Below are 69,391 nucleotides of genomic sequence, written 5' to 3'. Positions count from 1 at the left end.
GGGTTGATCACTTCGGTAGGGGACCGGGAATGGGATCGGGGGAGGTGCTGGGCCATATTTTCCCTTATATGATAATAACGGCAGCCGGGATCTTCCTGCCTGGAGCCTCCCGTACAGCCGCCCGCAGGTCGGAAGCTCTGCTCTTTGTCCCCGCTCGCTGCCAAGAAAACCGGTTTGAGCTGGTTTTCTGCGCCCTGGTGGTGATGTGTTGCAGTATGTTTGCCTGCTGTGCAGGCTCTCCTCGGCATGTATTGCTGTCTTACGAAATATTTTCTTTTTAGTTAAAGGAGGATGCAAGAAGGCGTTGGAAGAGGCAGCAATGGTAGGTACTCAGTATAAAGTCTTGAGCTGTGCACTGCTGCAGGGGTTGTCTGTGTAGCAGAGGTCACATCAATATAAATGCTGCCTTAAGGCTTAATAGTGGGAGGTGCCTGCAAAGAGCACACAAATTTTTCAGCAAGTGAATGTATTTCTGGCTTGGTTGAGTAGCAGGGAGTGGGTGAGGTGTAGCTGCAGCTGCTGAACAAGGTGAATTAGTCCTGCAGCACACACAGACTTCTTGTGCTGTTGTCACCTGCAAAATAACATGGGAAGTCCCAGCTTCAGTACAACAGAGAACATGGGAGATATTCTTGCTGTACAATTAAGGATTTTTTCTGCTGCTTGGCTTTCTTAGCCAACTATCCTAACAGTGTCATGACTGGCTTTAATTTTAGGTAGACCTGGAAATCAGAGAAATAAACAAGCTAACAGTGGAAGTTATCCAGAGTCCTTTTAAAATTGCCAAGAAAGGTCAGTTTGTTTGAAATGTTGTGATGAGTTCAGTGAGATGAAAGCATGGCATTGGTTACATACTGTGAGCATTGATTCAGTTCTTACTTGCATTCCTCAGTACATTTAAAGACAGGATAAGAATACTGCTTTTATTCCTGTCATGTGCAGTGGCTCTGTCACCAACACTGGGAAATCAAACTTCTTAGCACTTCTGTGCTATCAAGAAGCAGTGAAATGTCTGTCTGCATGAGTCACTCAGGGGTTCCCAGACTTCTTCCTCCTTCTATGGCACCAAAGACACTTTTAATGTTTTCTCACCTGGCTTAAGTTCTCTACAAGAAATTTTACTATCATCACCAGCCCCTGGTTTAATTCTTTTCTGGCCTTGGTTTGCATGTTTGAATCACACAGGTGGTCTTTGAACAGATTAGACCTCGTATTCCAAACTAAAAATCTGTGAAAACATCTCATGACAAACTTGTGGCAAGCAGTAAAAATGCTCTTGTGGTCTGGTGCCAAAAATGGAGGGGAGGGGGAAAAACCCCAAAGTCTTGCTCTTTGAAATGCAGGCAGCTTAAAGCTTGACCTTTGAAATGTGAACCTAAGGTAACAGCTGTGCATGTTAAAACACTCAGAATAACCTGAGACAGTTCTTTGTTAGCTGTTTGGATTACACTGGAAGTTGGATTTCAGAAACATTGTTGCCAGAAATGTTTCTTTTCATTTACTGTTTACCTCAACTGCTAACTAATCACATAAAGCTGTTGATCTTCAACTGAGATAGCACTTCCTCTTCCTAGTGGGAAAAGGCAAGCAGAACATTGAAGCTATTGAAGAAGCAGCAGAGCCACCTTTGCTTCCTCAAGCCAAGAAAGCAAAACATGACAACGAATGTCTTCCAGATTCAGAAAGTGAAAACATCAACCCAAGAACTGCAAAGGTAAATAGTTCCTAGTGGTAGCTTTATTCCCAAGATACAGAGTATTTGCTGAGCTGATGCCTGTGATGATGCAACTATCCAGGATCTTTGAAGGGGACTTCAAGTCAGATACCACTTCCTGAAACTTCTAGTGATAGGAGCTCACTGAAGCTTGCATGTGTTTGTTTCTGGACTCTTGTGCCAGAAAAAGGACCCTGTTGAGTCAAGTGTTCTGTTTAGGAGTGTTTGTTCATTGTGGACTCAGCTGTCACAGGAGGGGGAGGTACCTGATTTGTGAGTACTGTGTGTTGCAGGTGAAGGCCTCCGCTAAAAAAGTGCCAGTGTCCAGGAGCAGAAGAGCTCCTTCATCTAGAGTGAAGAGCATGAGTAAAAGGTAACAGAGGGAAGTCTGTCACTGGAGTTGGGATGGAAAGTGAGTGTGGAGTGCTGATAGAGCTCTCAATGGGAATGTAGGCTGCTCTTAGGGAAAATCAGTTGAACAAAGAGCAGGCAGCTTCTTGCCCTGTGAGGAGCAGCTGTCCCGAGCTCTGGAGTTCACTTTTGGTTAGTAAGAAGCTTCAGGTTTTCTGTGGTGAGAACCTCAGCCAAATCTTTGCTAAGGTACTTTGCTCAAAGCATTCTTGTGAGCAGATATTTATTTCCCTTTAACAGGTCAAGCAAAAACAGCTTTATCACTCCAGCTACTGGGAGAATGGTTGATTTCTGTGCTCGGGGAGGCAACTCCATGGTCACACCCAGATTTGATTCCAGGTTTGAATTCTGTTAAATCTCTCGTAACCTCTTGTACAGGGGAGTGCCTTGCCCACTGCTTTATCTGGCGTCTGTTTGCAACAGGCACTTTGAACCTGAAATGAAGGGCTTGTAGTCAAAGTGGGGGTCCTAGTGGATGGAATGCTGACCATGAGCCAGCAATGTGCTCTTGTGGCCAAGAAGGCCAGTGGGGTCCTGGGTTGTATTAGAAGGGTTGTGGTCAGTAGGTCAAGAGAGGTTCTCCTCCCTCTTTACTCTGCCCTGGTGAGGCCATATCTGGAATATTGTGTCCAGTTCTGGGGTCCTCAGTTCAAAAAGGAGTCCAGTGCAGAGCCATGAAAATTATTAAGGGAGTGGAACATCTTCCTTATGAGGAGAGGCATCTGGGGCTCTTCAGCTTGGAGAGGAGGAGGCTAAGGGGTGACCTCCTTAATGGTTATAAATACATATAGGGTGAGTGCCAAGAGGATGGAGCCAGGCTCTGCCTGGTGATGCCCAATGACAGCACAAAGGGCAATGGGTGGAAGTTGAGGCATAGGAAGCTCCAAGGAAACAGGAAGAAGAATTATTTCACTGTGAGGGTGACAGAACACTGGAACAGGCTGCCCAGGGTGTTGTGGAGTTTCCCTCTCTGGAGATATTCAAGACCTCTCTGGATGCGTTCCTGTGTGACCTGGTCTAGGTGATCCTGCTTTGGCAGGGGGGTTGGACTGGATGATCTCTGTGACCTGTGAACGTGCTCTGAGCATCTGCAGTGGCATCACTTACCTGTAAGCTCTGTTTCAGTGTTTTCAAGACCCCAGGCCTGCGTGTGGCCACGTTGAACGAGCGTGTCTACACCATCTCTGCCAACGGCAGCCCCCTCGCCGACAGCTCTGACGTCTTCATCACTGTCCCTGTTGGAGGAGGGGAGGTAAATCAGGAGCTTTACTCTCAAATCTCTGCTGAAGGGATAGCTGGGAACTTCTTGGGGGCCTTACCAGCTTCAGGTCACCTACTCTCGCCTCTTTAGTGCTGCCGCTGGGGTTTATCAGGGTGTTGATGCAGCTTGGGGGATATTGAGTCAGAAGCAGGAGCTCTTTCAAGCTGGTCAAAGCAGAGTCATGGAATGGCTTAGGTTGGAAGGGACCTCAGGGGTCATCTGCTCCAACCTCCCCACCATGGGCAGGGACGCCTCTCAGCTAGACTCAGCTGCTCAAGGCCTCATCCAACCTGGCCTTGAACACACCTCAGGGAGGAGGCATCCACAGCCTCCCTGGGCAACCTATTTCAGAGTCTCACCACTCTTGTACTGAAGAGCTTCTTCCTAAGATCCACTCTAAACTTGCTCTCCCTCAGCTTAAAATCATTCCCCCTTGTCCTCTTGCCAGACACCCTTATGAAGAGTCCCTCTCCAGTCTTCCTCTAGGATCCCTTCAGGTACTGGAAGGCAGCTGTGATGTTTTGCTGTGTATTTAAGTGAGGTTTGAAGCAGCTTCTGCTGGCAGCAAAGTGTTAATGCACTGTAGGAAAGGTAGAAGGTGAGCTGAATGCACCTCTCTGCCTGGGTTTTCTCTTGCTCTGCTCAGACTCAGATTTTATTTACTTTTTTAATTTACCTTTAATTGAAGCTTTTTGCTGCTTCCAGCTGGTACAGTTGACCAAACAAAACCTAAGGTTTGGTGGTGGTGTTTTGTTTTGTTTTTTTTTTTTTTTCCCATAGTGCCTTCGTTTAACTGCAAATGATTTGACCAGGAAGAATCTTCTTCATCTGAATCCAGAGGCCCAAGGAGTTATGAAGAAGCTCTCAGTAAGTCTTGTGTAATTTTGTCAGTCATGACCTGAAGTTAAAAGGCAGCATTGTCACTGCCATTAGTTACTGGACTGTTGATTTGTGCTATAAACTCCTTTTTTCCCCTGTTTGCTTGTCTTTTGGCTCATGTCAAGGGTCAAGAAGCATAAACTTGAGGGGTGGAAGGAAGGGAAGTAGCTTTGTTACCTCTGCTTTGACACACACTGTGGATAAAACCTGAGGTTGTTGATAAAGGGCTGTTGTCCATGGTTTGAGAAACTGCATCAAACCTGAAAATGTCTTCTGCTTCAGGCAGAAATTGAAGTGTCTGTGGGATGTAAGTGTGTTATGGTTTTCCAAACCATTACAAAGTGTCTGAGTGCTGATTGATTTCTCTCTCTTTCTAGATTCGTCTCGCAGAAGCTTGCAGCGTTACAAAAAACTACAGATAAAGCTTGGACTGCTGAGACCTCTCTGTAAATACAGAAAATTACCTTGAGGACTGCTGAGACCTCTCTGTAAATACAGAAAGTTACCTTGAGGACTGCTGAGACCTCTGTAAATACAGAAAGTTAGCCTTGAGGACTGCTGCTTTTAGCTCTTTTTCTAATTTGTGGCTTCCATTAATTTACAGAATGGAAGTTAAGAACTGGTTTTTATACCTATGAGATATAATGACATTAGAATAGACTGCAATTTTCCTTTTCTTTTTTTCAGGACAAAAGAACTCCAGCTTTTGTTTGCTTCAATGTTTAGACCAAGAAACAGTTCTCTTGGGCTGGCAAAGCAGCAGGCTGGGCAGAGGGGCTGTTATGGTATCTAGCAGTGGACACAAGTGACTGGAGCTTGTATCTGTCTGGGTGAAGAAAGCACCAGATCAGATTTGTGCTTCCTTCCAGGCATGGCCTTTCTCTGCAAATACCCTTAAAAGGTGGTGACTGTCACAGTGCAGGACCTGAGCTATGTAAAGGGAAGTTCCAGGGGTCAAGTGGAAGTCCTGTAGCTCATGGTGGTGCCATGAACAGCAATCCTTTTTTTCCTGCAGCAGCTGCTGTATTTTTAACTGGCCAGCTGTAAGCAAACTCACATGTTTCATTGTTGTTAAAGAAATAAAGGATCCACTTTAAATGTCACCCACTAGGAAAGGTTTCTGTATGGATTGAAAGTGGAAGTGGGAGCACATATCTGGCTTAACAGTTCCATGTGAAACGATGCAAGGAGGAGGCCTGGTCTCTGCTTTGCCCCAACCACCATCCTGTTGCTCACAGCCTGGAGGGGCAGAGCCAGAGCTGTATGAAGCACTGGCTCTCTGTGGGAAGCTTGCATGAAATCTTCAACTGCAAAAGACTTACTCAAACCCCAGAGTTCATTTTTATTGTGAATCCTTGCAGTGGTACAGGATGGGAGAGGAAACCTTTCTTGTCTGTTGAGCTAAGGTATGGGATCCCTTAAAAGCCTGGGCAGCTTTGGTTCCTGAAGCATTCCCTGGTGTGGATCAAGTCAGATGTGTAACATGGTATCTGCAGGAACCAGGCTGATAACCCTTCCTCTGTTTCAGCAGGAAGCCAACATGAGAACATTTTATCTGGTGTGTTAAGAGCAGAGTAAAGAACTTTGCTCTCTACCTCAGTGTAAGATTTCTTTTCCAAAATGAAGCCAGCTTCTTAGTTGGTTGGCACATTGTCCTTCCAAAGGTACCTTTTTGTCCCTGATTTAAGCAAGGATGTTGAGAGTGGGAATTTTTTTGAGGTTTGGAGAAGTTCTGCTTTTGGGAAAAGCCAAGGCTGCAGCACAGCTGAGAAGGGAGAATTGGAAAAGCTATCAGATCCCCTGTGCTTTGGGGATGTGGGAGAAGGTTTGAAAAGCATCATGAGCATGGATTTCCTTTAGAAGGCAAGAAGGGAGGCTTGGGCAGCTTCCAAGTCCTAACTGCAGGTGGCAATGTTGTAAACTAAGCTACATTTGCTTTGCTGTCACTGTTGAATGCTGTTAACATATTAATTAAGGGGGGAGGAGGGGAAAGCAAAACTAACCAATTAGTGAAGCTGTAAATAAGGCTGTAACACGCTTGCTTTGCTACAGATGTGTGTCAAGATTAAATGTGTCTTTACTGGGAAGAAACTGGAGTGTTCAATGAGCTTGGAGAATTCTGTTGATTGCTGTCTGCTCTTAAAAGCCTCAGTCAATCTTCAAGGTGCTGTGCTGTGTTACTCTGTCAGCCATCTGGCTCTCCTCTTGAACGCTGAGGAAAGGATTGTTGGTAAAAAACAGGAATTCTAGGCAGTGGTTCTGCCCCCTGGAGGGGCAAGGAGATGCAGATATGCTTTGGCTGCTTCTCCACATGGGAAAACCTTGTGTCCCTGCAGGCCTGCCCAGCTCCTGACAGAGCCATACCTTCATTCCTAGCTCCAGCTGCCTGTGCTATACCTTCCTGACTCCTGGAGGATGCAGAGCTGTATCTCTATGTTACTGCACTTAACTCTTCATGCCCACACCAAATCACTGCTTGCAAAACAGCATTTGGCACTTGGAAGTCTGGAGGAAGCAGAAGCTGTAGAACTTGGCTGGGGGGTGGGTGGTCACAGCTGCATTTCAGTTTGGGCTTTCTGTGCTGGATTTGCTGGGGTGAAGGCAGCCACAGCTCCAGGTCCTCTGCAGAGGTGGCACAGGAAGCACAGCAGCCCCAGCGTGGCACAACCACCACCACTGCTGCTCCCATTCCAGCTTCTTTCTCCAATTGTCAGGGTGAGTTAATTGTATCTGACATGAATTAAAGCATTCTGGCAGCTAATAGCTGAACAGATTCATCACCTCAATCCATTCTGCATGCTGCTGCCTGCACTGTGTGCTGCTCTGGAAGGTGGGCAAGCAGCAGTTCATTTTTCTGTGGTTTCATTGCTCTTGTGAAGCATTGGCATCACTCTGGCCCTTTTGCACACTGTGTGGCAGCTGCATTTTGTTGAACAAAGCAGAAACTCCTCAGCTCAAGCACAGGGGCACAGAGGGGAGCTGGCTGACCTCTCTGTGGTGCTGGGGGAGGATTTGTGTCTCTATTTTCTGTGCTAGCCTGGCTGTAGTCTGAACTGCTCCTCAAATGGAGTGATGGGGAAATAAAAAGCAATGCAGGAGACAACTGTTCCCTCAGGCTGGGAGAGGCTGCATCCATCATGGACACAGCAGTTCAGCCTACAGAGTCTGACATTGGCTTGTGTCACCTGAGCTGCTGTCAGGTGCTACAGGCATTGCTTCAGGGATTGTCCTCTGGTCAGAGCCAGTCTGAGGGGGGGAGGACTGAGATGCCTTCTCAGAAGATGGGGTTTATACAAGTTCCTCCCAAGAACTGAACTATGTGACCCTCAAGGACCTGTGCTTTGTGTTAAGAGGTGAGGTTCTGCAGAGGGAATTAAGCCCTTGGTTTGTGTGTGGCTGGGTCCATGAGGAAAAGCTGGGGTTGTGGTTGTAATTTCAGGCCTGATGAACACTGTCCAGGGCTGAGGGCTGTGGCTTCCTTGTAGGCAAATGGTTTGATGAGGGAGTAATGGCCCTGGTTTGCTGAAGGATTGCTGAGCAGTGCCTTTTAAAGGTCAAACCTCCTGACCTTCAAAAGAAGTTTCCCTTGGAAGAGAGCAAGCTGTGGTGGTCCTGCCAGCAGGGAGCAACACGTAGCAGGGCTTGTCTGTGTTTCCCCAGAGCTCTCGCAGTGCTGGATAACCACAGTCTCACAGGGAAGGAAGCATTCCTGCCCTCCCTGGCTGGTTCCAGGCACAGCAGCCACCCCTTCAGGCAGGAGTTCCTGCACACTGTGCCCTGGGAGGGTGCTCAGGAGTTTTAGGGCTTGTGCTACAGCTTCGAGAACTTCAAAGTTCAGCCCAAATTCATCATGGAAATGTGAAACGATTAATCTAGAGAAATAATGAGCAAAATGGGTACCCAGAGAGATACCTTCCCAGGATGTGCTGACATTGAACTCCCACAAAGGGACTGGTAGATAATGATCCTAATAGGTGGCTCTTGCAGGCAATTTGATGGATGTGCACCATCCTGCATTGTCAGAAACAGCTCCGGATCCAAAGGCGTTTGTCATCATGGGCACCTTGCAGGTGGTCACTGATTCAGTGACATTGAAAGAAATAAACAGATAACTGTTCCCTGCTTGCTGATGGAGGGGCTGAGAGCTTAGAACAAACCAGAGCTGGCTCTAGGCAATTCTTTCATGCAGGAGTTTTGATTCGAAGGTGCAACACCGTGTGCAGCTCCTCCAGCTGACTTGTGCAGTTCCACCAGAAGTCCATGTTTCCTGGGTCAGCTGAAGGTGTGGTGGGAAATGCTCCTTAGCATCCCTGAAAGGGATCTGGGGGAGTTCACAGAATCAGTCAGAAGGGACCTTAGAGATCATCTACTCCAACCTCCCTGCTGTGAGCAGGGACACCTCTCAACTAGATTTGGCTGCTCAAGGCCAGCTCACAGCTGAGCAAAGTGCAGTTTTTAATAGGGTAAAAAGAATCTCCATTCAGAGGTGAGTCCATGGATCCCAGATCTGCTGCCAGCTGCCTTCCTGCCTGGTCCACAAATAGCAAGATGGAACCAGCCAGCTGGTTCCTCACCTTGCTCCTCACCCTTCTTCCGCTGAAGGGGAAGGTGCTGTTAGCAGATCACAAGACAGCAATGAGGAAACCTAGCTGGTGCTGGTCCTTGGCATGGTGGCCAAACTCCTGTTGCACGCAAGTGGCCTCAGTGCTGAAAAACTGCAAGCCCCTGCCGTGGAAAGAGAAGTAAAAGATGGAGCAGAGGTGAGCACAGGGGTTCACCTCTGCAGCTGCCTTCTGTGGTTCATCAAACCTTCCTTCTGTGATTGCTGATAGGATAGATGCTGAGTCACCCTCCCTCAGCTGGGGGAGCATCCTGCCTGCTCTGCTTAAGCTTCTTTAACTTTGCCTTTCTCCCTCCTTTCCTGGTGGCTTTGGGTTTGGTGGGCGCTTCTTTGCTCGGTTGCCTTTTCACTAACTGATGAAAAGATGCACCATTTAATTAACCTGCCTGACATCGTTAGCAGTTGGGCACTCAATTAGATGTAATGTATTAATTAGAAGATGTGAGTGGTGGTGGTGGTGGTGGGTGTTCCAGGCTGGCATCTCACCGCGGGGAAGCTGCGTCCCCAGCACTTCGTTGGGCTGGGCTCTGCCCATCGCCATCTGCTCTGATGTGGTGCTCCCTGTGGGACCACACAGCTGAGCCCCACCTCTGTGCTGGGGGCTCCAGGAAACAAACCAAAGGCTGCTCTTTGCCATGGCTTGGGCTGCAGCTCGTGTGCCTCTCATTAATCATGCTGCAAGGTGAATCCTGGAGGTGGGCAGTGGGAGAGGAGCCTTGCTGCCATGCTCGCTTCTCTTCCCACGTGCATGTTGCTCAGGGGTGGGATGTGTGGTCTCTTGGCAAGTTTCTGGTGGCTCATCTTGGAGGGGTACATTGGTTGGCAAGAGTCAGTCCTGGGGGGGTTTGTGTAAGGGACCAGAGGGGCTTTAGCTTAGCTTCTGGGTAGGAAATTTGTTGATGATACAGAAGAGTTCCCAAGGAGCTGCGCTGCTCTGTGCTGCGATCCTTGGGGAAATGTTTGTTCTCGGTGTGTCCTCTGCTCCATGGTGTTGGGTCACAGCCCAACCTTACAGTCCCAGCCAGCTGACAAAACAAGGAGGGTTTTGCCCTCCTGCAGCAGCACCAGCCTCTGCTTCCTGGATCTGAGAGTCTGACACCTCTGCTGAGCCTGGCTCTCCTCTAGCCATGGTGCCATTTCCACAGGGTGAGAAAATCAGGTGTGCCAAGCCCCCTCCAGAAAGGTGAGCCCCTTTCTGAGGTGAACATCAAGTATTTGCTCCCAGGAGTGGTGCCCACAAGGCAGGCTGGGTCTTAGCTTTCACAACCAGAAGTTTGAGCCTGCCGGGAGACCAAAATCAGTATATCAAATTTATTCATAGGTGGAAGCTTTCCTAAAGGCAGGAGGATTTCTTTCGCAGCTGTGCTGCAAATCAGATCTGTGTTGTCCACTGAATCTCATTTCCAGCCAGATAATATGAAAAGTGCTGTGGCTGGAGCTTGCTGTGGGATTGCAGGGTGCCACTGCTCAGCTGTCACAGCAGTGCTGGGGGAAGCAGAAATGTCCTCTTAAAATCCAGCGGTGGGAAACGCAGCTTACAGGGTGAGAACTTTTCAATTTCATCCTTGGGCCTGATGAGAGCAGGGGAAGAAATTCTCTATTTATCTCAGAAAATTAGTGCCCATAAGCCACAGAGTTTTACCACTCTGCTCCCCTAGAAGCATCATTACACTGAAAAATGGGATTAGACAGAAACGCTAATTTTAACATCACACACAGAGACCCAAATCCCAGGCACCCTCCTGTCTCTCCAGGGAAAGATTTATTGCCTGCTACAACATAATTAATTTAATTTCCCTTAATAAGGGTGTGACAGTTAATAGGAAAGTCATCTCTGTAAATTTGGTTGTCATCCCTACTGCCTGTGCCCCCAGGTGCCAGGTCCTGCCTGTGCCTCCAGGGGAACCAGCAAAGGTCCCTCTGGAACCAGAAGTTGCCATGGAATAGGGTGGATTGGGATTCCCTCTGCCCAAATGTGGTGGGTTGAAAATTCCAACCCTCAACATTAACTTTGCCAGACCAACTCAGTTAGAAGCAAATGAAAACTGTATTGATAAGCAAAACTACAATCTACAATGGAATGCAATGAATATGTACAAAATAGACAATATTTACAGGTGTTTACAATTAATGAGCAGCTCAAGGACCCTCCTGGCCAAAGACCAGGGGAGCTGCAACAGCTTCTCCCTTCCCTGCCTCCCCCTTACACCCCTGGACAAAAGGGACAAGAGACAGAAGCAGAGATATTAGACTCAGCCAAAACAATGCAGCCAAGGTCAAGCAGAACCAAGTTAGTCTCTCGCAAAGTGAAGAAGTAAGAAGTGAGAGAAATTGTTTTGGGAACTAAATCTTGTGGTAGACATCTCTCCAATGGGATTGTTTAGAATAAGCATTATTTCCCTTTTTACACCCAGTAGTGATTTATTCACATTTTACTACTTTCTGTTCAAGAACTGTGAAAAATTTTAAAGGCGTAGCCTAGAGCTACCACCCCAAGACTCAGTTCCATGGGAACCAGCACGGGCCACAGCCCTGGATGTGCTCACTGAGTCACTGTGGGTACAGTTACGCTGGCACAGAGAGGGGCACTTGGAACAGAAGGGTGTCAGGCGGGGGAGGCAGCACCCCCGGAGCAGCAGCACCACTGCCCAAGGGCTCCCCGAGACTGCCCCTCGAGCTGCAGCCACCATCGTTGTCAGTAAGGGAAAGGAGGCTCTTGCACCCCGGCCCTCTGCCGCTGTCTGTCGTCTTCTGCTCTGCCGGTGCTGCGTGGTCCTGCCGCAGCTGCGGAGCGCAGGGAGAAATCGATAGCTGCCGGTTCTGGGTCAGTCTCCTCGCAGCACACAAACCCTGCTGATTTTGCACAGTTCAGGGCTTCGCTGAGCAGGGAAACCAGGGCCATTCATACACGATTTGAAATGAATTACTTTGCTGTGAGGCAGAAACTGGAAACGTTAATGGGATCTCAGCTCCATCACAGCCCCTCCTTGGGAGCTACCTCAGGAGCCCTGAACAGTGTCGGGACCCGGATGAAGCCCCAAATCAAGGGGATGGAGTAGGGGACAAGACTGCTGATCCTTAGCATTGCAGCACAAAGCCAGTGGAAAAGGACAATTTATCCTTGTCATGCATCCCTCACATAAACAGCACTGGGGATGTGGGGGGAGGGGGAGGGGGTCGAGTGCGTGCTGCAGTCTCTCCCGGCTGCAATGGGAGAGGGGCATGGGGAGGGCTGTGCCTCAGATGGAAGCTGCTCTCCCTCCCAGGGTGACCTGGTGGCCTGGGAAGCTGGATCCCGATGGCATTTGATTGATGGGATCTGAGGAGTTGCTCTGTCTCAATGTCAGTCAGCCTGCTTCTGCTGACTGCAAATGAAGGTACCTGAAATTGGGCAGTGATCAGTGCCAGATGGAAAGCGCCATGGAAAATGCCTTCTGTCTGAGCAGGCAGCCTGGGAGGGAGGCTTGGCCAGGGCAGTGCTGAGCACTCAGCTCCTGCACGCTCACAAATGCTCCTGCTTTGTCTTTTGGTGCTCAATTACTGCACACAAAGATGATGGGAGATGCAGCTCCATAGGAACCTGATGGGCAAAGAAACCACCTCCAAGAGCTGCCAACTCCAAGTGCTGCCAGCTCCAAGCAGCTCTCGCAGATAAAACAGGAGATGCTGTGATCCTGCCAGGCAGAGCAGGGATCTGAAAGGCAACAGCTTTGCACTTCACAGCAAACAGGGCAGAGCAAAGTCAGCCTTGAAGGAGTGAGACCCTGTGCAGGCACAGGGGGAACAGAGCTGTCCAGAGATTGAGACAGAGCTGCTGGGCACTGGAGGCATCCCAATGGGCAGCAGTGAGGCTCAACTGTGCATTACATTGCAGCACAATGCCCACCTCCAGGGTGTGGGAGAACATCCCCTCCAGGAGCAGCACAGCTCAGCCCTTTAAGGCAGGAGGCAGGGTGAGTGGTGCTGAGCATAAAGTACATGATCTGGACCTGCATGAACACTGGGTTCATTTCCCAGGTGTGCCCAGTTACCCATACTTGAGTGCCCAGCAAGTGCAGATGTAAGCACTCAGAATACCCATGCATGAGTCCCATTAGCAGATGCCTGAGCCCCATGTTGGATGCTCATGGTGAGGTGGTGGCCAGGTGGCTAAAGACCCCTCTGGCATCAGTGTGACACCTCATTGTGCACTGAAATGTTAGCCTGGCAGAGGAGCCAGCTGTGCGCTGGTGACCCAAGGGAGGAGGAGATTTGTGGCTGGAGATGCTCCACCACGGAAAGCTGCTGCGGGGCAGGGCTGAGTCAGGGGTGCCAGCAGGGAAGGGGCTGCTGAGGAGGTCCCAACTCCTGTCTTCAGGAGCTGGAGCACACAGGGTGCTGCCTGTGGGTGTCCCCTTGAAGGACACATCCCAACCCTGTGCCAGCACAGGACAGAACAGTGACAAGGCTCCACCTGCTCGCTATAAATAAAAGCCCTTGCAGAGGAGAACCAATTTCCCTTTGGGCCGGTGCTGGCCGATCCTAATCCCATTACGTTTGGCAAATAACCCCTCGAGTGCTTTTCCTCTCATTTGAGGAATGACTTGTGAATGACTTACAGGTTCATTTTCTCATCAAATATCCAGCTCACCTAGAAACCAGGAGGTCCAACAGCAAAGGGAGGAAACTTTGTGGAGACAAAGTTTGATGCTAATAGCCTAAGTTAATTGCCAATTGTTCGGAGCGGGATCGTTGGAGCCTGTGGCTCACTCCACATAATAACTTCTCCCTCCTCAGACACCTTCCCCATCTGGCGCTTCCATCTGTTCCCCACAACACTTGGAGAAAGTTTGCTGTAGGAATTTTCTTCGTGCAGAGTGCTGGAGCTCCAGGAAGGGCACTGCCCACTGCAGGGCATGGGCAGGAGTGGGTAGCATGGGCAGAGGCAGCACAGCACGGGTACTTTTGGAGGCTGGGTGCTCATGGTGGTCCCTCAGACCCTGAGCAGAGCATCTCTGCAGACATCTGTGCACGTGTCACCCCTCACCAAATAATTATGTCAAAACACCCCAGACACCAACAAAGCTGTCAGTGTCTCTGGAGAATTCTGCTTCTGCCCCACTGCCTCTGAGGGATGCAGTCAAGGGCAGCCAGCCTCTCTGCAAGGGGGAAGGGGCTGGGGTGTGGGATGGGTGCACCTTGGGAAGAACAAAGCCTCCACTGGCACAGGTAGTCTGGAGCATGTCCCCCTGCTCCAGAGGGGCTGTGGCTGGGCAGTAGTCTGGAGCATGTCCCCCTGCTCCAGAGGGGCTGTGGCTGGGCAGTAGTCTGGAGCATGTCCCCCTGCTCCAGAGGGGCCGTGGCTGGGCCAGAACTGCCAGGCAAGAGCAGCACCAGTGGGACCCAGCAGTGCTCTCACAGCCAAGGAATGCACTCCCCACTCAGTGCTGTGAGGGCAGGGCCATAACTTGATGAGCTGAGATCTTGTTAACTAATAGATTCAGACAGGGGCTTGCAGGTTGCAGGGAAGGTCTCTGTGAAGCTTTCCTTCTCTAGCTACATCTGCTGATGGCCTGGAATTACCTTCTCACCCTTTATCCTGGCTGAACCCTGATGCTGCAGTCAACACCTGTCTGCTCTTTGTGCCTGTTTTTGTCCTTAAAAACCACAACTTGCTTTTGATTGGAAGTAGAAATGCCATTTTAAATATAGATCCACCATGCTGCTTTCCCCTCTTCCCAAGATCTCCCTGCACTGACAACATTCTGGTCCTGTTTGGAGGCTGCAGTTACTCACTGCAGCCATAATTGCCTCTTGGCTCCAAAGGTTGCTGATGAACCTTCCTCTGCGGGTGCTCAATGGCAGCACTTTTCTGGCCACGTGTGGCATCAGCAGCCTTGCAGGGTGTTTCCTTTCCTGGCAGAGAGAGTTTAATCGATTCTGGGCTAAATTCTGCAAGACTGGCAGGGGGACAACACTCCCAGTCTGGCTGCCAACAGGGTAAAGGGGGAGTTGGAGGACGCTGCTCTTCATCCCACCTCCCTTGCTCTGGATGGAAGCCCTGGCACCACCATGCCCCAAGCAAGAGGGAATTGTCAGCATCCCAGGGATGCTTTTAATCAGCCAGTGCAGTAAAATGAAATCCCATCAAAGGGGATTCATGAAGATGCTTTGTTAACCAGGGGCTGTGCAGAATTGTTCGGCTGTGTTCGCTCAGGCCCAGCTGTTCCATGGTGCCATAAACCTCCCAGCACAGGACTGAGCCATGCCAACCCTGCCCAGGCTCCTCTGTGTGCTGGGTAACGGCAGGGGCATGGCACAGAATGAAATGAGCTGGCACAGGGACCTGGGCACCAGGGCAACCTGTCCTTGGTCTCATGGAGCTAGTCCCATGGGATTTATTTTTTTGCCAAGCGGACAACTCTGAGCTCCCAGGACATGACTGTTGCAGTTTCACCATCTCTGCAGTGCTCATTGTAATGCAGTTGCTGAGCTTCTCAGGCTTTGTTGATTGTCCTCTTTGCCACCAGTCTCCAGATCATGTTGCTCCTTCTTCTTGCTCTCAGCTCTAGCCCAAAGTGGTCCTGCTGGTTCTTCATCTGTCTTAATATTCAGGCCTCTGCTTACAGAGGTTTCTCACAAAGCTGGGATTTTACTGGAGTGGTTGTTCTGGAGGAGCTGCTGCTGCAAGAGGCTCTGCCAGCAGGTCCTTCCCCCAGGACCTGACCAGGATGAGGACATGGAGAGCATCCCATCTGCACAGGGCTGCCTCCATCACTCCTGGTTTGATCTCACCAGGTTCAGGGACAGGAGGACCCAAGGCATCGCCTCAGCCTCGCTGTGCCCATGGGGGCTGCAGTCCCCAGCTGCCCTCACAGCCCAGCCAGCAGAGAAAGGACAGAAAACGGCCTTCTGCTCCTCCACATCTCACCTCCCTGAGTCTCCAGGGTGAGTCTCGCAGGGGACAGGGCAACATCCTCCACCTGCCATGCTCTGAACAGCGATGTTCAGCCCCATCCCATCCCATCCCATCCCATCCCATTCCCTTCCCATGTCTCAAGGAGGATCCACAGCTCTGTGGGGAGGAGACCAGAGCTGCTCACAGGATCCCTAATGACAAATGGTTGGTGAAGTTGTTTTGGGGAGCGTGCAGAGGCAGTAATGGAGTGGTAATGAATTAAGTGCTGTTAAAATTGAGGCAGGGCTCCTGTAATGAATGTGTGTGTGTTGTGAGGATTAGGACAGGGGGTGATGAATATTGTCTATCAGCTGTGATAAAAAGCCTATCAGCCCAATACATATTTTCAAAAACTAATTTGAGGCTGAAAGAGATTATTAAAAATGAGGAGAGGAAATTGTCTGGGATATATTTAGAGTCCCTTGCTAGGTAAGATGAATTCCAGAAATCAAAATATTGCCTGTGGAGCAAAAAGGAGAGATGCAGATATTGTGGTTAGCTTGTGACAAGAAGACAGGGCTGAGGAAACCCTTCTGCTGGAGGTGAGAGGTCTGGGAACCTGTGTGCTGGGAACCTGTGTGCTGAGGACCTGTATGCTGAGGACCTGTGTACTGGGGACCTCTGTGCTGGGGACCTGTGTGCTGGGGACCTGTGTGCTGAGGACCTGTGTGCTGAGCTGATCCTGCAGCACCAGGACTGTCCTGGAACCATCAGTCCTTGCAGGGGGAGCAGAGCACAGTGCAGAGCTGTTCTCCCCCAGCCAAGATCTGGCCATCCCTTCCCACCTTGGGTCGTCTCCTGAACCTGTGGCCGTTTGCAGCTGTGCTGTGGGGACAGGACTTGTGGTAAGCACAACTTGTGGTTAAGGATCCCAGGGCTCCTCTGAGGGGAACAAGCTTGTGCAGAACAGGGTCTGAGGACAGCTTTTGACTGGAGGTATCAAAGAGAGAACCCCGCAGCGCTGCTGTGGGTGTGGGCTCTGGATCCTTCACTCCATGTTTCATCCTGCCCCGAGCTGCTGGCCAGCTTGGGCTGAGGGAACAGAGCACCACGAGCCCGCAGCCCGCCGCGCTCCGGACATCTGGAAATCTGAGTTTTGATCTTGACTGTTCCCTCAGCGCTTCCTTTAATGTCTCTGTGCTGTTCACCGTGACAAGATCATTAGAAACCCGGCTCCTGTTGCAGAGCTCTTCCTCCCGAGCAGAGCGGAACCACGCGGACGATGCCTGCAAGACAAGAGGCTTAATTGTGTTCTGCCAGCATCCAGGGGGATGTCAGCGAGTCAAATTTAAAGCCAGGCTGGATGGGGGTGGGGGTGGGAAATGCACCTCCATTACTCACCCAGCCTGAATGAGGTTTCGGTTTTATTATCTCCTGAAATAGCCGGTGCCTGGGAGGTGCTGATTGAAGCCATTTGAAAACATGACAACATCCTCAGGACAATAGGTGTCTAATCTAATGAAGCCAGAATGCATTAGCTAAGAGCTGCGTAAAGCGAAGAAAATGCAATTAAAGCATTCCTGAGGACAGATGTCGACCTACGTAGGGGACACTGATATGAAGACATCGGCAGAAGTTTAATGAAAATAAATGATATGTTTGAAACATTCCTCAAATCAATAACGGACTCCAAGACACCGCCGCTCCCCAGCGCCCTCGGCAGCTGCCACCTCGCTCCTTTGTCACTTGCATCTCCTCACGTCCCGGCAGAGGCTGGGACAGGTCTGGGACAGGTCAGGCTCCCGGGAGGACTGCGGCTCACTGCGAGGGCAGGGGTGAGGGCAGGCAGAGTGCACAGCTGGCACAGACCAGGTTGTTCCCAACACAGGGAGTAGCCTCGCTCGAGGTCTGGTTAGAGGGCAGGACTTCAAGACCCATCTGGATGCATTCCTGTGCGACCTGCGCTGGATTCTATGATCCTGCTCTGGCAGGGGGTTGGACTCAATGATCTCCGGAGGTCCCTTCCAACCCCTAACATTCTGTGATCCTGTGACTTGGGCCAGGGGCTGGGGGGCTGGCCATTAGCTCAGCTGCTCCAGCACCCACCTGGGCTGAGGTTCAGTGGGTCCTGCTGGCAAAGTTAAAGTCAGGCTGGGTGGTTGAATCCATGAGCTGGTGAAAGCACCTGCCCATGGGTGGTGACCTGGGCAGGGGCCAGTCATACTCCTACCTGTGCATCACTGTGGGAATGACAAGAGTTTTGTCTTCACAAAGAGCCCAAGAGAGCATCACCACCCTCCATCCCCTGGGGCTGCTTGTGCCAGTGAGGGAGCCCCTGTGATTAACACCCTTGGCATCACCAAGGGATTTGGGCTTTTCCCAGGCAAAAGCTCTATCCAAAGCTGGGAGACTGAAATCTTCCTTGGAGTCTGTTGGTGAGACAGATCTCTTCCCTTCTTGCAGAATTTTCTAAGTTTTTATCTCTAAATGACCTCTCCAAATACCTCAGGCTGCTGGATTCTAATCAGCTCTTTTCTTCTGTAAAGGCCACACCAGAGGCACCCCCAGAAGCTCTCAGTGCCATCAGACATTGATGCAGAGGAGCCACATTCCAGAGATTTCATCATCAATAACCAGGACTCCTTGCTGTGTCTTGTGTTTTAGGTTCTCAGGCTTCCTCTGACAGATTCCCTTTTGTTCCCAGCTCCTCTTTGACACAGGAAGTCTGAGGGAAGGTTGATCTGAGCCCATACATCTCCCTGGCTTTTCCCATCTCTGGGTGCTGGTTTAGAAGGCAGAGAAGAGCTGCAGCAGCCCCACATCAGAGAACATTTTCCCTACAGGAGCAGCAGTGCCAGGCCCATTCCCTCACCTGCCACTGCTTTTCCCATGGACAGCAGCACATCCTGGAATCTCTGTGTGTGTGTCCATGACCCAGGCTGTGTAAATGGGGGGTTGTGATTTGGGGACATGCACCTTCCCCCTGCAGTGTGCCAACTGCAGTGCCAACTCCCCAATAACCCACAGCTCTGCACCAACACACTTCACATCAAATAAAACTCCCATTTGGTTCCCCCACGTGAGCTGCAGACCCTGCCCATGGGTGGGTTGCTGGCAGCAGAGCCCCCTCCCTGCATTCTGGGGCCATTCCTGCCTGTACCCCTCCTGCACAGGCCTCCAGTCCATTTTTAGGGCTGAGCTGGCTCCCAGGGCTGATCCTTGGGTGCTACCATCCACAGGCACCTCCAGCTCCCAGGGCTGGGTTGATGTCCATCTGCTGCCCATCTGGTCCCACCTCCTAGTCTTCCCATCTGCCTCTTTGCCTGCTCCTTTCACCCAGTGCCTCTCCAGCTCCTGCACCACTTGCTGTGTCCATGCTTCTGGTCCCTGTCAAGTACCCAAGGAGCCTGCCTGGGCCAGGGACAATACCTCAACCAGGTGTGGGCAAGAGATTTGGTCAGAGCCCCACCTCTGGCAGCAGCCACCATTGCCTCCATGGGTGTTGGGCTAAGTGGGAATGAGGGGAACTCTCCTCCTTGACTGCTCCAAACAGACTGAGCTCTGCTCTCTCTCAAGCTCTGCTATTTTGGAGCTATATTCAGATTCTGGGGTTTCTGTTGTACAGCTAAGACACATTTGGCTACAGACACCTTCCTCTCATTCTTTTAGTCTCTTACTCCTGTTATAGATAGCAATTAAAACCCACCCACTGCTGCAAATTGCTGGCAAAAGTAACCTGCCTCAAATCACGATTCTTTGGCAAGAGTTTAAATTGACAGTGACAAGTTTATTTCTAGAGCAAAGTTTTATTTTGGGAGGTTTGATTCATTATGCCACAGCTCATTTGGATGGGGTGTGATGTGATACTTGACACAGCAAGCTTCCCTGCAAGTCAAAGCAGGGATTTATGCATTGCCCTTGCTCTGTGCTGTAAGACAGCTCCTGCCCTGCTGAGCAAACTCTGTGAGCAGTGAGTTTAATGCTCAGGGAAACTTTGCCCTTCTGTGGGCAGGGGGCAGGGCTCCCCTATAAAATAATTCAGTAGAAACCAGGATCTGCCCCAGTGTGAGGCACTGCAGAGCCTATGGTGCTCTTAGTCTTGATTAGGAAATGGAAGGTGCTGCAGAGCTGGCTGCAGCCACCTCTCTACCCAGCACAGCACAGCCAGCTGCCCACTAGCACAAGCATGTGGGCTGCTGGTGCTTTGGATGGAGAGGACTCAGGCACATGTGTGAGAGGTCCACAGACACCTTTGTGATGCCTCCAGCTAGCTCAGCTCCTGCACTTACCACTCCCAAGCTCTCTGGGACTCCCCTGAGCCACCTCCAGACTCTCACATACTGCAGTCTTAGGCTAAGGTGTCTGCTGGTTTGGGGTTTGGTGTGATGGTTCTAACCTTCAGCCAGCAAGGATTTGGCAGCCATTTGGAGGCCTTTTTGGGGGGGGGGTAGGAACAAGCAAATACACAAGGAAGAGACTGGCAGGGAAATGTAGAAGCCCAACCCACAGGCATAAGCTGAAGGCTGTGCAGGAGCACCCAGAGTGGCAGTGTGCAAGAGCAGGTGAGAACCCCTGGGGTCACACACGTGGGGACAGACAGCACCAGGGCAAACAGGCCTGGGGATGAAATGGTGAGGAGAGGATGAGCCTGTTGTTGCTCCCTAGAGGAGCTGCTGGGATGAATTCTGCTTCTCCTGCAGAGCTGCATTTTATCTGCACTTAACTTTGCCCAGAAACAGCCCCAGCAGGAGCAGTCTGGGTGCTGGAGCCTGTTCCTCCCTGGAGCTGCAGTGTGTTACTGATTTACACCCCACTTACCCTGGAGCTCATCACCAGCCCCTGTTTATCCAGTGATCACCACCACCCCAGGGCACCTAAATCTCACCAAAAACATTTTCATTGCCCTATTAATCTCTTTTTTCCTCCTGGAGTTTAATAGAATTCACTTTAAAATATTCAACAGCATAAAACCCCCATGGCTGAGTGCCATCCCTACCACTGCTGGAGGGGCTGCCACAGGCTGCCAGAACTTCCCAGCCCCAGAGCTGTGACCAGACAGCCCCTGTGCAGCACCAGCACTGGTAGCAGCCAGGCACATGCCTCCCCACAGGGTGTATCTGTCGAGCAGACGTGGCAGATACACTGAGGATGGGAGCACTGGAGCGTGGGCACAGCAGGCAGGAGGATGTCCAGAACCCCACTGCCACAGGAGCTGGCACTGCCACCACCATGGAGATGGCATTCAGCCAGGCAGTACCATGCTGCTCATCTCTGCTAAATGGCTGCAGGTCAATATTTCATCTCCCATTTGTAAAGTGTCACTTAATGAGCAGCCACCTCCAGCAGCACCCCAAGCCTGATGCAGCTGTGTCTCTAATGAAGGCTTTTGCTCAACTGTTGCCAAATCCCAGCACCTCATGGAGTTTCTTCTCATCTAATGAAAGTTTTGTCAGGTGTGATGCAGACTTGAAAGTCTGGTCTGCTAAGAAAAAAAAAAAAAAAAGGACTCACTAGAATGGCCTTTTAATTATGTCCTCTAAGTCAGATGCACACTGAAAAAAAATAAAATGGGTGGGGTGCAGGTGCCTGGGCACAACCCCTTTATAAGGGCTCTTCATTGTAGCAGGAAGAGCAGAAACCCTCTAACCCACCTCCCATCCCTCTTCTGGTGGCCACTTGGCCAGCAGAGACCTGCCACCAGCTTGCAGCACACACCTGGGTAAGGCCACATCCCAACCAGCAGCACCAGCACCATCCTGGGTGTGTTTTGCTTCCAAATACCATGAGGGCAAAACCAAAGCAGTGGTGGCAGGGGCAGGGAGGGGACACAGCCCCTGCCAGCCCCCAGGCTCCCACTGTCAGGGCTCTGCATGTGGCAGGTTGTTGGAGTGCACAAAAGCAAGGCAGGAACAGCTATGGGGCAGAGCCTGTGCTGAGGTGGTGGCTCAGGGACTGCTCTGGACCTGCTGACTCAGTGATGTTCCTCTGCTTTTGTTTGTGCCCCTTCAGCTGTGGCTGCTGCCCAGGAAGGCAGCCGCTGTGTGGAGCGATAACAGCGTGGCTTTGTCTGATGCTGAAGGTGCTCGTCAGCCTCGGCAAGATAAAGAGGCCAAAGACATTTAGAATTGGGTAATTAAACAGCTCCTCTGCTGCCAGGCATTGCTTGCTGCTGGGCAGATGGCTCCACTGTCAGCAGCAAGGGTAAGGGCAAGGGCAGCTGGATGGGTGCTGCTGGCAGCCACCCAGCCCTGTGCCAAGGCCACTCAGTCCCAATCCAAGGCCACCTGAACAGGGACATGGTGCAAACCCCAGCACTTGCTTCAGTCTGGGTGTCCCTTGGCCAGTCCCTCCTCTGTCAAGCCAGAGCTCAGTGGCTGGTCCTGCCAGGCAAGTCCAGGACTGGTGCTTCTGTCCTGGCTGGCATGACCTCCAGGCAGAAGGAGCAGGTCCCTGCAGCTTCATCTCACCTCACTGTGTGGCTGAAACAGAGTCTGCAGCCTCTGCCTTGGTCAGAAGTGGTTTATGTGGGGGATGTTGGGGCAGCACAAGGGGGAAGGCAGAGCCAGTGCAAGGCAGACAATCCATGCAAGGCTGTCCCTCCATGCCACACACTTACTCCAGCCGAGCTGGGCAGTGCATGGCACCACTGGCAGCTGAGAGGGCAACTGGACTTCATGGTGAAGCCCTGGTGGGCAGGTGGGAGCTGGGATGTAGCAGGAGGAGCTGCAGGGTTTGGGCAGTGCCTCAGTGTGTGCAGAGCTCTTCTGGAGCAGCGTGGTGGTGGGAGATTAATCTGAGGAGGAACACTGCATCCATCCCAATGACACCTGGACTGGCAGAGCCCTGCTGATGCTGATGGATGGCACTGGCTCTTCCTGGTAATTAGCAGCCTTTCACATTTAAACACTGCTCTTCTTCCAGAACCAGTCTCTCTTTAATATTCCCCAGGCATAGCTCTCCTCCTGCCCATCTCCTTCCCGTGCAGGGAGGACAAGGGACACACTCCAGCGAGGCTGGGCTTGTCTGATCCCCACCATGCCACTGGCACGGGAGTCGTGGCTCCTCCTGGCCCCATCAGCCAGCACAGCAAAACCAGGGCACACAGCCTCTTGCAGCAAACATGCAAAAGAGGATGGGGGGAGGTGAGTGGGTTTGTGTCTGAGGCTGCCAGGTGGCAGCAAGGGGCAGGAGGAGGCTCCCCAGCTCTTCCTTTGCTCTCCCAAAACACCCTCTCCCAGAGGCTGTGCCCAGCTGCCCAAACAATGAATGTTGCCCTCAACAACCCCCATACGAGGCAGCACCTGCCTGGCACTGAGCCCTTCCCTGACTGATCCCTGCTGCAGCTCCCATTTGACTGTCTCAGCTCTAACAGCTTATTGATCCTCCTCTGCCACCAGCACCACGTCCTCCGAGACACTGTCCCCAGCAGCACAGGGGAAACAGGGGTGCAGGGCTGGCACTGAGGTCCCCAGGGCACAGGAGCTGGCACTGGCATTGCTCAGCCACAGGCCAGCCGTGCACAGGTTGATAGCTGTGCTGTTTGCTGTGATTTCCCAGCTGTTTTCCAGAGCTGATTTTTCTTCCTCAAAGACACTGAACATGTCAGAGGCTGGCCAGCCCATTGCTGGATGCACAAGACACGTGCACAGATTCAGACCAGGCTGTCATTCCCCCCTCAAACTTCCAGAATCAGATGGATAAAGGTTCTCTCTGGTCTGCTGTGCAGCAAACATTTGCTGCCAGGTCAGAGGGTGGGGGGAGAAGGAGCAGCAGCCACAGTGTCAACCCTGCAGTCCATCACCCAACAGGGCAGCCCTGAACACGTCAGCACAGAGGTGTCAGGACAAAGCTTCCAGCTCAGGCAGGGTGAGGAGAGGCTGACACTGCTCAGCACGAGAGCTTGACCCAGTATCCAGAAAGTCTGCCTCCATGGTAGGAAATGCAGGGGACTGGGACAGCCAGGGAACCCCTTCTCCCTGGTTGCAAAGTGTCAGGAGCCCCTTTTGTGCCACTAATTAATTATAGGGGTGTCTAACGACTCATTTCTGGGCAGTTACTTCCCTTATTTTATTTTTTCACTCTTCACACAAGGCATCAAGTGAGATGAGCTCAAACCTGCCAGGGAGACAGTCTGAAAGTCAGGACCAAGGCTTGGACCTTGGAGGAGGCTCAGAGCTGCTGGATTCCACGCAGGTGACCACAGTGCCATGGCATGCAGCTGTGACCATGCAGCTGTGGCCATGCCCTCTTTGCTCTGCCCCTTCCTGGAGTACAGGGCAGCTGCTGCTCACAGTTCCTCAGCCATCTCCACAAGCTGCCTCCTGTAGCCACCATCAGCTCAATTATTAATGGCTCGTTTACATGGCACACCACAGCCCTTGCCTGGCATCTTCCCTGGGGGACCCATTGCTGTCCCTGCACCCCTAGGCTGACCTTGAAGCCCTAAGGATGATGGCTGCAGCTGGAGACCCCCAGCATCACCCATACCCTCCATCACCTGTGCTGGGGGTAACCAGCTCCTCAGCAGCACAGGGAGAAGCTGCCCCTCAGTCCCCAGCTAAGAACATGTCAGGAAGGTCAGAGAAGAGAGGTAAAACCATCACCTGAGGAGCACAGGAGCAGATAAGTGGGCACAAAGCCATCTGCCTGGCTGTGACTCGCCATCAAGCCCTGCTTCAGAGCACTGATGATTCCTTTAGAGTGCCAAGAGAGCCCTGGCCAGGCTCCTGCTGAACACTGCCTGAATTAATTGATCGACAGAAGGCAAATAGGCTTCACCCATTTTAAGCACCCATTCAGTTGCTTTCCCCAGCAGCTGTCACTGCTATCAGCAGACCAAGCCAGGCTCTGGTGCCTGCTCTTTGGCATTAAGCAGCTTAAGAAAAAGAGAAGAAATGTGAACCAGTGAGAGTGGCATCGAATCATTCCTACCTGGTTTTGTTTGTGCAGTGTTTGCAGTTCCCTTGCTGGCCATACCCTGCTTCCATTGCCTCAATTAAACAATTAATTACATGCCTCAAGCAGTGTAACTCTGCAGTTTTCCCTTTGCTCAGCAGCAGCCCCACCCTTCCACAGCCACACCTGAGTCAGACTGGCAATGGCACCTGCACTGACAGCTCCATGCTGTGAGCACTTCCAAGCTGCCAGGGGTCAGGGAGGGATTCCTGCCTGCCCCAACCCCACCAGGCCTGGCTGGCCAACCAACTGACCTTGCTGTCCACCAACCACACACAAAGCACCAGGTATGGCACTGCTAACAAAGCCTCAACAGCAAGAATCATAGAATTGTCAGGGTTGGAAGGGACCCCAAGGATCATCCAGTTCCAACCCCCCTGCCATGGGCAGGGACACCTCACACTGCATCAGGTTGCTCAGAGCCACATCCAGCCTGGCCTTAAAAACCTTCAGGGATGAGGCTTCCACCACCTCCCTGGGCAACCTGTGCCAGTGTCTCACCACTCTCATGGGGAAGAATTTCTTCCTGACCTCTAGTCTAAATCTGCCCTCCTCTAGCTTGGATCCACTCCCCCTAGTCCTATCACTACCTGACACCATAAAAAGTCCCTCCCCAGCTTTCCTGTAGCCCCCTTCAGATATTGGAAAGCCACAATAAGGTCTCCTCAGAGCCTTCTCTTCTCCAACCTGAACAATCCCAACCACCACCTCGAGTTCCACCTCTGCAGCAGGAGCTAAGGCTCTTCTCCAACACACCAGTGAGTTAATTGTGCATCATTTCCCACCTTGCTGTGACTAAAACCATTCCTCACCCAACCCCTCCTACCCATGCTAAAGCTGAAATGACCCACACAGACAAACCAGGGTGAAATGAGGGCTTGGTTTTACTCAGGTATTTAGATATCTCATTATTGCAGTCTTGAAACATCCTTCAATAAATACAAAAATTAACAAAAATGCCAAGAGATCTTTATTACCATTTATCACCATTATTACCATTATTATTATTAATTATCCCAACCCAACTGTGATTCCCTGGAGATGTCTGACTATAGTTCAAACATGAAATGCACACAGTGTCCCTTATGATATTATATTACATTGGTTCTGAGCTTAGAAAAATATAGATTGACTTCTCAAGTAGGTATTTACAGTATATAACACATGGTTAATGAATATCAAAAAGCATCTGGAGATGAACCAACTTGATTCCAGTTCTAGTTCCATGCCAGGGGTGCTGCAGGGTGCTGTGGTGGCAGAGCCCACACTGAGCTGTGCCAGGGGGATGTGACCAGAGCTTCCCTATCAGGCTGCAGAACAGCTCCTCCCCTGGTGCTGTCCCCCTCTGCTCACCCTATAGGGTCTGATCCTGCAGGACACAGCAACCAGAGCAGCCACAGGGGCAGGATCCATCCTCCTGAGGGGACAGAGCAGGGAAAATCCAGGACCCTGGCACCAGAGGCTGGATGAGCAGAGACTGAAATGGTTTTGAGGCATTTCCCTTGGTCGAGCAGCTTCCAAACAGTGTTGCTAATTAATTTAATCAGAAAGCATTGAATACCTCCCCAAAGAGAGATGCTGAGAGGATGCAAGTTAATTTTAAAATCATAACAACCATCTATAGCTTAATTTGCTCATTTTATTACCCTCAGGGTTGACGAGGAGCTAAATTAAAAGTGTTTATTGTTGCAACAAGCTCGGCTAGAATGCACACCTTCATTGTGGGCTTTTTCTTTCCTTGCTTGAAGGAGAGGCCAGGAATGCAAGCACCTCCTGTTCGTGCTGAGTTAGAGCCTGCTCTCCCCACTCCAGAAAGAAGGAGCAGATCCCAGTCCCTCACCAGAGCAAGTCAGAAAAGTAATTAAACACAGGGAACAGCTCGAGAGACTCAGAGAAAGAAATTCCACCTTCAGTTCTGATTGTGCTGGAGACTGCAGTACAGGAGCCTAATCCATTGGGGGAAAGACTAAATGATTGAAAGATGGTCTCGATTTCACTGGGAGAGCTCCAGCACTGAGCACATGGTTACAGAGCACACAGCCCTGAGGGCTGTGGGGCTGCTGCCTGGGCACAGCTCAGCAGCTGTGGGACTCCTGCCTACACAACCACAGCAGCTGCCCAAGGGATCCACAGTCAGTTTGGCAGACTCTGAAGCTCTGTCACCTCGCCACCAAGCCCTGGCTTTCCCCAGCCCTCCCTGAAAGCAACTGCACCAAGCTGGAGCCAGCCCCTCAGCAGTGACCTCCCTGCCAGAGACCCTGGCAGACAAGACAAGGGCAGGGAGGTGGGAGAGAGGCTCTGGAATCAAGTTGGTCCAACTCCCTGCCTTTCTCTATAGATAAAATGTAAACATAAAGAGCATACAAATTGCACTTGATCCTTGGGATCTGGCATCTCTACCAAATGAAGGTTTCGGTTCACCATTAATGACTCTTCTGGGTGCGGGGCAGCAGGAAGCTGAGTGACCAACCAGAGCGGGCAAGAGCCAAAGTAAAGACAAAATATTTGTGTTAAAAACCTGCCCAGGTGACACAGGGGAACGTTTGAGCTGCAGAGGTGGCAGGAGAGAGCTTGTTCACCTCAGAGAGCAGCAAACTGGAGTCTGCCCAGCACTCGCCTGCTGCTGGGACAGCTCCGGTCCCACAGGACAAGCTCCTGCCTCCAGCTCTGCTCATGCCTGGCTGTGCTGGTTCACAGCCCCCCTCATGTTTGCTGCTGGGAGCTCAAATCCTGCCCATGGAATTGTGCTCTTCTCATCATCCTGCACCACGGAGAGCAGCAGGAGTGTGCGGTGCTCACCACAGCACCGCCCAGAAACAGGGCATGGGGCAGAGAATGGAGAGACCAACAGTAGCTGGCAGCTTCTTGTGGCCACTGGTTGGTGAAGATCGGGCAGAGAGTGCTGATCTCTGACACAATCAAGCTAAAATATGTAAAGAAGTGAAATCTTGATAGTCTGGAGCGCTCCCGGATCCAGCTGAGCCAGAAGAGCCTGAGGGCAGGTGAGAATGAAAGCACCGTGACTAAGGCTTTGCCAGGCTGGATCCCTGTGGTGCCAGGGCACATGGGTCTGGGATAGCCACTGGCACCCACAGCAGTGCCACTCTGCTTGCCCACGAACCGAGAGAGAAGGAAGACACCAGGGCAGGGTGAGAGGCTGCCACAGGGCCCTTGGCTCAGTGGTGGTTCAGATCCCATCCTCTGGAGCAGGCTGCCAGGAAGAGCTGACTGGAGCAGGTTTCCAGCTGCACTGTGAACATCTCCCACAGCATCCATTCCCTTTGTAAATCTTTGCCTTTCATCATTAATAATTCACTTGCAATACTTACAGACGATAATAAAAGGCCTACAAAACTCTGAACAAGGCTGCAAAGACTCATTTAATTAACTAACTTCAAGGGGAGTTCCATTATTAAGCAGATGCTATTTATGTCTTCCATCAGGGATTGGGAGCTGCCAGCGTGCAAGGCAGGCAGCACCACGCTACCTCTGCCACCAAATAAAGTGCTGATGTGCCCTGGATTATGCCTAGATGGCACAGCAGGTTTTCAGGGATGCCATGGATGCAATGCCCAGTTCTGCCCAAGCCCCAGGTCCCACCTGGGGGGCCATGGTCCCTTTAGCATATCCCCTGCTGCCACTCTGAACAGCCAGACCTAGGTGCACCCCACTGCAGAGGTCTGGGGTGCTGCAGGGTGCACTGGCACTGCAGCCTTTGGGCATGGACCTCTGCCCAGCAGTGGGAAAGTGAGCAGGACAGCAGAGCAGGACACTCTTTCTGCCATTCCCTTCCCTGCCCAAGGGCTCCACTGCTTGCCCTCTCTTGGCTACGGCTCTCTTCATCAAAGCTTTCAATTTCTTCCCCTGAAATTGTCCTGCCAAGAGAGCTTTAGCAACATTCAGCACCATTTACTCTGCACTTTAGTGGAGAATATTTGGTTTTGTTCACCAACTGTGGCATCAAGGCTCAGTGAAGGAACTCTTGGAGCGGAAGGGACACGGCTGGGAAAGAATTTCCTTCAGCATAGCAGATGGGGAAAGTCACCTTCCAGAAGTTGGGTGCTGGGTGTGAGCTGTGCTCTGGTCTCTAAAAATAAAAGCAATAAAAGCTCCTCGTGGGGTTGCTAGAACATGTCAGCTTGTATAAAAATACCCATGGATCTCACCAGTAGGATGCAAGATAGAAAATGCTGTCAGCTCTGGATTACAACAGTGCACAAATGTCCATCCACCCTGTAACCCAGTTGCCAGAGGGAATGGCAGCTCTGCATCTCACAAACCAGTGCTGGGAGAGCTGCATCCACCTCGGCACACCACTTGCCTCCAGGAACGCCCCCAGCACGGGGGCTGGGAAGCCCTGCTCTCCTGCCACATGGAATGACTTGTTCAGCAGCAGCCCAGTGACTCCTACACCCCACCTGAGACCACCAGGCTTCAGAGATTTCCTCTGGCTTGGGGCTGGCTCTCTCCTGCCCGGGAGCTGGGTCAGGGCACTGCAGCTCTGCAGGGGCTGTTCACACCTGCACGCCTCGGCCGTGCATCTGGATCACCTGGGCCCGCAGGGTCTGGATCCCGCTCAGGATGGTCTGCTGGTGCTCTGGCAGTGTGATCCCCAGGCTGAGGACATCTCTGCAAAATGAGCCATGTGTCAGCCACGAGGAATGAGCCCCCAAGATGAAGTGCCCCAGCACCAGCTGCTCCCAGCAAGGCCAGCGCAGGTCTCACACCGTCAGGCTCCTGAGGACCTGCTGGAGTAAGAAGTCCCCAATCTGCTGCCCCAGCCAAGGCAGCACAGACCCTGTCAGGGCACCCATGGGTAATGTGTGCCAGCAGCAGACCAAGCATGAGCCAGCTCCTGGCTCTGCACCCTGTGCTGTGTGTGAGTTTATCAGCCAACAGCACCCAATGGCTTCTGCTCTCCGGCAGGGACAGGCCACACTGCTCTGGTCAGAAACTGAGGTCTCAAACTCCATGTTTAAATCTGTGCTTCAAATACCAGCAGGTGAGACATGCAGCCCAGCCCACCCACCCCAGCGAGCTGTTACAGACTGCAGACCAGTGATGTCTGACCACCACTGAAGAGCAGAGCTTGCTCAGACTGCACCCAGCAACATGAGGCTATGGAGCCAGGAAACCAGTTCACTTACTGGGCTGTCATCCTGGCCACTGATTCTAGGTAGCAGTAGCCTGCAGCAGTGAAGTTGTCCTTGTACCTGCCCATTTCTATGGCTTCCAGCCACTCCCCCACAGAGCTGAAGGATGGGAAGGCCGAGAAGGTGCGCTGGGTGAGGGGGATGGAGGTGCTGCGGGACCTGTCAAGAGAACAGGGCAGTGAGCAGGCAGCAGGGCAGTGAGCAGGCAGCAGGGCAGTGAGCAGGCAGCAGGGCAGTGAGCGGGGCAGTGAGCAGTGAGCGGGGCAGTGAGCAGGCAGCAGGGCAGTGAGCAGGGCAGTGAGCAGTGAGCGGGGCAGTGAGCAGGCAGCAGGGCAGTGAGCAGGCAGCAGGGCAGTGAGCAGGGCAGTGAGCCAGCAGCAGGGTGGTGAGCAGGCAGCAGGGCAGTGAGCAGGCAGCAGGGTGGTGAACAGTGAGCAGGCAGCAGGGCAGTGAGCAGGCAGCAGGGTGGTGAACAGTGAGCAAACAGCAGGGCAGTGAGCAAACAGCAGGGCAGTGAGCAAACAGCAGGGCACTGCACGGCTGAGCTGGGTCCGGCATGGAGCAGGAGGACAAGAGACAGCAAAGCCATAGGGTGGTCACCTGGTGCAGGTGGAGGTGGGACACTTCGGGGGCTCTGGGCTCTGCACCATCTTGCTCAGGATGTTGTGGATGTGTGAGAACTTGGGTCTCTGGCTGCGCTCCTTCTGCCAGCAGTCGAGCATGAGCTGGTGCAGGGGCGGCTGACAGTTCACTGGGGCAGGTAGGCGGAACCCATCCTCCACAGCCTTCATCACCTGCAGTGGCAGAGGAGGGCAGAGGAGGTGAGGGGCTGGAGTCAGGCGCTGTGATGCTGATCACAGGCAAAGCCCTGGGGCAAAACTCCTTTCACACCCCATCTGGGAGCAGCGGCAGCAGCAGCTGCTCCACACACCACGGAGCCACCCACACACCATCAGAGGTGGCAACATCCTCATCTACCGTGCGGCCACCGCAGACTCACGTCCTGGTTGGACATGTCCCAGTAGGGTCTCTCGCCATAGGACATCACTTCCCACATGACGATGCCGAAGCTCCAGACGTCACTGGCTGGGCTGAAGTGGTGATACTGAATGGCTTCAGGGGCTGACCACAGCACCAGGCTCTTCCCACGCTGGATAGGCAGAAGAGGAGGAGAAGTGACATGGCCAATGGATGCAGTTCCCGGGTGTCCATTTGTTGTGCTCAGTCCAGCACCAAAGGGATGGGCACTGAGCGAGGTACGTGCAGGTTTAGGGCTAAGAGAAAACTTTTGCCTCAATTTGTTTTAAAATGGTCAGGCAATAGCAGTGCTACATGGGAGTGGGACCCTGAAATGTTAGGAGCAGAGGAGAATGCCTCTGAGCAGAGCTGAGGGCATTTTCTGCATTCATATTTAATGAAAACCAGCTCAGAGCGACGCAAACACGCAGCCCATGCACCCTGGCTTGCTCTCCTGTAATTAGCCATCCCCATCCTGGCATCCACAGAGCTCTCTGGATTCGCCAGGGGGAAGCAGGTGACACACATCACTAATTATAATTAACAGTGGGGAGACCTTGACCCCTGAGCTGCAGCCCTGCTGCACCACAGTGCCAGCAACCAGGGCTCCTGCTGGGCTCTCCAACCCCCATGATCATCTGGCTGCTCCTTACCAGCAGCACAGAAGTGCCAGGGCAGCTCTGCCCCAGAGCTCTGCAGCCATTCTGCCAGCACTTTGCTGCTGGGGCATGCTGACAACAGAATTTGGAAGTGCAGCTTACCATGGTGGAGAAGATGGTCTCCATCTTGTCTTCTTGTGGCCGTCTGAAACCAGTTATTTTGCATGCCAGGCTGCTGTTCACCAGGACTTTGTGGGCAGCAAGGCTCTTATGTATGTAACCCATCTCTGCCAGGTACTTCATGCCAGAGGCAATCCCCTGCAACATGCAGATGAGCTGGGTGGCTGTGAACTGTCCCTCGTGTTTCTGTAAAAAAGAGGAGAAAAAGCCAAAGGTGAGCGATGCCCAACTGAAGCAGTTACGGCCAGGAGAGCCTGAGGGGGTGGCAGAGCCCCACAGTTACCACCAGCTGCCAGCACTCACCCTGAGGAACGAGTCCAGCACACCATTCCCCATGTACTCCATCACGATCATCATGGTGCTCCCTGCATGGACAGACAAGGAGCACAGCATGAGTCCTGCCCACTGCAGGTGTCAGAAATCCAATGCCACCCTCCAGCATGGTTGGCTCAGGTGAGAACTGCAGCTCGGGCAGTTTGCAACCAGCACTGGGTCTGAGACTTTCCTGTGGTGCCCAGCTGGGAATCCAGTGAATCCCAATACCAAATGCTCCTTTTATCAGGACACAGAAGCACATCACTTAGTGACAGCAAAAGCAACCACCTCAGCCCCTGACCGAGGACAGAAGCACCTCCTTATCCAACAACAGGCTGGTTAAAATCAGCAGTGGCACTCCTGTGCTGCTGGGTTTGCAGGGGGATCCATTTAACTCCAGCATCCACAGCCTAGTTCAGTGCACACACTCCCATGGGAGCCAGGAGCAGAGTCATCTGTTCCTCCGACAAGAGCCTCACTTCAATTTGCTTTTATGAGGAGCGCACAGCTCTGCTGCTAAGCCAGTTCTGCTACCAAGCCAGTTCTGCTACCAAGCCAGTTCTGCTACCTGGATTTATTCCTCAAGCTGTAAGCATTTTATTAATCACCAGAGTGCTAATATAGCCAATACAGGAGGAAACAGCTGATTGCCAGAGAGCAACAGCATGGCACCTCCAGCACCAGGGCACTGCTCCAAAGCTCAAAGCTGCACAGGAGCCTTTCTCCAGCATGCATGGCTTGGGCTGCCTATGCCACATAGCCAGGACCCCCCACCTCTGGTGATGATGAACCCCTCACCTCTGGTGATGATGAACCCCCCTCACCTCTGGTGATGATGAACAACCTCACCTCTGGTGATGATGAAGCCCTCACCTCTGGTGATGATGAATCCCCCTCACCTCTGGTGATGATGAACCCCCCTCACCTCTGGTGACGATGAACCCCCCTCACCTCTGGTGACGATGAACCCCTCACCTCTGGTGACGATGAACCCCCCTCACCTCTGGTGATGATGAACCCCTCACCTCTGGTGATGATGAACCCCCCTCACCTCTGGTGATGAACCCCTCACCTCTGGTGATGATGAAGCCCTCACCTCTGGTGATGACCCCCTCCAGGCGGATGACATTGGAGTGGTCAAACTGCCCCATGGTGCTGGCCTCTGCCAGGAACAAGCGCTGCTGCTTCTCGGAGCAGCCTGCCCGCAGGGTCTGGATGGCCACAGGCAGCTCACGCTTGCTGGGCAGCTTCAGGCAGCCTCTGCAGATCTCCCCAAACTGCCCTGCACAGCAGAGAGAGGAGTTACCCAGCAGCCATGGCTGCACTGATGTGGCCCTCACAGCTCCCCTCCAGGGGACATTCGCTTTGCTCTGGGGCCCAGAGGTGCATTCCTGCAGCACCAGTGCTGTGTCCTGCTGGTGTAGACAAACAAGATCTTCCCATTGGAAATCAGGGGATTTACCAATCTGTGACCTCAGCCCTGCATGGTTGCAGGTTGCCCCCCAGGAGTCTGTTCTCCCAGCTTCCCCCTCTGCTGAACACAGCCCTCAGCACAAGTTTAGCACCAGCATGTGACTCTAAACACGAGTGACAACACAATGGAATTTCTTCCCTCTCTCTCTACACCTCTCAGCTCATCTCCCCACGCTCTGCTCTAGTGCATGTTGTGCTTTTTCCCATGAACAGAGCAGCCTCCAGCCACCGCATTTGGGCTCCCTGGGTCTGGCCCATCCTATGCCTAGCTTCAGTTCTGCTCCTCCCAGGACAGAGCTCAGCAGAGCCAGGAGGGTCCTGCCCTGCACAGCCAGACATTTCCCAACAGCAGCTACTAAATTCCCAACATAAAAAGCCAATATTGGCTTTACAGCAAAAATGTGTAGCTCTGAAGAGCTTCATTGATTCGAACAGCAAAGTGCTTGTTAGGTCAGCAGCAAAACAAACACCCTCCCAAATTTCTTATATTTAAATGCATTCCTGACTAGTTTGTCTTGATTTTTCAAAGACCAATTTGCTTCTCAGAGGTCTGGGAGGTTAGTCTCAGCTGCTCCACTCAGCAGCTACAAAGAGAACCCCCTCCTCAGTGTCCTCTTTTCTTCACCACTCTCCTTAAAGCTGGGGGCAAGCCCTTCCCCCTTCCCCCACCTCTTCTCTTTCTGCAGCTGAATTTATCTTTAGGAAAAGAAATGACAAAGAATAATCGTGTTCCCCCTGTCCTGGTGTGCATTAGCAATTCAGGCTCTAGGGCCCAGGGAGAGGATTTTAATTTGCTTTTAAGTTTTAGGCAGGGAAGTCAATGAAAATCAATAAATCATTAAGTTCACACACTTATAAATAGTTTGGATGCTGCTGTCAAACTGCCCAGATGCAGGTAGTTGCTGATGCTTCCTGGCCCACACCTCATGCCTGGCCCTTCCTGGTGCCTCAGACAAACAATGGGAAGGCAAAGCCAAGCTCCTGAACACAACCCTCAGCAGTCCCATTCCCACCTCCCCCTGAACGTGTGGACCCTCCAGACAAAGAGCAAGAGCAGAGGCCTGCAGTGCTGACAGGGCCAGAGGAGCAGTGCCCTGTGGCACTATAGCTTTGGCAGGACCACAGCTGTGGTGTTGTGGCACTGCCATGGCCCCGTGTGCTGGGGCAAGAGGGGAGTGCTCCAGCTGGGCACACACACAGCCACCACCCCACGGCATGGCCACAGCCACAGAGGGGCCAGCGAGGGGGCACTTGCCTTTTCCAATGATCCTCTCAATTTTAACATTAGCATTATCCAGCTCTTTGGCAAAGAGGTGCACAGCTTGCATGGGATCTTCACAAGTGTCAGGGTCGATGTAGGTCCTCCTGGTGGGTATTTTAACTGCGGGAAAGGCAGAAAGGAGGCGTGAGAAAGGCTCAGCAGCACTCCTGCCCAACTGTCCCTGGCAGGTTATCCATGTCTGGGGCTGCTGGCAGGACTGACTGGCTACCTTTGGACAAGCAAAGCCAAAGACTTGGCTTTAAGGTTGCTAGGAAATTCCTGGTGCCATTAAATGAGATTAATTGCTCTGCTCCACTGCCATAACCCCTGGGTTAAAGAGCAGTTCCTCCGCTTCAGTGCAGCTCCTGCCCAGACTGAGCCTTTCTGCCACCCATGCTAATCCTCAAGTATCCAAATCATCTCCATTCCCAAGACCTCTAGGAGAGATCACTATAATAATAAACAGCAGCCACGTTCCAGGACCCCTCAGCTAGCAGCATGGACAGCAAAATGCCTCCCACAGGCACCCAACCATCTGCTGCAGGCGAGTGACCATGCCTGGGAGCACATCCATGAGAACCCCTGGAATAAGGCTGACCCACTGGCAGGAGACCCTGCAAAGCTATGCAGGGGAAACAGCTGCCTGCTTGCTGGGGCTTCCTCACAACCCCAGCTCTCATCTCCTGAGAACAAGCAGCCAAAGCAATGGCCAAAGCACCTCAGCTCTGCTGCTCACCCAGCTCTGCTAGAACCCTGCCAGGGCTTGTTCTCTTCCTGGTCAAGGCCAGGAGGATGAGGCATGTTTTGCATGAGCTGTTTGGCCTAGCCAGGACCAGCAGATGGGCAAACAGTAATGCTCCAGGAAGGGGTCACACCACGCAAGGCTTTCCTTCCACCTCAGCTCCATTCCCTGTCTCAAGAGAAGGAAGCTGCTGCACTCCCCTCACCCTGCAGGGGAAGCGCCTTAGGCAAATTCCCGAGGGCAGTGCAGGGCCTTTCAGAGCCAGGGGAGGCCAACCTGCACCCAAGCAGCATGCAGGATCTGCTGCCTCTGAAACGCTTGGGGAAGCAGGAGAGCATGTGCTGGCGTCACAGGCATATGCCAGGAATCAGATAAACTCATCAGTCCTGGCATCTGAATTTGCTTTGACACGTGGTGTCTGTAAAATTGTTGCTGCTCTATAACCAGGAGTAGCCCCAGGAAACAAAGCTGCATCCCACAGCCGTTTGTGGAAGGCTAAGGGAGTAATTCCTGCACCCTGTGGAAAACTGAGCACAGCTCCCTTCCCTTCAGCACGGCAGTGACCTGAGTGCAGGATGGACACTGGCTGAGGAAGCTGTTCAGAGCTCTCTGTGCTGAGCCCCTGCTCTGGGGCAACACGGGATGGAAATGCTGCAGGAGCTGGGGCTCAGGGCTGCTCTGTGGGGAGCTGGGCAATACAGCAATGAACAGAGAGGTCCCAACGCAGCCAAACCGGCTGTGGTGCCCAGGCCCCACTTACAATGGAAGTAGAGCTCCTCGTCCCCGTCCTGGCTGGCCTTGCTGTACCCACACTGTCTGAAACGAGAGTGAAGATGCAAACCATGACCTGGGCAGCAGCCCCTGGCTGGGGGTAAAAGCCTCGAGTGGCAACCCCTGGGAGCAGCCTGGCCCCACAGCACGAGGAGCTTGCAGGCAGCTCCCCCAGCCCCCAGGCTGACAGCCAGCACTGCCCCCTGCTCACCTCAGCGCCCCAGCCCAGCCCAAGCCTCTTCGGGCCCTACTCCAGCTCTGCTCACCTCCTCCAGACCATCACACCGATCACTACGGACACCAGCACCGTCAGCGCCGCGATGGCCACCACGGCGATGATGAGGGCAGGGTTCTGCTCGCTGGACGCCACCGGCACTGCGGGAGGGAAGCACAGCATGGGGCAGCCCCGGACGCTCCTCCCAGCGCCAGCCTGCATCCTCTAGCAAGGCTGTGGGACAGTTCACCCACAGCCCAGGCTTACTTCTTACCATCCTCACAGAGCTCACACTGTGGTCTGGAGCTGGTGCCGTCAGACCAACGTGCAGGCAGCGCTGCGGGCACGGATGGAGCAAGCCCTGCACTGCCACCCTAGGCTCCTGGTTTGGTAATCAGCGCCAAGGAAAGGCTCCTGATTATCCAAGGGATGTGTTAAAATTCATGGCTTACAAATAGCTTTCGTTCATCACATTAATCCCTGCCCTTCCTGCTTTTGCAAACAGGGGTATCAGAAAGCTACATTCTATATAAAACTTTTATTGGCTTCAATTCATTCTGAAAATGTCTTCTGTGTGGCAAATGGATGCAATTTAAAGCCCTGTTAAACACAATCTGTGAGAGCTGTACTGAGCCAGCCAGCTCAGGGCTTTCATTTCCAGCCAGGGTGGGTTATTAGCTGAAGCCCAACCATCTCTCCAAGCCCTCTTTCAGCCAGTGAAATGAGGTGCCTCTGGACTGGAGTTATGAATGGGAACTGAAAAGGAAAAGCCCCAGCAAATAACACTGACACTGGTCGACCTCACTCAGCCAAGCAGCTAATAAGCCAAGTGCCTCCTGGGCCCTGGGGCACATGGCTATGGCCAGCTGGATCTCCAGTTGGGCCCTGCCTCCTCTGCTGCAACCTGTGCAGCCACCTACCCTGTCTCTGTTGCACGACTGTGGGCTGCACAGCTCTGCAGAGCCAGGCAGGATCATGCCCTCAGCAGTTACACCAGCAGGGACTGACACTCACTCCCTTCCAGTGCCTGTTTGGTGGCGCCACAGAAGGGACCTGGTGAGATCTGTTCCAGCACCAACATCACACCGAGGCAGAACAACCCCCAGGCATTCTTGGCTCTGCCAAGCACTTTCTTGGGCAAACTCAGTCAAAGAGCAGAGACTGTCCCCAGCCTCTACAGAGGAGAGCCGCCAGAGACTGGCTTCCCTCACTGATGCTGCACTGAGGAGAGTGAGGACAGACACCTCCAGGACAAGACAACCAGCAGCAGCAACCTTGTCAGAATCACACAGGAAAATGCAATTAACAGCATGTCCAGGGAAGTGTCTGCTCTTAGACATGGAGCAGCAGAACCAGAGGAACAGAAGTTGCTCCATGAAATCAGGAGCACAGGATCACAGGATGTTAGGGGCTGGAAGATCTGAAGATCATCAAGTTCAAGCCCTCTGCCAGAGCAGGGCCAGAGAATCCAGCACAGGTCACACAAGGACACATCCAGATGGGTCTCGAAAGTCTCCAGAGAAGGAGACTCCACAACCTCTCTGGGCAGCCTGCTCCAGTGCTCTGTGACCCTCACAGTGAAGTTCCTCCTCATGTTGAGGTGGAACCTCCTGTGCTATAGTTTACATCCATTACCCCTTGTCCTATCACAGGGTGCACCTGAGCAGAGCCTGTCCCCTCCCTCTTGACCCTCAGATATTTATAAATATTTATTAAATCCCCTCTCAGTCTCCTCTTCTCCAGACTAAAAGGGCATGTGGGGAAGGAGCAGCAGCATTCCCACAGCTCAGCTCAAAGGACCTCAGGCTGCAGGAAGGTGTGAGACACCCCAGCCTGGGCAGCACTTACGCTCTGCCAGCGTCTCCACTTCAATGCTGGGGCTGGAGCCTCCGTAGTCCGGCGAGGAGGATGTGCGGACTTGGAAAATGTAGAGGGTGCCAGGCTTCAGGTTATTGACCGTCACGGCTGGGGATGTGGTTTTCACAGTCGAGTAACTTTGATCTCTCTGATCCTGGGAAATAATGAGGTACCCAAGATCTAGCTGAGCTGACAGCTGCGCCACGGAGCGGGCATGGCACGGCTGTATCCGCGCCCCTGGGTCCCATCAGGGCAGTCTGTCTAAACATAAAACCTTCCCCGGAAAGAATACATTTGCTCCATGTCTCATTAATAGAAATTACATGGAAAGGTCACATGCAATGGCAGATGGAGCCAGATGATGTGCTGTGAAGGCAGGGGGAGGATGGGGTGGTGGGGAGCAGCTGTGCCACCCCGCATGGCTCCTTTTCTCCTGCCTGCCTCCATGCCGGGGCTCGGCTGCTGGCACTGTCTGGCCCCTTCCCACTCCCCTGTGAGGGCCACTGGAGCTCTGGAGTACATACAGGAGTGTTAACACAGGCTGGGTGATCCAAGCTGGCAGGTGGCTTTGCCAGCAGTCCTGGTCTCCAGGATTTTGTTCACTTGCCCAGGCCCCTCTCCTCTAGCTATAGACAAACAGCCAGGCAGCCCTGTCCACGGTTGGCAAGGGCAGGGTGGGCTCTGCTCAGCCAGTGGAACCACTCAGTGACTCTGCCACTTTCACCTGCCAGAGCAGGAGATCCCCAAACCTCTGCTTCCTGTGGTCTGCAAAGCAGAACAGGTCCCAGCCTCCTGTGAGCTCCCACAAAACTTCTCGTGCTGCTGCACAGCTGCCCTGGGAATCATCTCAGCCAAGCTGGCTGCTTCTGAACAAACCTCCCTGGCCAGAGTTGAGACCAGTGGTTCTGCAGTCCCAAGATAGGGTTATCCAAGGCCACCTCCCACCGGGAGCAGGGCCAGGCCATATCCTGCAGCCTCAGCATCAGCCTCAAATACGCTGGAGCCTCATTACACTGCAGACCAACCCCAGTGCACATCCCTGGCATGGGCAGGGGTAGCATCCGTTCACCACACTGATCCCAGGGCTGGCCACCTCACTGCCAAAAGCCTTTCCCATTCAATGCACATTTCCCCTTGATCTCCATAGCTGAAGTATGGCTTCAAAAGCAAAGATTAGGAACTAAGCTGATTTTGTGTCAGCATCAAGAGCCTCATTTCAGTGACTAATGGCTAAACCATCATTTGGATTCCCTACCCAAGCAGGGAAGTTTCTCATCTCACTAACCCCAGGATCTGGTTGCTGCAGCCCATTTGCACAGGACTTACTGTCTCAGGCTTCAGCCTTCGCCCTCACCCACAGATTCCTCTTTCAAACCCATCAGATACTGAAAGTCACATTAATATGAATCAGCTTGAAGGGAGCTTGTTTCCAAATGCAGAATGCCAACGTGTCACCTGCACCGACTGTGTTCCACATAATCAGCTCTGTGAGGAGCCTGAGCACACACAGAGAAGGTGATCTGCAGAACTGTGTCATAAACCACATCCATTTGGATGTGGAGCACTGTCCCTGCTCTCTGCCCACCAGTGCTTCTTCCAAAGCTCTCAACCCACCACACCTCTCACCTAACAGCTAGTTTTCGACTTAAGAGACTGTCAGAAAAATGTTTGCTTGCATCCCCTCCCCTAGAGGGGACACCACCCCCAGGGGTCCAGTGGCACTCAGTCCTCAGCCAGTGAAGACCACAAGGTCCAACACTTTCCCAGAGCACAGGTTATGAACATTGGTGTCATCTCACCAAAGATTTAGAAACCCACTACTGCTTAGCAGTCCCTGGCTGGCTAATGGCAAGCACCCAAACCTCACATTTCCAAAGCCCTTGAAAGAAGCCAGCCAAGGCACTAAAAAAGAAAGAATGAAAATGATTGGCTTTGCTCTACCTCCTAGGAAGATGGGAGATGTCAACATTAAGATGGGATGAAATCTTGCTCCATAGATGGGGAAAAAAATATCACTCTAGCACATGCTCTACAAATAATCCAAACTTCCTAAACCCTGCATAAGCAGATTGCATAATGCTGCCAGAGAGGAAAGACCTTTTTGGCCCTCGTTTGAAGCCCTCCTCTTACTTTCAGGTATCAGTAAAGCCTTCAGAGCAGCACCATCCCCAAACACACACTCCCTCCCTTTCCCACTCCTCAATCTTCACGTGGCAGGTGGTTGGCTGTGACTGGGTGCCACAGCAGCCATGGCAGGGTGGCACCAGGAGGAACAGGTGACACCACACTCCCACAGCTCAGACCTAGCTAGAGAGGGAAGCACCTGGGAGACAGTCAGGGAGGGTTGGGGCATGACCAAGAGCTGTAGCCAGTGCCCAGAGCCTACCTTCTCATAGTACTTGACCTCGTACTCAGTGCTGTTGGTGGTTGGGAAGCCTGGCACCTGCCAGGACAAGGAGACACTCTTCTGCTCAACCTTATCCGTGTGGATGTCAGTGACAGGAGTTGGTGCTGAAAAAGCAGAGAAGAAAGCAGCTGATGACTGCAGTGCTGCCACCAGCGCAGCATCTCCACACCTGCCCACCTGCCTTCCTTCCCCAGCACCACAGACAGACCCTGACCCACAGGAGCATGCTCACAGCCCTCAGGGCTGCAGGGCAATCCCCACCACAAGCCCACAGCTGCTGCTTGGGCACTTCTCACTGAGTGTTTTACAAGCAGAAGTGACACAGGTGGCTGAGGCCAGGCTGATGCACCTGCACACCATGTTAAGTGCTCCTTGCTGGTTGATATGATTCCCATCAATAAAATATCACACAGATGCCCTCCTGCACCTCTGCATCTCACAAAGGGACTGAAGAAACCTGAACAAGAGCTCCTGAGTGTTAACAAGGTCATCAGGAAAAACCAGCCTCAGGCAGCAATGGGCTGCAGAGCAGACCCCATGGTACATGCCAGAGAAGCAGGCACTAGCCTCAAATTTGTTTAAAAGGCATTAAAGAAAATCACACAGACTACAAAGCATTTCACACTGTGAAAAAAAAATGTTTCCCATCAATATTTTAAGTTCCCCTAACGTTGCCTCAATTCTGAAAAAGCAAACATTAAATAATTCACCACCCTGCCTGATTTTATAAAGTCCTTTCTGCTGAATGTGGGTTTGCTCCTCTTAATTAACAGTGCAGCAGCAGAAAAGGCATAAAATGGGGTCTGGGCACCTGTCCTGGCATGGAACAACCCAGAGGGGGCCCTTGGAGATGGACAACAAACATTTGCAGATGGAGTTGAACCCAGAGTGCCTGCAGGAAGAGCCACTTTGGTGCCCAGCCCCTGCACCCAGCTGTCCCCAGGAACACTCCCCACACCTTTTTGGAGCTGGGGCAGCTGAGCAGACCACAGCAAACCAGAGCAGACCACCACCTGTCCATCATGCCATCCACTGCTCCCCATATGAGGTGAGCAGCAGTCAGGCAGACAGAACTCACCATCATCCCTGAGCACCTCTGCCACTCTGTGCCATGGCACAGCTCACAGTGGAGGGCTGGCCTCTCCCCTCCATCACCAGCTATCAACATCCCAACACAGAAAACATGCTGGGCACTGTCCCAGAGGCAAATCGTGCCCCAGCATCCTTCCTTCCAAACCAAAGAAGCAGCCTCATCAGTCCTCACACAGCTCTTCCAGGGCTGCTTTGTGCTTAGGAAGCACTTCCTCACAGAAAAGCTGATGAGGCACTGGGATGGACTGCCCAAGAAGATGGTAGAGTCGCCATCAGTGGAGGTTTTTAAGGAAAGATTGGATGTAGCACTGGGTGGTATGAGTTAGCTGATGTCATGGTGTTAGGTCATAGGCTGGCCTTGATGAGGTCTTTTCCAGCCTCAATAATTCTGTGATTCTGTGTGACTCTGAGTGCAGATCCTCACCCCAGCATCAGCTCACCCTATGGACCCCACCATCTTTGCTGGCAGGGGCTGGGCTGGCGTGGCTGCACCAGAGAGGTCCACTTCAGAGGACCTGTCTCAGCACAAGCTGCCTCTCCAGGGTCTCTCCAAGCAGACAGCATCCAGCCCTGGCTGCATTATTAATCTGCAGCAGATTTAAAAGCCCTCTAAAAGAGGAGCCGATCCCTGCCGGGAATATAAATGACATCGTCCTGGAGCGAACATTTACATAGCTAATGCAGCTCTGCTCCTGCAGGTAAACAGTTCTCTTCTCTCCTCAAACACTTTTATTTAGTCCCATGCTGGGGGCAGATTAGAAAAAACACAGTATTAATTTTGCCTCCTGCAGACTAAATAGCATCTCCTCTTTTTCCCTGCAAACGCAATGAACAACTGCTAATTCCCTCTGGTGGCTGCTGAAGGGGAAGGGCAGTGCCAAAGCTACACTCAGAGTTATATTTAGAGGAGCAGGGATCTGACAGCTAAATAGGGTCGTGCTTCTTTGTTTAATTTTTCCTCTGAAGCTGTGTATCTGCAGCCAGAGCTCCCCTGTTGCCACAGATGACTTCCCTGAGCCCATCGCGTGGCAGCCGCTGAGGAAGTCACAGCTGCAGCAGGAGTCTCAGGGCTCCCTTGCTTCTCATTTCTGGCTCCATCCAGCACTTCTCTGGTGGGCTCTAAAGATGAGGGGCTCCAGGACTCAGGACTTGCTAGAGATGGCACGGTCTACAAGCTGTCCATGCCAGCCAAGGTTCTCCACCAAGTTCTGCCTGCACTGGGGGCCTCTTGCCCCAGAAGGGTGTTACAGACAAACTGGACAGAGAAGCAGCCCCCCAGGAGAAGACCTTCTCTCCCTCTTTGCCAATCAGCACAGGTTAATTGTCACTGTCACTTCTTGCCCACAGTGTCAAAGCCAGAGGACCTGGGCACCCACAGATGGAACAGCTCAGCACTGCCTCCAGGAGGAGACCCCTTCAGCAGCAAAAAAATGAAATGTCTCAGGACCTTTCCTGCACCTCTGCTGCTTCTGAATCACCATCTGCATCTGGAGACTTTACAGCTCAACAAGAGACATTGATTTGGATTACAAGATTAATTATGCCAGATTCTGTGTGTGCATTCCAGCTCCTTCAGGAGTACGTGGGTGTGGAGGAAGGGGCTGAGATTCCCACTCACCCAGAGCAAAAGCTGCATTAAACAGATGAACACCAAAGCATGGATTGGTATCACAGACTTGTTGCTTCACTCCTTGCAGAGAATGGGGCATTTGCTGCCCTCCTGTCCCCAGCTCAGACTTGAAAATCTGGGTGAGGACACAGCTCCTGAGCACTGGTCCCTGGACGCAGCACCAGGCAGGAACCTCTGGAGGAACAGCTCCTCATTAAACCTCACAGAGCTCACCCTTCCTGAGCTTGTGCTCTGGCTCAGGAATAAGCCTGAGCTCAGGGGATAGAAGATCTTCTCAGAGCTAAATCCATCCTTGAACAGCAAAGACCCTAATGAGGAATGACATCTCCCCTGAAGAGCAGCAATCTGCAAGACAGCATCCACCCAACAGATTCGCAGGAATTGTATGAGAGGAGAGAAAGCAACAACACAGGCAACAACGTTTGATCAAGTGGTGGGAAAATTATTTATAACAAGATCAAAGTTTAATCTCTTCAGATGAAATTGTTGGCCAATTCCTGCCAAGAGGTACGTGAGGATCATCTGTCTCCATTAGCCGTGGCTTGGCAAAGGCTTTTCATGCAAATTAATAACGGAACCACAGAGGAGCAGACAAGGACACAACAAGCCAGGGCTCATCTTCTTTGGGCACAGCCAACAACTGCAGAGGGACCAAGCACACCAGCCCAGGGCTCTGTTTGTGTGCTCAGGCTGGGCACTCACCTCCCCCACATCAGGGAACAGAAACACAAAACATGCAGGGGAAGGGAACATGCACTGTGAGCCTGCATGGTGGGGACAGCTTGGCCCTGCAGCACAGCAGCTCCTCACCTCTCCACCACACCAACCAGCACCCCCTTGGCAGTGCTGGGTCTCCATCCCATTCCTGCCTGTGCTGCCCATCACTGCGGAGCACCACTGAGAGCAAACTCAGAGGAGCCAGGGCACTGGCATGGCATTAGGCATGCAGAGCCTGTGGACAGTGCCCACACTGCCTCCAGACCTCATGTCATCCTGGCAGCAAAACCACAGACCTGGCCTCATATGGTCAGTTTGGATGTTAGGAAGAAATTCTTCACCATGGTGAGGGACTTTTTAGGGTGTCAGGTAATGACAGGACTAGGGGGAATGGAGCAAAAATAGAAATGGGTAGATTCAGATTGGATGTTAGGAAGAAATTCTTCACCATGGTGAGGGACTTTTTAGGGTGTCAGGTAATGACAGGACTAGGTGGAATGGTGCAAAAATAGAAATGGGTAGATTCAGATTGGATGTTAGGAAGAAATTCTTCACCATGAGGGTGGTGAGACACTGGAACAGGTTGCCCAGGGAGGTGGTGGAAGCCTCATCCCTGGAGGTTTTGAAGGCCAGGCTGGATGTAACTCTGGGCAACCTGATCTGGTGTGAGGTGTCCCTGCCCGTGGCAGGGGGGTTGGAACTGGATGATCCTTGAGGCCCCTTCCAACCCTAACAATTCAATGACACCCCAGTGCAAGAGAGTGGGGGGCAGCTGCCATCTTGGTGCCAGGGGACAAGGCAGCAACCACCTCCAGCAGCATCCTACCTGCGAGGCCAGTGGAGACGTTGACCTCGGCGTACTGCTGCCCGGCCAGCGGGCTGAGGGCCGAGACGCCGTTGACGGCCGCCACGCGGATGGTGTAGTTGGCATGAGGCAGCAGGTTCACCAGGGTGACGGTGCGGCCCACCAGCCCTGTCTGCTGCGGCACGAAGCCCACGCTGCTGCCGCACTGCTCGCAGCGGCCCCGCAGCGCCGCCGGGCAGCGCCCGCACCACAGGCTGTAGGTGAGGTCGCTCCGGCCGCCTGCGTCGGCAGGGGCACTCCACTCCAGCACCAGCGACGACTGCCGCAGGCTGTACACCAGGTTCCTCGGGGCAGAGGGGGGACCTGGAAGCAGAAGAGTGTCTGTGTGCGGGCGCTGGGACAGCCGGGCACTGCCAAGAGGGAGGGCAAACCTACAGCTCCTCAGGGAGCAGCAGCATGGGCATGGAGCAGGAGAGTGTGGTCCATGGCAGCCGCAGCACGTGGCAGCATAAGGGGGCATGGATGCCCTTGGCACGGTGGGGACAATGGGTGGAGAAGTGCCCAATTGGACCTGGCATCTCCTGGGGGCTGGGTTACAAGAGTCCAGGAGCCACTCGCTGGTGGGACGCTGCCCAGCCCTGCTCACGCTCGGACAGAGCAGGAGTTTCCCCATCACTGGGCAGACAGCAGCACAGCATCCATCACTGCAATAGCTGGAGTCCAATCCAATTAACCAGAGGCCATTTAATTAAAATCTGAGCTATATTGACTCAGTGACTGCCTTGGTTTTACTGGGGACTCTGCAAGCCCAACCACACAGCTCTCATCAGCCTGCAGCCACAGCCTGCAAGCTCTGTGGCACAGGGACAGCCCCTCCGTCCCCTTCCCTCATGCAGACCTCCCAGGACACGCATGGCCAGGCACAGGCCCCGTGGGCTGGCACACCCAGCTGGCAGGGGACAGCCTTGGGCAGCCAGCGGGCACCTGCTTGGCTTGGTGCTGCCGGACAGACAGTGTCTGGATTGCCCCTGTGCCTGCCAAAGAGCTGCCACTGCAGCCAGACGTACGTGTGCAGGAGGCAGATGGTGGGTCTGATGGGGACCTGGAGTAGTTCTTCTGGCACAGACAGAACGTGGAGGCTTCCTCATGCGTGAAGCTGTGCTCAGGGCAAGGAGAGCAGAGAGGGAGCCGGAGGGACAGCTTGTAAAATCCAGGAAGGCAAGCTGGAAAGACAGGGAGTGAGAGTTACAGGAAGAACATCACGAGGTGAATGTGGGACATGTTTGATGATTGCATTTCCTGGGACATCCTTTGCCTGCCACTGGCCAGCAGATACCACCCTCCCAGCTACTTTCCCTGAGCACCTGCATGATCCTGGCACCAAGAGTGGTGTGCCTTTGGGTTCACCCAGAAGGGGCATTTGGATGCTGTAGCTCTGCACTGACTTCCAGGCTGAAGAAATGGTCAGACATCAGTTGGGGCAACATGTGAAGGGAGCTGAAGGTTCTGGAAGGACATGGAGGATGAGGTGGCTGCAGAAAGATGCAGGGTATGGAAAAAACATGGCTTAGTGTTCAGAGTTAGGTGAGCAGAGCAGAAATTACACGAAAAGCACAGCAAGACTCAACAACAACCCCTAAAGGAGAGGAATATTGAAAATGGAGAAGCTGGAGACCTCATCAGTCACCAGAGCCTCACATACAACCCTGAGTCACAAGGCCATGTCACTGTGGAGTACAGAGCAGTGGCTGCAGGCAGGGAGGTGTGTGCTGGAGTTAAACAACAGGAAGACAAATTTGCTTTCACAGCCCCTCAGCAGGCTCCCCTTATCTTTTGGAAGTGCCTTTGATACACATACAAACAAGGAATTCTCGTGCTGGTCAAGGGCTTGTTTGATCTTTCCCACCAGCAGCATGCAGCCTGCAAGCAGCACTCCTGGCAGGACACCCAGCTAGTTCTGCATGAAAGAGACAGCACTTTACAAGAAACAACACAAACGGCTGAAAAACTCCTCAAAGCAGTTGGCAGCAGCTTCAGTTTGACCCTAAAACATCTGAAAAGGAAGCAGCCTGCATGCAAAACCTATACCTGTCCTTGGTGGGTATCTCCAGCAATAGGAGATGGGACAGGCACAGGGGGCCCCATGGGCTGCAGCCCCTCTGAGCCTCAGCCCCTAGCAGGGCCAGCCCTAGGGCAGGCCTTTGTCTCAGCTGAATTTCAAGCCATACAGAAGCTTTCATGCTTTGCTTGGCCTCTTCATCTTCTTGATGTGGTGCTGCTGTCACTGTCCCTTTAGCAGCTCTCGGTATGTTTAAGCTTAATCACTTGTAAAGTTCCCAGATGAGCAGCTCCACTACGGCAGGCTCCTCTCTTATCATTTTTAAGGAGCTGGCTGCTGAGCCTGTTCCTTTCAAAGCAGATTCCAGTGCACTCTGGTTCATTAATTTTTAGCATGATATAAACCTGGCAGCTACAGCTGTGATCTGAGGACAAAGCACCAGACACGGCATAGGTGGAGAGGAGCCTTCCCTGGGATGCTGAAAATGGGTGAACATTTAAGGGGAGGTTATTTCACCTGCCACAAAGCCTTTAGAAATTCAGTGCCCTGCAGTCAGTGACAGGTGGGGACGTGAGGAGAGATGGCAGCACCGTGGCTCGGATTTGTACTCCCTGTGGCCCTTTATCCCAGGGGCCACTGGCACACAGCAGACAGCAGCTTGGCAGAGATGCCAGCAGCAGCACACATCAGAGATCTCTGCTTTTCTTACATAACAGACAGAGCCTCTCCAGAGCTGCCCAAGAGCCTTGCTCCTTGCCAGACAAGATCTTGTGCTGTTGTGTCACCCAACACAAGCACAGCCCACAGGAAGCAACAGATTTGGCCAAGCAATGAAGAGAGACTTCCCTCTGTCTATACTGCAAACAGCAACTTCTCAGCTGATGAGGACTCAACATTTCCACAGCAAAGCTGGAAGGTTAAATCGTTAAAATGGAGAATAAACCTCTCCTCAAAGTGATAGAAAATGAGGGAACCAAACATCGGCAGGTCACTGCTGGGCTCTCCTTGGCTGCAGTTCCTGCTGAATGGGACAAGACAGAACACTCCAGCACATGCTGCAGGCACTCAGGCACGAAGAGCAGCCCCAGCAGTGGGCTCTGGCTCTGAGCTGGTGACAGAGTAGGACACAGGGACCCCACGAGAGTCCCTCGAGACTCCTGGAAGGGTGCTCCTTGTCTGCCTGCAGTGTCAGCACCAGCTGAGGTGATCTACTGTGCCAGGAGCCCTCACTGTTGTCTCTGCAGGCACAGGGAGCCAGGGCACCTTCACAGCTGCTGGAGCATCCCCTCCTGAGAGGGGCTGGAGAAGGAATTTCTAGAAAAACGTCTATTTCTGGGAAGAAGAGTAGATGTTTGCTCCCTGATCTTGCAAACAGCAAGCAGCTGCTGCCAGTGTGGGACTGGAGAGGCTGCAGTTCAGGATTCACCTCTTCTTGGCCTGTGCCACAGCAGAAGTGAACTTTCCAATGAGCCTTGAGAAACATCAGAGGTGAGACAGGCACAGCCACCACGCACAGTAAATGTCATTGCCTACCTAGGGTGCTAGATGAAAGAGGGGAAACCAGCAAATGTTTAAATGATTATTCCCAACACTTCCAGCTTCCTCTTTATATTTGAGAAACCAAATGAGAACTGATGTTACATTCAAACAATGGAGACACAGTTTGTAATCCTCCAGAGAGCAGAAACCTGAGAGCACATCAGAATGAACCCAGACTGAACATCCAGCACTTGGAGCTCTCTGCTGAGCCAGCCACCAGCTGTGACCAGTGTGTGCTGTGCCCATCCTGGAGAGGCCAAGAACTGGCAGACCCCCTGGTCCCCCAGTCCCCATACAATGGGGACAGTGTTTGAACTTTGCCAAACATTTGTATGGTTCCTCCTGGCTCTGTTCATGGGCTTTGGTGCTGCCCATCAACTGCAGCCACCCTCTGCTGCAGCCCCAGCTCAGCCCCGTCCCGGCCCACAGGAGAAGCCGATCTGGCCATGACATCAAAGCTGGCACAAAATCCCTGCCCACAGCCTGTCAGGCAGAACACAAAATCGATCTTGTTTACAAACCTGATGGGACCTGAGCACTAAACCCAGAGCTCACTGCCACCGCTCCTGGGGTTCAGAGAGGAGCCTGCCAGCCACACAGAGCTGATGTCACGTCGCAGGAGATGGAACGTTTGGATTAGAGGCATCTTTCAGGCTGTTCCTCCCTGGAAGTGAGCTTACAGAAGGCAGCCCTGCAGCAACACCTCCATTTTCCCAAAAACAGGCACTAGGACACCGCAGGAGCGTGTCCCACCAGGAGCCCAGGCACAGGATTATGTGTTCATTTTGTCTGAATCTTACCCTCAAGAAGAACAAAAGCACCTCAGCACATGTGATGCAGCCTGTGTGCACCCCTTTTCTAGCCTCAGAGAAACTCCCACCTTCCTCCACCTCATCCCACAAGCGTTATTCTCAGCCCTCAGCTGGCTGAGGTGTCCCTCTCATTGCACAGTGCTCATTTTTGCAGTGGGTCTGTGACAGCTCTCAAGAGATCAGGATCCATTTACAGGATGAAATTCTCTTTTCTGTACGCTGCTTTCTATCCAATTCCTTGTCCTCTGGCACTACTGTGACTTAAATATTAAATAATAAAATCCAACAATACCTTCTCCCAGAGCCAAAGAGAAGCAGTTAGACGGAGCAGACGTCAGTTGCCTCTCTCCGGCTCCATCATCGCTGCCCACGCAAGCTGCTCCCTGCTCCCCAGCCCTGCCTTACTCATTTCACTGACAGGGAGCACACATTCCCTCCTTGATACAACACTGCCTGCGCACAGGATCAAACCAGGAGCAGAACAAGCAATGCTGATCCCTGCTGCAGCTTGGCAGAGCACCCAGCATGATGCACCCACGGGAAGGGCTTCACCTACCCACTCATCGGCCACAGCTCCTTGGACCAGAGTGGATGGCTCCAGAGAGAGGAGAAGGCAATGTCCTCTCATGCTCAGTCTGGACTATTGAGGATGCAGAGCTGAAAAATGATTGGGTTCCTACCCACCTGGCATGGGACAGCTTTATTTTCTCTCCCCAGCACTTCCAACATTCCCATCACACAGAACCATGAAGCCTGCCAGTGGCTCCTGGACATAACCTTTCTCTCCAGCCAGTCCCACCTCCACAAATGCTGAAGCTTTTCCTTCACCAGCAAGGATCTCAACATTTTCTATGCCACATTCAAATTTTGGTTTGAAAAAATGGCAGAAGAGATTTTGATTAACCAACAAAAGCACTCAGCAGAGAAGCCTGTGACAGACACAAATTCTGCTTCCGCAGAGGAAGCTGGACCAGAGGACCTCCAGCTCCACCCTGGCTACACAACTTGGACACTCAGCTGGGTCTGATGTGACTTTCCCACAGCTGTACCCAGTGTCGAGCCTGCTGCCAGCCAGGCCAGTGCCACTCCCTGTCCCTCCCATGCCTGGGGCAGCACCTGGATGCTCTACACAGCAGAGGCAGCAGCTGCAGCATGTTTTGTAGATCATGGGGTGGGTTTCCACTGACAAACATGAGCAGCAGCAGGGAGCACTGCCCCAGACACTGTGCAGGGCCCAGTGAAACCACGACCCCATTTCCTGAGCTTCTGAGTCTTTTCTAATTAAAAACTGTTCAGCGTTTTGCAGAGAGGAAGGGGCTGAGACCTAAGTAAACACTGAAGCTTAGCATAAAATATGAAGAGAATGAGCACAGATGGAAGATTAAATGCTAGGATAAAAGTCCCTCATATCCTGGATTTGGGAATAAAGCCACTTAACCCAGACAACTTCATGGTAATGTTAATATAAAAATCAGGTAAAAGCCATCGAATCATCTCCTGCCTGCCTGCATAGCTGGGAAAACCACGTGTGCATGCACACCTTCCCTTCTCCACTTCTCCAGTCATGCTGGGAGGACTTGCCTGAAGGTCCCACCTGGGGTACAGTTCAGGAGGACCCTTTTTAAGACCATTTTGGGATACTGCTCTGGGTCTGCGCTTCTCAGCCCACCAGTACCAAACCAGTGATAGACACTGGCGCAGCCTCCTCTTGCCTTCCCCCTCCTGGACCTGGATGTGAACATGGACCACAACTCTTGCACCTGGACCCACACTATGCAACGGAGATGATACCTCCTAATAAAGGTGTTATAATGACTCTGCAGGTACCAAGGCAGTTTCTGTTGGAGTGCCCATGCTGAGGCACAGTGTCCAACCCACAGCAGCAAAGCAGTGGGACGAAGGATCTGGCAGTGACACCACTGCAGGGCAGAGGGGATGAGAAAGGGTAAGGAGGATGAGAAAGGGCAGGGGGGATGAGAAAGGGTAGGGGGGATGAGAAAGGGTAGGGGGGATGAGAAAGGATAGGGGGAATGAGAAAGGATAGGGGGAATGAGAAAGGGCAGGGGGGATGAGAAAGGGCAGGGGGGATGAGAAAGGCCACAAGCAGGACAAACTCCTCCCTGGCTGTGGAAGGCATTCACCAAGCTCCAGCAACACCCTGGCAGCCACACTTACCCCTCCCTGCTGTCTGGTATAATTTTCTTCATATCAGAGTCGGGTGGTTTGCTTACACCCTCCTCAGCATTTAGCTTTAATGCCTTTGATGGATTCTGCCTCTTTTTTCTTTTTTTAATTTGTTCCCTCCCCAAACTGTCTGGGGTCAGTTTGTTGACCCACAAACCTTGCAGATAGCGCTGAAGAAAGAGAAAACCCAGGAAGGACACTGCCTGCGTTAGCACTATTGAACCTCTCCAGGCTGCTGAGCTCCTGCAGATAGCGGAGGAGCTGCCTGCGTGCCAGCAGGAATCAATAACGCCTGCAGTTTCCCTCCAAACGCCTATAGAGTCATTTATAATTAACACTACAACTCGGTTGTCTTCCAAAATCAATCCCTTTCCTTTCCTTTTCTTTTTTTTTTTTTTTTTTTTTTGTCACGAGATTGTATTTGACAAAGTTCATCTGCTTTTAGCGGGTGTTAATTTTCCCTGCTGAAGTAGGCATTCATAAAAATGCTCTTTAGGAAAGACAGCAAAGCTAAAGGAAACGATCAGCCGGTGCCAAGGGGATGCTACAAGTGAGAACCATCACAGCACCCCCAGGTCAAGACACCTCAGCAGAGCCACAGTCCTTCCTGGCAAAGGACAGGTGTGGAGCACCCAGCTCGTAGGCTGGCATCCAACACTTCCCTCACATGGGGCAGACTTAAGAAGCACGAATTTCCAGTGCCCCATGAGCCCCCACCGTTGCAGGGCAGGGCTCTGTGCAGGCTGCACACAGGGCTTCCCCCAGAGCACAAAGAGCAGATATGGCTGCTCCTTAATTAAGGTGTTACCAGGATTAGCCCAGCTCAAGGCAAACCAAAGGTCTGCACCAGCCCCTTCGAGCACTAAGGGGAAGAAATCCTCTGCTCCCCATGCCAAGGGCTGCTGTCAAGGGCACACACACCACATGCTGCATAGACATCCATCTTTTGTGTCTCTGCAAGCCCACTGCTATCATCAGTTGTGCAGAATGTGAAGTTGCTCTCAATGTGTCTGTCACCAGAGCTATTGCTGCAGCTGACCCCTCCCCAGGCCAGACTGGCACACCTAGCCTCTATCTATCCTACTTCCACTATCAAGCCAAGCAAGTCACTGTTGATTATGTTCCAGCAGTGAAGAGAAGTGCTCCATGCCAGCACAGCAGGAGGGATGGAGCAGCAGCCCCAAGGAGGACCAGAAGGACCAGGGTGGGAGTGGGCAACCTGGAAGGAGGCTGCAGGCAAGCACCTGCAGATGAGGGCAAGCTGCCCAAAAACAGCCAGGGCACTTTGTGCAGAACACAGCAACAGGATGAGGTTTTAGTGGTGTTATCGAGCCAGTGAAAGAGCCTTGTCAACAAATGTCCTCTGGTAATAGAGAGGCTCCTGTCCCCCTGCCACGCTGGGTTTGCAATCTGGCCCTGTCTCATTGCAGACCTGTAATCAATACCCTGCAGCAGCAGTGATGCTGCCGCCGAGCCCTGCTGTGAGCAGGGAACGGAGCTGTGTCCAATCTCCGCACCGTGCTCAAGGGACGAAGAACAAGGCAGCGATCGATGCAGGCAGGGGATCAGGTCTCCAGCTCCACTCACCTTGCACCCTGTGATGGTTTGAAACTGTCTTTTTAATTTTTCCTTGCAAAGTTCAGAACAGAGAAAGTGAAAGAATGTAAATAAGTCACTATTGGGTGTAAGAAAGCAAAATAACGATTGTTCTAAACACTTCCATTGGATAGATAGAAATGTTTAAGAACTATTACCCAAAACAAAGCAGGCACTCTGCACATTCTGCGTTCTGCAGTGGGGGCAGTTGCTGGGCTGTCTGGCTGCTGTTTCTTCTTCTCTTCTGGCTGAAGATAACACACTGACCTTGGCAGCTAAGTTAACAACTTTCTGCTTAACTAACTCTGCTTCTCTGTCCAGGGAGGTCTGGGGGGGAAGCTCCTGGGAGAGGGAGGCCCCTTTGGGAGGGTCCCCTTGGGGGGAAGCAAAGGGAGATCGGTTGTGCTTTTTCTGTTGATTGTATATATTTGTGAATGTTGTGAATTTTGTATATTTGTACATATTCATTGCATTTCATTGTAGATTTTAGACTCTGCTTGTAAATACAGCTTTTCATTTGCTTCCAGACTGAGCTAGCCTGGTTATTGTCAGTGGGGGTTGAATTTCAGCTCACACCGACACACACCCCACCTGCCAGGATTTGCATCTCGAGCTGTGCCACCCGAGAGCATTCAAAGGCAGCCTGAGCTACACAAACTTTGCTTTTCAGTAGCTGGGTTTCAGTAATGGCTGCTTTCCCTAGCCTGCAGACCAGCACGTCCCCAGCACCCCTGAACCCTTCAGGACAATGCTACTCTTGTAATTTTTTGCACTTCTTAAACAATCTGAAGAGCACTGAAATGAAAACCCATGTCCAGAGGCTGGATCTTTGTGCACCTCCAACACCGAGCTCTCAATAGCTGAAATTAAATTCAGTGATTTAGTCCAGAAGAAAATTAAATACCCAGGAATATTTATCAAGGCAGCCTGGAAACATCTCAGTGAATGCCTCTGCCTGCACTCAGCACCAGAGCAGCAGCAGCAGAACCTCACTGCTGTCCACACAGGAACGCTCCTCAAGGACAGGCTGGAGCTGGCACATCCAGTGAGCCAACTGCAATTTACTGTTGTCTCCTTCAGCTCCCTAATGGATCCACCCAATGATTCCCTGTGAAGGACTGGCTGACCTGCAACTCAGCACAGCCTGCTCCTGCAGCAGGCTTTCATCTCACACAGAGCCCTGGGCCCTGGGCTCCAGGCAGGACACAGCTGCCCTGTGCAGCACACAATGCCCAGCAGCCAGGTACCTGCAACCTTAAGCCTGACAAAAAATTCTGCAAATGAACTGAGGTCCTTGTAATTTTCTGAGCAGTTTGCTCTAAAATTAAGTGTCCCAGAGTAATTTGTGTCTGGCTCTGCCACAATTTCCATAGCCATAATTATTTCAGACACGCCATGGAACAGCAATGTGATATGCAATCCCGAATAATAAATATCTGCAAGCTTGATCATTACTCCAAAGAGAGACTGAGGAGAAAGCCTCTGCTTCACAGCATGACTGATGGAAAGCAGCACCTACCATAAGGCATTACGGCTGCCACGGAGGCGATGGCTGAGCCTGGGTGGAGGCAAATACTCCAGATTCATTCAGCACAAAGCTCTCCATGCCCTGAAAGAGTCGCTTTGGCTGGCTTACAAAGGTGCTCCAGCCATGTTCTGCTAGAACACCAGACCCAGGAGGAGAAAGCCAAACCATAATTCAGAAAGGAAACCACCAGAGTATAAATTTCCTCAGTGATTATTCCTGTGCGACAGGCACAGATTTACTCCCACAGCCCCACTGGATGCGTGCCCCATTTCCCACCCCACATCCACCCAGCACAGTTCCAGCATCCCTGGATCCAGCCCCAACAAGTGCATCAGCCCCAGCCCCACAAGTACAGCATCTGTCTGCAGGATGCTGGTGGCTGTATCAGTGATGAAAGCAAAACCTGATGCTTTGTGCAACTTAGAGAATCCCAGGAGAAAAAATAAACTTATTATGCATAATACTCGAGCATCAGTCAGAAGATAAAATAAACTCCAGAAGCACATGCGGGTTTGCAAGCTAATGTATAAAAGATGAAATGGATCAAAAGCCTCAAGTGCTCTACATTTGGATCCATCTTTTCTCTATCTAAAGGGAAAAGCAGACCTTAGGCTTCAGGAGATCCCTTTGCACTGGATGACAAAATACTGTAATTGAGCAGTCTAAATTGCTCCAACTTTCAACTGATCTCTTTATTTCCCACCTAAGGACACTGTAGTGACGTGATGGGACACACATAACACACAAGAAAGAAACTCATCAATACCACTTCCCACTCTTGCCCCAAACTTCTCAGCAAAAGCAAGCCCTGGCCATGCAGAGCAGGCAGTGCAGGCAGCCAGGCAAAGGTACTCAGTGTGGCAGCCTCGATGGACAAGCACAAAGTGAGTGGTCCAAGACCACAGCAATCTCCTTCCCCAAACTCAGCTTTGTGATGCTCTGCAGACAAGCACTAAATGGGATTGGGTTCTTAAAAAGCAAGCACTTTCTCTATTGCAGCACTTCCCTGTGGAAAACGAAAACTAAGGAAAACCTCTTCTTTAAACTTCCCTTTAGATTTGCTCAGACATCAACCAAGTTCATGTCCAAGTAAGGGCTGGCAGCAGTGAGAAGCCAGCTCAATTTCACAGGATTTACAGCTGTGATTTTGTTCACAGACCTCTGCTCACAACAGGCAGGATGAGCTCCTCAAAGGTTTTGCTTATCTGCTTTTTCCCCTGCTATTGAAGAAGTCAAGCACAGGGAAGATAACATCGACTTTCCTGAAGTGTCTGTACAAGGCACAATCTGCCCTGCCACTGGGGCAAGGAGGCAAAAGTTTAAGCTACTGCAAGGACAATCTGTACCAGACACAAGAAGAGTGAGGGGCTAGGACAGCCACCTGAGCAGGAGAAAGAGGCATTGCTGGAGGACTCTCCAGAGCCCCAAGAACCCCAATCCCAGCGGGCAGAGCAAGGGGAGCAGCAGCTGCTGCCTTGGCACAGGCACAGGCCTAGGAAGTCACCAAGGAGCTGAAAATGGGTTAGGAAAACAGCAACAAGGAAGGATCAGATCAGAATCCAGACTGTGCTGTCACGAATCTTGTCTCCTCATTAACAGCAACAATTATAAGCTGCCATAAAGTGCAATTATACTACACACAGTGTTAGACTCATCAGGCAATTAGAGCCATTAATAACGTGGCCCAGCCTGAGCAGAGCAGAGCAGGCTGCCAGCCCAGTGTCCTTTACTTCTCATCAGACCCCTGACAAATCCCCCAGTCGCTCAGAGCAGCCATTTCTTGCTGTTGCAGAGCGCTAAGCATCGCCTTTGGGCTTGCCAGCAGTAACCCTTAGCAAAGATTCTTCTCATTAGTCTCAGCTTGTGCCTTCCATCCAACCTCTATGTTTCAAGACCAGCAGCTGTGCCAGCCTGCCTTGCAAAGCCCTCAAAGTCCTTCACACACAAGTCACTGGGGATGGGCCCAGCACAGACCAGGACAGCGTCCTTCTGCCAGACATAGATGTGCAGGCTGGAACCGACAGCCTTGCATGTCAGAGCTTCCTCCAGGGCAAGCCTGACCCCTCTTAGGAAAGGCTCTGAGGGGAGATTTGCCTCCAGCACTCAAAGTCCCCTTCCCATGCAAGCAAACAGGCAGAGCTGCTGACAGGTCATCCATGCAAGAACATTCAGGAGCACCCAACACAGTGGGATGGAGTGGGCAAACCCACCCAGCTGAGACTAGGAATTCCTGCTGGTTTATCACAAATGTACAGGAAAGGAGTGGAAAAAGGGAAAATCCTGCAACAGCAACACCTTTCCCTTCTATCCTTGTTTCAATTCAGGAGGATCCAGAATAAGAATGAGTCTAAGGGCTCCAACTTTCTCCAGCTTTCTCCCAGAGCGAAACAGGGTAACTCTTCCTTGTCTCCTGTCTATGGCATGTTGGATCCAACCAGCTGCTCAAAAATTCCTTCAGCAGTGGAGGAACTTCTTTTATTCCACTTTTCAAACAGCCACCATGGACACTGGCAGCTGCTCCTCATGCCCATGGGCTGCTACAAACAGCGAGTCACTGATGTGACTCTTGCATGAGGTTTTCCTTTCCTGGAAAGCAGCAATGCTTGCTGCCTGCAGTGAGGGAAGCAAATATGTGTTCAGCTGGACCATGAAGCTGCAGCAGCACTGGCCAGGGACCAGTCTGGCTGCCCGTGACCCAGTCAGCTCCTGCCTCATTGCCCAGTCCCAGTGGAGCTGTCAAACCCACACCAATTCACTTTAAAACGTCCTTTAAAACCTCTGACAAAGCACTGGGAGCTGTTTCCTCCCTAAAATTGGCTTCAGTCATGTCATCCCTGCGTAGGCAAGGGGCAGAGCCTGGTAATCAAACCATCACCACTGGAAGGCACACAGTGCCAGCATGCCCTGCACAGTGCCAGCCTGCCCTGTGTGGTGATGCCAGTGCAGGAGAGCAGAGCACAGGGCATTTCCCCAGCACAGAGCCAGCTCCTGACACAGCTGTCAGCAGTGGAAGGAAATAAATGGAGAAGGAAACTTTGCTGCAGCACAAATTTACGTTTCTGTCAAAGCAGAGGGGCTGACAGCTATTTCTGGAAACTGGTCTCCATCATATTAATTCAACGTCTGGTTGAAGTTGTCTCATTTGCAGCGAATCTGGCTGGTAAATATTAACCTTGGGCTTTGTTGAAATTCTCCTTGCAGGTATTACAAGGGATTGGATGGGAAAGATGAAGCAGAAAGAGACAACTTTACAGCAAATGTCAGGCAGCTCCTCCACATCCTGGTTTCATTTACACAGAAGCTATTGCGATGCACCACAAGGTAAATGGCAGGAAGGGGCCAGAGCTCAGGCCTGGTAAAATTAAGGATAAAAGCACATCAGTGCTGTGAAGCCTCCTGAGAGCAGAATAGGGCTGGGCAGGTGAGCATCCACACTGCAAGAGGACCTGGTGCTTGCTTGCTGTACATCTGCCAGAAATAGGCTTTCAGATCAGAGTGAGCACAGAACAGCATCTGGCTGCAGATCCATCCTGGAGGAGAAAAGCAGGGGGAGTGTTTGCAGTGACAGAACCGCTCCCCTTATTCAGGAGATGTTAGCCAGATGCTAAAGCTGCTCGGTTCCACCCCAGAGATGGCTGCATCTCAGTGATCACTGAAGTGATTCATCACAAATGTGCATGCCCCTGGCAGCCTGGCAGGTGCTGGGGCTTCTTCAGAGAGGTGGCACAGCACAGGGAGAGGGACAGTGCAAGGGCTGGGCTGTCTCATAGCAGTAATCAGCAGTGCTGGAAATCCTGGCAGTCTTTCTCATCTCTCCTAATTTCAGTGTGAGGATACAAATGTGCTCTCAGCAGCGGGATGATTTCAGCACTTAAATCACGGTTACAAGGATACCAGCTGTGGGATTTAGTTCCAACAGCTTCCCCAGTTCAGTGGGAAATGAAGCTCGTTCCTGCTGCAGAGAAACTCACACCACCCACACCTCATGGCCACCACCACGGCCACCACCTGCACTGCCAACCAAGCTAAGCCCCTACTCATGTGTCAGAAGGGCACAAGAGTTTTGTGGGCAAGATGGACCCAGTGGACTCACACCCTCCCAAGCCACCCCCACAGGGGCAGGTGGTGGAGCTGGATTTGCTGTGCCATCACTGGGCTGCTTCAACATCCCCAAACTCCCCTCCATATTGACTTGCCTCCAGCTCAAAGGTTTTCGTCCTTGTTGAAGAATTTCCACAGCTCTGGATGCCTTTCATCAGAAATCTTTTAAAGTTATTCACTTAGCACTATGCTAATGCTGGGCTCTGGAACAAACCAAAAACTTTCAACCCTTATAAACTCTTTGCTGATATTTGACCAGACATCAGAGACTGCTCTGCAGAGAGTGACTAATGACCTGCTTTCTGTGAGAGAGGGGAAAAACTTAATTATGTCCATTAAATTACTTCAAATATTTTTCCTTGGAGAATATGAATTATTTAAACTCAACACAGAAACCTGAAACATTAGCAAAAGCCTTCTGGGACCTGCTATGTAAATTCCCACTCGGAACAGATGGGGAAAGCATGGCGAGCTGCCACGAGCCACTGAAGCAATGAACAGCGCGAGGCTTTCGATTCCATAGTTCTCATAAGGTCTTAAGGAGGGCACCAAGTGAATGCCACCACCTGAAGAACCAGGGAAGGCTTCCCACTTCCTGGAGGAAGGGGGCACATCTGGCACAGTCTAAATATGAAGAGCCTCAAGCAGCTCCAAAGGAGCCTCAAGCTGACTCCTCAGGAAGAGCTTGCACGGGAACTGCACCTGCATGGGGTTTCTTCAGTGCTTCTCCTTTCAATCCATCTGGTACCAGGTACAAGGTATCAGCTGGACACCAGGCAGGGGCAACAAAGGATCTTTCCAGATGCATTTTACCTGAGAGAAAAGATCTCTCACATGTCCCAGCTAGTGGCCCAATCTCTCCCCTGCCCCAGGGCAGCTCTACTAACAGGACTCCTAAGTGGGAGCTAATTACAGCTTCCAGGGAAGACAAGCTGATAGACAGACGAAAGGCCATAGCTGGGGTAGGAGATGTAGAGTCACTGCCCAGGACCACTGCCAGCTCGTGCCTCTGCTGAGCTGGGAGGAGGTCCTGACCATGGTCCAGAAAGGGGCCCAGGGGGAGGCATCAGCCCAGCACCTCCCTCCTTTCGGAGGCTCCAGGAGGAGCATCACAGAAGCCCCCACCCCACACTCAGGGCTGACCACATGCCTGGCTCTCAACTGCCTTTGACAGTGAGATCAAAGTGCTCCCAGTACCAGGTTCGTGAGAGGGATGCCATTAAGTGGAGGCTACATCCACTTTACAGCTGTCATTAAACATAACCTTGCAAGCTGTAAAGTCATCAAACTATTAAGTTGTGTCTAAAGCCTGATGAGAGGGATATTAATGTTCTAGAGTAATTTTATGGTTAAGATAAAGCCGTTGGGAAATGCCTGATGATATCCACAGCCCTGGCACGTCTGCCCAGTCAACACCACACCGAAGAGCAGCTCCCAGCCCCATCTACCCAACTGCCACCATTCAGACAAAGGTCTGGCTGTTAGCTGGGGAGCTGCAATCAGCTAAGACCCATTCTGCTGACAAAAGGCAATGCCACTTGTCTGAGCTGTGCTCAGGCACCAGGCAGAGCGGAGCAGCCTGGCAGCACCATGGACTGACACAGACAGAAGCTGGCCAAGGACACGGACAGGCACTTTTACCTCTGCATTCCCCATCCTTCTCCTCGAAGCCAGGACCACAGGCACACTTCCCAATGGGCACCAGCCACTCGCCCTCTGCGCTGCAGTGCATCCGGGGGGGATTATCCACGTCCACTTCAGCATGAGCCACGCAAGTGCCCTTAACTTCCACCAGCGTCGCGAAGGCCACCTCCGCCACCGTGTCCGGGAACACGGCCAGGTTCTGCACGGTGCTGAGGCACTTCTTGTAATAGACCCGCACGGAGACCAGCGCCACACAGGCACCCACATCCTGGAAGCCCAGGTGGAAGCCTCTCTTGCTCAGGTGCCCAATCTCCCTCAGCTCGGTGTTCAGCTTCATCTTACGCTCGCCCAGGTCCCCCTGCGTGAAGCTCTCATCAGCAGCAATGGTGTCGATCTTGGTGTGCTTGCTCTCATGGACGTGACCACCCAGGTCAGAGTCAGACTCAACGTAGTACAGGTTGAAAGTCTCCTTGCAGGTGCCAGTCACACCAGGGATGCTGTTGCAGTCCCGCAGGGTGAACTTCAGCTCGATGAAGATGCGCTGGCCGTCGCCCCTGGCGATCCAGCCTGTCTGCAGCCAGTTGTTCTGGTTGGGCTCCATGACGTTGCAGACCTGGTAGGTGCGGATGGGTTTGTAATTCTCATCCACACCACTGATTTCTTCCCACTGGGGAGAGAACACAAAGGGCTGTAAGAGCTCGGGGGCTGCTGTGAGCCAGAGCCAGCCGCCCCAGCACGGACTCACCACTCACTATAAATATCCCCACCACGAGCCTCTCCACCTACAGGCCATTATGTCATAGGCACCAGAAGTCCTCAGCCTACCAAGCCCACAAGCTGTGGTAACACAACGGTACTGCTGGACCACCTCGCACCTGAGTTCTTTGCAGAGATGCAGACACAACCAGAAAGAGGGCATTGGCATCAGGCCTTCCAAAAAAAAGTCTGGACACATCATCTGCTGAGAAACCAGAGCCTTTATCTCCCACGCCTCAAATTTTGTCCCTGGCAAGGTGCATCTGCACAGGATCACCACACAGCACAATGCCAGATGGCGTTGAGCTGCCCAGAGAAGTCAAAGATGGCCAAAGAGAGGTGACACCAATCACACCATCACACAAGGACAAGTACCTTCCTGGACAGCAAGCAGCAGCTTCTCTGACAGAAGTTTTACTGAGAACAGGAGAAACCCTCTGACTGCAAGTGAAATGGGATCTCCACATGGTTACCAGCAAAGATCCTGGTTAGTGAAATGATGATTCAACCCTCACAGCCTTGAGGGTGACCTGGCAGCTTCCCAAAGCAAAGCTTTCCAGGGGCAAATGCATGCAACATTGCCAAATGCACCCAAAACAGTGTCTCCTCTGCAGACTAACAGCTGGGCAAGGCAAGTGACTCTGGAATCCATCATCACTCCCTCTGAAGGGTTTGTTTCCACTCTGGAAAATGAACCCAAGGCAGAAAGAAACACAACTCTGACTTTTCTGTGAGCAGCTACAGGCTCACCCTGGCAGCAAAGCAAGGACCTGATCAAATCAACCCTGTGTGATACAGAGTTCCTGACAAACCCACCCCAGCCACAGCCTCTTCCAAGGGCTGGGTTGATCCCATGAAGCTCATGCTGGTGTGCAAACCACAAACCCGAACCGGCTGGTGGTGATTTGCACGCTACAGGAGAGTGGAACCCTTCTGATAAGCTGCTCCACACCAGTCACAACATGTACATAACCAGCACCTCACCTCTCACTCTTCTCCCAGGGTGCCACCCTCTGCCCTCTCCACCAGCTTCAGTGTGGACTTCAGACGCTGCTGAGCACCAAAGGCAGAGCACCAAAGCAAAGGAGTGGGACAGTGCCACCACCACGCTTACCCCGTTGGACGGGTGAGAGGTCCAGCCCAGCTCCGCCTGCGATTCCTTTGAGTCCAGCAGGACAACTGCAGGAAAGACCACACCTTAGCAAGCATACCACAACAGACACCCATTCAGCTGCCCCTTGGGGAGCTCAGCACCGTGTCATGCATCCCAGACCGTGGCCCCCAGCCCGAGTGGTGAGCGAGGTCCCAAATGCAGGGCACAGCTCCTGCCCAGCTCCAGCAGCCCCCGAGCAGGACCTGGGGACCTGCAGCTCTAGAGCAGATGCCAGAGCAGACTTCACCGTTAGGCCATCAGTGCCCCGACCTGGAGGGGACAACGCCCCAAGGAAGGCTACAGCCCAAAGGGACTCCGCAGGACAATCCCACCGACCCAGCCAGCGCTGTCGCCGCGCCGTGTCCATGCCATCCCTCGCGGGCCGAGAGGCGCTGCCCGGCGCTGTGGGGTAGCCCTACCCTCTGCCCGCAGCCCTCCAACTCCCCTTTGCCGTAAGCCATTTTCCCAAATCCAGGCTCCGATTCCCGCTCCGCCAGCGAGCGGACGCGCCCCGGATAGGCGCCGCGCTTGGTCTCGGACTCGAGTCATTGGACACCTCTGGGAGCGGCCACGGGGACCACGGTACCCCGAGGGCTCCCGGTCACATCTCCGGGAGGCGAATCCATGCGAGGCAGCGCGTCCCCTGCCGTCAGGGACCCCCGGAGCTGGAACCGTGTCCCCGCGTCACCGGGGATCAGCGCTGCCCCTCGGAGCCGCTGCAGCCGGGCCGGGCTCCCGCCTCTCCGGCACCGAAGCCGCCCTAATCCCCTGTCTCTGGGATCCCCCGACACGCCCGGGAATCCCGCGGGGATCCGCCGAGCGGGGCGGCCGGATTCGCCGCGCCCCGTCCCGTTTCTCCCGCGCGTATCCCCGCACAGCAGATCGGCGGCACATCCATCCCATCCCGCGAAGCAATGGCCGAGCTCGCGGGGACTGGCGGTGACTGCGGGGAACGCCGCGGGGAGGTGGGGGAAGCGTGCCAGGACCCCGATCCGCTGGCCCGAGAGCGGACCAACAGACCCTGCCCCCGAGCCGCGCCAGTCCCTCCCGGTCACCGCAACGCGAAGCCCGACCCGCCACGGGGGATCGACGCCGGAACCGATGTGGCGGCACCAGGCGCGGCGGCCGCCGGACACGGAGAGCGCGACCCGCGCGTCCGGAGCACCGGAGACACAGCGCGGCCAGAAACGCAGGTGCGGCGGAGATGCCGCTCCGCCTTTGTGGTCCCGGCTCACCCTGCTCGGCGGCGGCGCGGGGCAGCAGCGACGGCAGCAACACCGGGAGCAGCGGCAGCAACAGCAGCGGCAGCGCTCGGGGGAAGCCGCCGCTGCCGCGCGCCGTCGCCATGGCGCCGCCGACTCCGCGCGCCCCGCGCCGCCGCCGCGCGCCGGCCGCCACGCCCCGCCCCCGCCAAGAGCCGCCAATCGCCGCCGGCGGGGCGTGGCCGAAAGACGGCTCGGCCAATCGGCGACAGCCGTCGGGGTGTGCAGCGGGAGGGCGGGGCGAGGCGCGCCGTTCACTCTGAAGCTCACTGATGGCAGCTGTCGGCGCCCGCCGAAGCGGACTGAGCGGTGCCGGGAAGAGCTTTGGGCTGCCCGGTCCCGCTGCCAAGGGCAGGGGTTGCCAGTGGGACTCAGAGGGCTGCTAGGCCACGGGTAGTGGTGATGCTGAGATGCGGTGGCCTCGCTGTCACAGCCACAACTAACAGTGCCGTGGGACACCCACCGGGTGACATTTGCTCCCTCCCGCCATGAACGGACAGCAAGTGGCGAGTCAAAGCCTTCTTTCTGCACCACAGCCCCGGGGACAGCGGGGCAGTGCTCGTTACTGCCTGTGCCTGCTAGCAATGCCCAGAAATGCCAGGTTTATGTCTGACTTTGAAGGCTGAAATTTGATTCCCAGCTTCATCGCAAGGTCCAAGTGGTCAGCCAAAACCCCAGGAAAAGGCAGCGCCAGGCAGGGTGAGTCCTGCCAGACCATCATGACACGCTGTGCCATGGCAGCAAATGCAGCATGAGGAAGCTTCGAGGAGATTTGCCAAGCTGGTGGAGGCAGTTCCCGACTCATTTGGGTGAGGTGGGTGCTGCCAGGCCCACAGCCTCCTGCACTGGGGGAGGAACTAGACAAAGTTTGCTTATCATTAATTGTAGGTGTTGCAGGTCCCTGAAAAATGTAATGAGGCTGAACACCTGTCAGGTTCTCACCTGATGGCTCATACCATGATGCCAGAACTTGTTTGTGTAGCAACACTTGTTCCTGTGGGGTGTTCCCTTAGCTGATTATGTGCTGTCAAGGCAAAACATTGCAAATCTGCAAGAAAATTACTGAGACTTCATTTAGCACAGCCTCTCTGGGCTGCAGCACCCCATACACAGCCCCTGGTCGTGCTCATGGGTGCCTAGCCCTGTAGTACCAAAACGGAATATCCGCAGCCCTGGCATCACTGCTGGACCCCTACTGCCACAGCTGGCCAGACAGGAATTTTGCGTTTCCAAGCACTTTTAACAGCTGAGGCGTGTCCACTTCTGAGAGGTCTGGGAGGCGTTGCATCCATGGACAAATCTGCTGGCTCTCTGGGGCTCCTGGCCAGCTCAGAGGAAGGTCCTGCTGCTGTGGCTGTTCTGTGGAAATAGAGGAAACCTTTTTCAAGCAGGATGATTCACAGCTGGATTTGACAATATGCACCTCTAATATTTCTACTTGCTTTCCATGCCTTCCAGCACTCCACTCCCACTCCAAATGCTCTTCAGCCATCATCTTGGCTATAGCCTGGCAGATCTGGGGCAGAGATCCATGGCGGGATGCAGACAGCCCAGCTGGGCACCTGGAGCCCAAGGCTGTCTCCAGCTCTCCCTCCAACTCTCAGCCCCTCTGGGCACGCTGCCACTACCTTTTCTCTGATAACCTAAGTGGTCAGAAGATGCTGGTCCAACTATCAATGCTGTTCCCCACTGGAAGCGCTCAGCATGGGCTGATGCTTTGCTGTGATGCTGCCATTGCACAGAAGTGCTCCGAGCCCTGATGCTGCCAGGGAGCCTGGGGTCCAGCCCCAGTGACTGGGGTCACAAGTTCATACCATTAAAACCCTCTCCCCATCACATTACAGGGCAGGGAAGCAAGAGACAGGGTTTATTCATAACCTTCCTCAAGTGGAAACCAGAAGAAGTGACCCACTATTACTGGAGATTTCTCAAGCCACCCAGGAAGAAAAGTGATATTTAGTTGTCGTTAAAGGCTCATAACTGCATAACAATTTCATGCTATGTTAACTTCTAGGTTTTCTTTCGCATATAAATTTTTAAGGAGTAAAACAGAAAAACCCAGGCACTTGACCTTTAATCACAGTTATTTGTGTGATCAGTCAAGTGTGGGAAAAAGCCAGTTTGTGCTTGAAAGATGCCCTTTAAAACCGAATTGCTCTAATATGACACACAACTCACACAGTGTAATACATGTGAGCTCGCTCACCAGCCCCTGGGGCACAGCAGCCTCCCATTCAGAATTCCCATGCAGGCTCTCTCTGCGGGGGACGTTGGGAGGTGTTAATGTCACCAAGCAGATCAATGCAGACCCCTGGGACAGCTCCATTCACCAGCAAGACCTGTGGGAGCTGCACGCATCCCTGCCACTGAAGAGCCAGACAGGGAAAGAGCATTTTCAATGCATGTGGAGGGTTTGATGTTAGAGATGTTTCACTAGAGGACTGTCATGCTAATAGAGTACAAAGCTTCACCATGTATCTGAAATATTATTTCAAGCACTTATAAAAGCTTAATGTTAGAGCAGCCAGAGGTATTTTAATTATGATTTTGAAGTATTGCTGTTGTTTTGAGGAAATGGTCTCATGAATTTTCTTTTGGTAAGGCTGGATGACTAAAAGCCATCACTGGAGTAAAGGAAACAAGCAGCCTTTAAATCTGAGGCTATTGGAAGGATTTGTTGTCAGGCACAGCTAATGACCAGCAATGGGCCCCTGAGCCCAAAGACTGGCTGGGGCAGGACAGAGGGACTCTGTCCCCCTGGGTCAGCAGACACAGGGCAGGGCTGCTGTCCCAGGATGGCCCAGGACAGCAGCCCCTACCCACACACCAGCAGCACACCATGGAGCCAGTTCCTGTAAGTGAAGGAAGAGGAATGCCCTGCTTGTCTGGTCACTGCTGTCACTCATGTCCAACACACAAGCAGCTTCCCCTACCTTGCTCCCCAGTGCCACCACGGCCACAGGATGAGCTGGAGAGACAACAGTGGGAAAGCAAAGATGCCTGATTGTCTTGTCCAGGCTCTGTATTTCCAGGAGATCTTCTGCAAAGAGCTGGAGGCAGCGTAGCCCAGAAAACATGTAATTCTCTGAGCTGAGCTATTACCTGCTGTAAGTGGAGACAGAAAGATAGTTTTGAAACCACAGTGAAAATAACCCTCCAGGAAAAAAAAAAAAAAAAAAGAAAATCAATACAAACACCAAGGAAAGAGGATCAGAATCCGAGACCATCAATTCCTGAGATAAAGAGTTGAAAGTCTCAGTGGGAGGACAGCCAGATCTGGACTGAAAAACAAAACTTTGTTTCTTTTGCTGACAAATGACTTTCTATGCTAAAGGACAAAGGAGCTCTCAGTATGTGGCTGTAAGAGCTGTCCTTGAAGAGAAGAGGAGCAGGCAGAAACTTCACAGAAGCTTTTGCACCTCTCCTTCCTCTTCCACAGTTGAAGGGATTTTCTTACCACATAAAACAAGGGATTTGTGCAATTTTGTGCTGTTTGGGGCATGCCACAAAAAAAAAAAAAAAAAAAAAAAAAAAAGGCATGCTCCAGGACCAGTTTTGCTGCTTCTGCTCTGACGAGGCTGGGGCAGGGCAGAGCAGAGCAGGCAGCAGCAACGCAGCACAAGCATCCCACGCTGGACACCGCCGGGTTAGTGCAGCTCCAGCGACACGCAGCAGGTCCCTCCGTGCCTCGCCAGCCCCTGCCTGGCTGATTCCAGGGCTCAGACACCGCCTCCCAGGAGGGCCATGCCCCAGCACCGTGCAGACAGCGCCGTCTCATCCTGCACCCTCTCGTCCCTGCTAACTGGTAGAAATCAGAGCGAAAATAGAAGTTAATGTAAGGCTTCCCCATAAATCTGCTGAGCAAAGCTGCCCAGCCCTGCCCTGTGGGCTGCCAGAGGAAAATGCTCTGTCTCTTAACTCCTCTTAACTTCTGTGTTGTTTGTCTGAAAATAAAAGCAACCAGAGCTATGCATTTGTTTTCAGAGGCTTAATTTTTCTGTCAGCTGTGTACTCTTTGCTTCGGCATCTCTGTGCTAGAAATGTTTTGCAGCAGCTCTTTAGCTTTTAAGGTAATCACATAAAAGATCCTTGACTACATAAGGGCAGCTAATCTGGGTAAATGCCTTTAAGCATCTTTACATTTCTTGCTAATGGATTTCTAGGCAGCCCAGAGAGATCCATGTTCTAGAAAATAACATAAAATATAGTAAGTGTCTGATTTTTTTTAAATGCCTCACATTCATCATATCCTGAGAAAATCCAGAGCTCCAGGCAGCATAAGATCATTACACTTACATAAGTAATACCCCCTCCTGTCATCATCAATAAGATGGGGGCAGGGATCCACTCAGCATTAAATTCCAACTCAACTGGAGACAAATTATCACAGTCTATTAATTAGAGTCAGGCAGGAGGGATCCAGGCGCTGCAACCAGGTAACAGAATCTGAAGGGCAAGCCAAGGCATTTGCTGAGCCCAGGAGTTCCCTTCTCCCCACAGTGGCCAGACCCTGCCTGCCCTTGGCCACAGCACTCCCCAAAAGCCCTGAGCATGGGGCAGTCGGGGACCCACACACCCCTTGAGGGTTGTGGTCACCACTGACCTGCTACTGACCACAGCTCCAACCCCCACCTGGCTGGCATCGATCAAGAGGAAACCGTTTGGTGCTAATAGAAAAGCAATTTGGAGCTCAGGAGGAATGCAGATGTAATTTAGTGCTAATTAATGCCCAATTACTTAAACATATTGACTTTGGGCTTGTGGCCTGCCCCACTCTTCCTGTCACTGTTGATCACCGGGAGCAGAAATACTGACCTGCTGCACTCCCATGGCCAACGAGCAGAGGCACCAGGGTCGAGGCACTCCCAGCTGGACCCAAGAGTTACAACCAGGCTGGGGTGGGGATTCCAAACAGAGAAACACCTCAGCTCCCCAGGGAAGAGTGGTTCTGCCCTACAGAGACCTTTGCTGGTGGTGCCAAATACAAGGCAGGACACTGCCACCTTGGTGCTCTTCACATGCAGCCCTTCTGCTGCTTCTCTTCTCCTGGTTGGGAGACAGAACTTCAGTCTGAGAGCTCAGGTGCCTGAGCCTCTGCGAGCCCAGGTCTGTGATAGAAATGCTGATATACTTCAAGCATAATGGTGCAAACAACCATTATCATAATTTTGATACCAATTACATGTAATTTGAACAAAGGAGTTGTCCTAGCTTTGATTTGCTCTCCTTGTATTCCTGGCTGGTTTCATTAAAATCACTTACAGAGATTTGCAGCAGTTCTGTTTGAAGTGCTGTCATTAGGATGTTCATTTGCAGCAGCGTCAGAAATCATCTCACAGCAGGCTGTTTATGTTTTACAAAGGGATCTGCGGCGGGTGGCCATCACTTGTGGCCCGATGGGTTTCCTGCTGGCCTTGCAGTCAGGCGAGGCAAGTGCCCAGCCTTGGGTACCAGGAAGGATGCTCCAAAACAGCTACAACAGAATCCAAGTGCCTGCTCCATTGCTGAGCTCCCACCACAGCCTGTGCTCGTTCCTGGACCTCCTGTGACTGCTGCCAGCAGCACTGTGCTGAATTCATGCCAGGCTAGGCCATGCTGCTCCTGGGGGGACCCACCGCTCTGTGTGTGCATCCCTGTGCACCCTGGAGAGGGACCCCAGAGAGCCAGCTTGCCCCAGCTGTGGATTTCCCTTTTCCATGTTTTCCCTGCTTGGGGATCACAGGATGTTAGGGGTTGGAAGGAACCCCTGAAGATTGTTGACCCAACCCCCCTGCCAGAGCAGGACCATAGAATTCAGCACAGGTCA

At 52.5% G+C, this 69,391-nt stretch overlaps 2 protein-coding genes across 2 annotated transcripts in view; one reads left to right on the top strand and one right to left on the bottom strand.

Annotated features, from left to right (window-relative positions):
- The window catches only part of CDCA8 (cell division cycle associated 8), a 4,965-nt gene extending 278 nt beyond the window's left edge, over positions 1 to 4,687 (top strand). Inside the window, exons 2-10 of the mRNA XM_054395456.1 lie at positions 1 to 15; positions 282 to 322; positions 717 to 792; positions 1,575 to 1,714; positions 2,008 to 2,087; positions 2,366 to 2,464; positions 3,251 to 3,377; positions 4,167 to 4,253; positions 4,643 to 4,687. The exon at positions 1 to 15 is cut by the window's left edge and continues 114 nt beyond it. Of these exons, the coding sequence (XP_054251431.1) occupies positions 1 to 15; positions 282 to 322; positions 717 to 792; positions 1,575 to 1,714; positions 2,008 to 2,087; positions 2,366 to 2,464; positions 3,251 to 3,377; positions 4,167 to 4,253; positions 4,643 to 4,687 (710 nt within the window). The remainder of the gene's footprint in view (positions 16 to 281; positions 323 to 716; positions 793 to 1,574; positions 1,715 to 2,007; positions 2,088 to 2,365; positions 2,465 to 3,250; positions 3,378 to 4,166; positions 4,254 to 4,642) is intronic.
- Positions 4,688 to 29,232: 24,545 nt separating this feature from the next.
- Positions 29,233 to 63,670, bottom strand: EPHA10 (EPH receptor A10). Its single transcript, XM_054395151.1, has 17 exons — positions 63,559 to 63,670; positions 62,285 to 62,349; positions 60,412 to 61,081; positions 46,019 to 46,174; positions 44,973 to 45,314; positions 40,687 to 40,811; positions 38,292 to 38,454; positions 36,496 to 36,604; positions 36,219 to 36,274; positions 34,711 to 34,836; positions 33,079 to 33,264; positions 31,971 to 32,032; positions 31,650 to 31,853; positions 30,872 to 31,021; positions 30,472 to 30,665; positions 29,866 to 30,030; positions 29,233 to 29,347 (listed from the first exon to the last, which is right to left on the bottom strand). Exons 1-17 carry the CDS (start codon positions 63,668 to 63,670, stop codon positions 29,233 to 29,235), a joined length of 3,000 nt encoding a protein of 999 aa, XP_054251126.1.
- Between the last annotated feature and the right edge of the window lie 5,721 nt (positions 63,671 to 69,391).

This window comes from Indicator indicator, chromosome 33 (assembly GCF_027791375.1).
Source record: "Indicator indicator isolate 239-I01 chromosome 33, UM_Iind_1.1, whole genome shotgun sequence".
Classification (NCBI taxonomy): domain Eukaryota; kingdom Metazoa; phylum Chordata; class Aves; order Piciformes; family Indicatoridae; genus Indicator; species Indicator indicator.
Note: the sequence above shows the minus strand (reverse complement) of the source record. Positions and strands in the feature narration are given on the sequence as shown.

Excerpts from the sequence above, each read along its gene's own strand:
- EPHA10 (XM_054395151.1), bottom strand. The coding sequence starts at position 63,670 with ATGGCGACGGCGCGCGGCAGCGGCGGCTTCCCCCGAGCGCTGCCGCTG. Across the intron at positions 62,350-63,558 it reads CCGCGCCGCCGCCGAGCAGG|TTGTCCTGCTGGACTCAAAG; the intron begins GTGAGCCGGGAC and ends TCTTTCCTGCAG. Across the intron at positions 30,666-30,871 it reads GGGACATGTCCAACCAGGAC|GTGATGAAGGCTGTGGAGGA; the intron begins GTGAGTCTGCGG and ends CTGCCACTGCAG.